The sequence below is a fragment of the Cricetulus griseus genome, chromosome 2, assembly GCF_003668045.3.
Source record: "Cricetulus griseus strain 17A/GY chromosome 2, alternate assembly CriGri-PICRH-1.0, whole genome shotgun sequence".
Lineage (NCBI taxonomy): Eukaryota > Metazoa > Chordata > Mammalia > Rodentia > Cricetidae > Cricetulus > Cricetulus griseus.
The window spans coordinates 227,934,607-228,006,695 of record NC_048595.1 but is presented as its reverse complement, the minus strand read 5'-3'; the positions used below and the strand labels follow the sequence as shown (position 1 = coordinate 228,006,695).

Sequence of the window (72,089 nt, the reverse complement as noted above, 5' to 3'; positions counted from 1 at the left end):
ACCTTTCCACTTGTTTTCTCTTCATAAAGGTCTCAAATAGAATCCTTACAAAAATGTAGTCATGTACATATTCAGTATTCATTCACAGAGAAAAGAGAAAAGAAGAAAGGAAGAAGGGATGAATGGAGGAATGGTAGTTTCCTTACATTCCCCTTTAAAACCAATGAATAAATATAATACACTGACTACATTTGCTAAGACATCTTATCCTTTTCCTTCTTCCTTCCTTGTTCAAAGAAACAATGAACATCTTTTGCTGCCTGGAGCCTGGACACACCAAAGAGCACCTTCCCAATTATTTTCACAATTATTTGATGTAATTTCAGCAAGAGTCAACACTGGAGGAAAAAAATACTTCACGTTCTGTACTGACAAGAGTAAATATGATTGAGTTTTCAAATAATAAAAAGAGTGAAAGAACTGTGAACCCCCAACTTGAGCTTCAATATTAAACAAATAAAATCTGAAGACTGTCTCCCTCGGCTACATTACCCTACACAAATGTAAAGCAGCAATTTACTAAATCTCTGGCTTTTAAATTTTTAGAAGAAAATTTCCAGGGATAACTGACCATACTACCCAGAGTTCACTATCAATTAAACAGGTAGCAGCCTCTGATGCTGGACATTCCTGCAATCTTAAAGTTTTACTAATCTGGGGACAGAGGATTGTGAGATATTTACTAATTTTAGACAGCTTCTTTCTCTTCTACTGAGAACAGAATTCCACACTCCTGTCAAGAGTTTGATTTCCACCCAGTGTCACCATCAAAGACTTTAGTCTTAGCTCCCAATCCCTGCCAGATCAGTGCCCTGCTTAGCAACAGGTGCCACACACTTCACACATAGACCCTTACTTTTGAACAGCCTTTGTTACTTACTTCTGACTCAGGCACCAATATGCTAACTGCTGCCTATTCTAAACCATGTTGTACATTTGTCAGCCTTCTCTTATTAAGAAAAGGAATGGAAAAAAGTTATTGCCAAGAATATTTCTACAATAAAGCATCAAGCCAAGGCAACAGAACTCTGTTATTCCTAGTGAATACATTTTATTGGTATTGTGGTCATAGGGAGAAGGATGAGGTAAAGATGCAATCTTTCACAATAATTGAACCAAATATGCTATTTGTAATACATGCTGTAAAAATGCCTTAAAGGTAACTTTCCTTATCCAACATTGTACAGTACCTACAAATTACAAAATAAATGTATTTTCTAAGATACAACTAAATCAATTGCAAAATTTACTACAAATCTCTATCAGGTGTCTTACATCATAAATTAACCATGATAAACACAGTCATTGGCTGTCCTGTGCTTGGCTGCTTTTTTAAAAAATTTGTAAATTTATTTATCATGTCTGCATAAGTTCAGAGAATTCAGTCCTGTCTTTAACCATATGTCCCAGGGGTCAAACTCAGGTCATCAGGCTAGTAGCAGCAAGTGCCTTTGCCCAAGGATCTATGTCTCTGGCCTTGGTGGTTGTATGATCTATGTGAATATGCCTCAATCTTATTTATTCTGACATTTGAAGACTTCAGTAAATGATAAGGCAAGGGTAATTATTGTGAACTTCTGGGTTTTCAAAGATAATAAAGTGTTACTACTCCTTTGAGCTTTATTGAGGTATATGAAAGTACATTCAAATTTAAATCTCAAATTTAAAAGGAAAACATATTTCCTTAAAATATTGTTTTGCATGGATCATATGAATAGTCTCACTCTATCCTGAGACAGCTACATGTACATGTGGGGAGTTTGGAGCTGAAGAGTTGGTTAAGAGCACTAACTGCCCTTGCAAAGGCTCTAGACTCAGTTCTTACCACCCACATGGCATGTCACACCTGCCTGTAACTCTACTTCCAAGAAATCTGAGACCTTTTTCTGCCTTTCCTGGACTTTTTCAGGTGAGTTCCGCACAGAAACTCGTGCAGGCACACAAATCTTTTAAAAGAATAAAAAAAGTTCACCTTTTACGAAATGTTATATAATTCTAAAATAATTATCCAATTTAAAAAGAATTTTCAAAGATTAAAAGTTTAATTTAGTAACAGATCATTGATACTCTTTATTATATATTACTCTATCTGAGAAGTTCCTGTATTTTGGTGTCCTGTGAGAAATTATCATAATATTTCTGACTGTTAAGTTCTGTTATTTTTCTATGAAATTTTGCACAGAATAATTACTTATTTCCCATAATAACTTGGGTTAAAATATCCCAAACAAAATGGATAACTAGAACAAAAATCTTCTGTGTGTATTTTCTTTCAAGGTCAGAATCTGTCATGTAAAATGATGCTTTGTCAGTTATTTTTAAGGTCATGACTAGAACATAAAAGTCAGTGATAAAACAGCAACTTTTGTGTTCCATATTAAATGTGACCAATGATGGATACATTTATGGTTCATCAGACTAGCAATAATTGCTACAGGGTTCTTACCCATCTGATACGATAAATATTTACTGAAGTGGAGGGCACAGTGAGGGTCTCAAGTTACTGAACTGGGTCAATGTAAGTAAATAAACCACTGAATACAGACATGAAAATATTTTAACTCAGTTAATGAAGATATGTAATTCCAAAGGTTTATAAAATCATGCTTCAGGTCAAGAAAATTTAGTGGAATATTTTCTAAGCTCTTCATTTCAGGCTTTAAAATATTTGAATCTGCAATCATAAATTTGTTTTTCGTGTGTGTTCAGTTAGAGAGCAACAGCCATTAAAAACAATCAACTCTAAGTTTTAAAACAATGTCCTTTCCACATTGTTAAGATATTTCAGAAACTTCATTTTAAGGAAAAATTTAAAATCAAAACAAGTATAAAACACTTTACACATAGGAGCTTTGAGGTTAGGTGGAATCCAGAAGGGTGGGATCATTAGTTTGAGTTAAGGAAGTTGGCCTATCTCTTCCTGCTAACATTTTTTTTTCACATTTTGCTTTTGATCATTGCTAACAGAGTTCATTTGTGCTGCTTCCTTTAATGTTCCTTTGCCTCGTCCCATCTATTCCTCTAACTAAGGAAGATTTCGGGTTTTAAAATTAAGCCTTGGGAGAGCAAGGGCCAAGCAGATTGATAACTAAGCGGGATACCTTATTAGCAGAAGCAGAAAACACTGGTGAAGCCAAAACATTCCTGCAAAGATTTCAGGGTTCATTTTTTTCTCCTTACAAAGTTACTTCTACTTTGTTGGCTAAATTGCTTTCTTGCTGGTTGAAGAATCTCCTCATTAGCATGAAACTATAAAATATTAACAGAGGAATCACTCTTTCTTTGGAATAAGATACCTTGAATAATATGCTCTGTATATTTACAAATTTATATTTAGCCAGTCCATTGGAGAAACTGCCCATCTTTCCAAATAGGAAAGCATAGAAAATCAACTAAAACAACATAAAACAGCCAACAGCCCTCTACAGAATAGTCTATATTTCACCTAAACAGGCACTCTTATTGATACCCTTGACTATAAAGTTACATGAAGACCATTACTCCCAAAACAGTTGCGTGACCTGCTCTACTCTTTAAAAGGGTCACACATTAAAACCATCAAAAAACATTCATTTTCCCCCTGGACTTGTCAAGTGTGTATTTACATTCATAAATTATCTCCACTGTTAAAGAAAACACCATAAGATACATCATGCTTGGGAGTACAATATTTTATTTACCAAACAAGATGCCAGAATATACTCTGCAAAATATTTTCCAATTTGTAGTTTTCCTACAACATGCTGCATGAAACATAGCACAGATGTGGAGTGTAGGAGAAACTGCCAGTTAGCCTACCCAAGCCACAGTTGACCTACTCAGGTGCCCCGCCCTCATGAGCATGGTTGGCAGGTACTTCCTCCCTGAGGTAAGCCTGCCTCTACACACAGAGAATACTGATGAAGAGACACCTGACCAGACACACCAATGAGGAAAGGACAATGCAGCAGAGTCAGCTGCCTGAGCCAATGGGACCTTGGGAGGGGGTATAAAGGCAGGCCTAACTGCCTTAGTAAATGAGTCTGTAGGATTCTCTGTTACTCACTCAACTCCCAGTGCCTGTGTATTGGTGCTGAGGTCTTCTTACCCCCTTCCCCAAGGGGTGTCCATGCAGGTCAACCCATAAAAGTGGAGGACAGGTCAACTAGCAGGAACTAGTTCTGGGGATTGAACTCATATCATCAGGCATGACAGAAAGTGCTGTTACCTTCTGAGAAATCTCACTGGATCTATGAAATACTTTCTTAAAGAAAAATAGTTCAGACATGAAGTAAAGAGTAAACACAGTTTGTCTTATCAACTTATTTACAGGGGAGAAATGCAAAATCAGAATAAACATATATTCACAGAAATCACATTAGAAACAACAACTACTTATCAAAAGCTTTCTTTCCATCTACTTAGGAAAAATAGTTCAAAAGATTTAAAATTATTTCTAAGTTATAACTGCCAAGAGTTACTCCTTAAGTAATAGACTGAATGAAATGAAGTAACAAAAATTATTCTTACTAAATGTGTTGAAGTTATCTTATAATATCCCTCTTGGAAGATGCCAGTTACTTAATTTAGGAAAATAAATTGCTCTTTTAAATGTGCTACTTAGGGATTTTGAAAAAAATCCTAAAACACAAATATTAAAGGAAGTAATTCCATTGCCTATTACTATCTTAAATGAGCAGACAGCTGCTTCCTGGGAAAGTGAGTTCAAAGGACTGAAATGTAATTTTAGAGAATGCATGGCTGTATGATGCAAGTCTTTTTGGTTAGGGCCATTACTTACAAACCATCCTAACAACAAAGAAAGGGTGGAGTAAATGTTCATGATCATCCAGCAGCTGTAATAAGGAATATTGGGTGTGTAAGAAGGTGTTTAAAACCCCAGACACATCATACACATCACACTCCTTCATTCCTGTAAGAAGTGCAAACAATATCAAGGCAGAGCTGACCATTTTGAAGAGTTGAACACCTCAATACAATGAGTTGAGAATATTGAGATACAGGAATCACTTAATTTTAGCACAGATCATCATGAAATAAACTACTGAACAGACCCGAGATGACCCTGAAACCAAATTTCTTCTCACTAATCAAAAACATAGACTGGTTCACAGATAAAGAGTTAGCCCTAAGGATAGCTGAGAACTGTAAACAGACCTGCAAATGGATGGTGGAGGAAGCTTCAGTCCTGTCCATCTATCACTAACGTGTTCTGATTCAGTGAACTCAGGTCTATAGACTATTTATCCTTGCAAACTGAGATTTCAGACATATTCCACTCTCATCTCTTTCCCCCTCCCCACCTTTTCTCTTCTGACATATCCACTACTATAGATTACTTGTTCTAACCCAGATTCTGTAGCTCAGAATGTGCCTAGTAGATAAGCATTCCACATGGTCATGTTTATCTTCACAAGCTAAAAGAAGTCCTATTATTAAAGCTGAAGAACGTGGATTTATTGGCTTAATAACTATCTGGAAGCAGATGTTGAGGGTGCACAAGGTCAAGCAAGAAGGTCCCTGATATCCACCATATGCCACACAGTAGACACTGGTACAATAGTTCCAATTATCTCTTCCAATTATACTGAGATTTTCTATGAGCTAGGGTATAAAATGATCCTAATCCACAAAGAGTTAGTATATTCATAACTTTAAGTACTTTAGTAGGAAAACAATTAAGATATCATTAGAAGGCATAGGCTGATGAATGCAAGATGCTCACTTGGCTTCACTTTAAACAGCTTAGCCATGGAGGTGAAGACCAAGGCCAGGGAGTCAGCCAGACCTGTCTTCCACACCACCAGAAATCATATAAATGACTTCCTCTACTTAAGTTGTGTACTTTATTTTGTGAAACAAGGACCAGAGGGTTTACTCTATAGATTTTCTTTGTGAAGTTTAATTGCAAAGTGTCTACACAAAGAAGATTGCAGCTTTTCACAATAAATGAGTGTTATCATTACAGAAATGGCGATTTAAATTTCATGCAAATTATTCAAAATGTCTATAGTCTGGAAAAACACCTAGATATGAAAATATGAATTATTATGCTGCAAATGTAAATAATTACTTTGAGATCATTAAGTGTCTCCTTGGTCATCCTGTAATGTGGTCCCTTTATGCTCCCTGCATCTCTGTGACTGCAGCATAGCCTCTTCTTCTACATACACATGGGTAAAAGATACAATGTACACATAAACCTAAACCCACAGTTTAAAGATACAGAAACACTTAAGACTTTAAAAATCAGATAATTTAGATTGAATAATCCCTTCCAATTAGTTAATAAAATATATGGTCTTTTAAAAGAAATTACTTGCTTTAAGACAGTTTTAAATATCTGAGAGAAAACTTCAAGATGGATATTACAGTAGTGTATGTATTCTGTGTATCAAGAAAGAGTATCTCCCTCTGTAATTTCGGAGATGAATGTTATTATATTCTTTTTAGGCATTCTTTTTGTGTTTATTAATGCTTAATAAAATATTAATCACAAGGAAAAAGGTTTTGTCTGAAGTAGTTTTTCATGCACCATCCAGAGCAGTCTGAGCTAATAATGTAAACAATTTGACACCACATTAATGAAAGCACTGCTGGCTGAACCCTCTTGCAGTGAACTAAGTGAAGGCTGAGTTCCAAAGAGATTTTGACTGTGGCAAGGCTCTTTAAGCTTTGTGAAATGTGTTCCCATTAGAGTCACCACCATCTTCCAGCAGGCACACTACGGCCAATTATACTTACCCTTGTTGTTTAAGGATAAAATCGTAAGGACAGTCTAGTAGCATTGCTTCTTCTTAACCATTAAGTTTGCCTAGAAAGTTGACATGAGGTCATGCTCTCAGATCTCTAGGAAAACTTTGTGAAATTTGGACAACTGAAAGAATGTATTTAGTGCTTTCATTTCTGTTCTCAAGTAAGCATGGTGGGTTAAGCTGCAGACACCAGAGCAAACTACCCTAATCCAAAACTTGGTTTTCATTCTTTTTAGTCATGTGACCTAAGGCAAATGGCTAGACTGGTTTAGGCTTCAGTTTCCTTACCTGTGTGGAAGTAATCCCCTGAAAAGACTGGTTGAATAGAATTTCAGAGCTGTGGGGACATTGGAATGTTGCAGGGCTATTTGTATCCTCCTCAACAGCATTCATTGCCCACCACTGTTTCTGAACTAATATCAAGTGACTGATAAAATAAAACAACAAAACCTTTTTGAATTCTACTGATTTAGCAGACTACTCACTTTCATCTACCCAAAAGCTCAGATAGCACTCTAGATCTATAGAAAAGCTTCCCTGATCTTGTAATTGAAGTGCTTAGACCCTCACCCAGCCCCCTGCATTGGCAGCCATGACAGGCTGCAGAAAAGACCCAGCAAGATGTAGGCCCCTGACTCAGCAGGATGTGCTGAGAACACCCCCCCACACACACACACACACCTAGCCCGACCTTGCTCTGGATGTGCTTTATTGATAATAATTGTTGCATGCAGTAGGTAGCAACAGCCCTCCAATGGCCTCCAGGCATAGCAACATTGCTGCAGCTGACTAATTGACTGAGGACAGTTCCCCCAGCCCACAGGTGCGCCATTTTGAGACTGCTATTATGCAGGTAGCAGACCCCCAGAAACTCCCCTTGCTCTAATCCCAATATATGCCCTGCCCTAGTGTGGTTCCATGTCCCTCCTACTTCACCAGCTGTGTCAGACAGAGGGAGGACCTGAGTTAACTCATAATTAAAGACTCTGTACTTTTGCATCGGATCTGGTCTCTTGGTGGTTTGGGGACTCCAGACTTTGGGAACAACAGTTATAACCACCTCTCTGACCCAACAATATATTTTAAACTTTTGTGGATTTATGATTTTCTTTCTTCTATAAAACTATAAAAATCTTTGTGAAACTGCTTCCGCATTGGAACAATCATTGCAATAGTCTAGACCTCTTTTCCCAGTTCATAGACAATGGCTTATTTCCTTTGAGATGACAGCTGTGCTTTTCTGTTGACTCCCATGATATATATATTCAACAGTAAATTATCACAGAAGTAAAATCTTTGGTGTCTGATTAAAAGTTAAGTGCAAATACCAGAACCTTGTGTAATAGAAATTTGTAAGTGCTGTTTATTACAAAGATTAATATTCATAAATGCTTATGAAGGACTTCATTTGTGTTAGAAGTTATTTGTAAGCTCAAATAAGGGGTTGGACAAAAATAAGCAAAAATTAGTATCATCGTATAACCTGTAGTTTTATAAGGAAAATGGGAAGAAAACACAGAAAATAACTGAATATATATGTACGTACAATCTTCTGACCCCAGGGAAAGCCAACCCACTGCTTATAAAGCCTAGGAGTAGCCAACCCCGGCATGCCATGTGGTGACTGCAGATAGGTTCACATATGCGGAAGCAAGCCTAGATCTCAGCCTTAGCCAAATATGGAGTTGTTTATTACAGAGAGCACTCACTGTCGGGAAGGTGGAAGGCAGAAACCAGCACCATCTTTAAGGCGTGGCACGTCGCCACTCTCTGCATATATATATATATATATATATATATATATATATACATATATATATATATATATATTGTTTTCCTACAACACACACATATAATACATTTATATTTCTAAATGTGACCTTCTCAGTCTGTATAATGTTGCTTGCATGTATATTTTTAGGGATAACAACTTGGCATTGGATAACCAGTAGGTGTGCTCTGACCTGGGTAAGATCGTTTCTCCTATTTTTCATATTCCTTAGTTGCTTGGTTCTGTAGTGTTTGGGCTTGGTGATCTTTCCTATGCCCACTTTGGCATATTCATTGGTGTCATCCTTGTTCAGTTCAAATTTAGCCAGCCAAATTGTTGATACTTTGTGGGTGTAGCTTATGACAATAGTAAGAGACAACCTCAATAATATTCTATACCTAGCTCACATTTCTTCTATTAAGTACTAAATACAATTTGAGTGACAAGGAAGGTCTCTCTGCGTAAAAACCTAAGAGAGAGAGAGAGAGAGAGAGAGAGAGAGAGAGAGAGAGAGAGAGAATGTGCACTGTACAGGAATAGAAGAATTTAATGCACAAAGTTCTTCATAAGAAAGTCCTGGGATGAGTCTGGGTCTAACATGTGCAAAGAAGAGAGATTGTGTTTCTGGAGAAGTGGTAAGAGTAGACCAAGGTCAACTGAGAGGTGATAACTACAAAAGGTTACATAGAGGAAGGACACCTGCACACAGTGACCAAAGGCGTTGTTTAAAGGGGATTATTACTCTCAGTTAGGGACAGCACTTGGGAGTGTTCTGGGCAGGCAGACTGATAGCCTTCTGTATAACTCATTTAAGGTTGTTAGCTCAGTCTTCTGGTCGGTTATGAAGAATGCACAGCTATTGTATGAGGAGATGAACCTCCCTAGATTCTTTTTTAACTACTCCCACGAGGACAATAGATATGTACTTGCTAGAAATTATAATGTTTCTTAACTCACTATGAATTATTTAGTAACACTATATAATGAATATGGTAAAGCATTCATGAGCCTGTGCAGTAAATTTAATAGAATTGAAAACATAGAGCAGCTCCAATACATTTAACTCAAATGGTAGTTACTATCAATAATTGTTTAGGTAAACTTTGGCTTTCTTGTCACTTTAAGGAAAATAGCTAGGACCTTGGAATTATAACAAATTAAAAATCATTAGTCTTTGACAAAAAGGAGTGGTTTCATTACTCTGTATGTTCTGGAAATGAAGGAAGAATGTAGAAAAAAAGCAAATCAAAATGAAAATCACAGACATAGAGATATCTTGATAGAGGGAGCCATTTTGGGGCTAGGGAGAAACCTTGTGCTAGGGAAATTCCTAGGAATCCACAAGGATGACCCCGGCTAAGATTACTGGCAATAATGGAGAGGGTGTCTGAACAGGCCTTCCCCTTTAATCAGATTAGTGACTATCCTAATTGTCATCATAGAACCTATATCCAGAAACTCATGGAAGCAGATGCGGTGACCCACAGCCAAGCACTGGGTTGAGTTCCTGGAATTCAGTAAAGAGAAGGAATAGGAATTATATGAGCAGGGGTGGGGTCATAACCTGATGGGGTAACCCACAGAGACATCTGACCCCAGCTTCTGGGAGCTCATGGAGTCTAAATTGACAGCTGGGGAGCTTGCAAGCCTTCTACATGTAGGTGACAGTTGGGTAGATTGGCTTGTTTCAGGGCACACGGTCAGTGGGACCAGGATCTATCCCTGGTGCATGATCTGGCTTTCTGGAACCTGTTCCCTATGGCAGGATGCCTTTCTCATCCTTGATTCAGGGGGCAGGGACTTGGTCCTGCCTCAACTGAAAGTGCCAGGTTTTGTTAACTCCCCTTACCCTTTATGAGGAGCAGGTAGGAGTGGACTGGGAGAAAGGTAAGAGGGAGGAGAGGGGGAGGGGGAACTGTGGTTGGTATGTAAAATGAATAAAAAGTTTTAAAGAAAAAAAACAACAAAATGCTAACCAAGTCCTAGCCTGCCTACAAAGCTGCTACTATTCTGAACAAATTATGTTCTTTCTGTTCAGTTTACAACCTCTTAATTTCATTTAAAACACTAAATATAAACAAATAAAAGTGTAAAAAAATATAAATTTGTTGTTTTGAGAAAAATTGAAACTTTTAAAATGAGAAAAACATAGTTCTTTTGAAAGTAGAAGTAATACTACAATTTAAGATTTGGGGTGGGGGGTAGGTTGGAGGTGGGGTAGAAGGAATGGGGGTGGGGGGAGGGAGAGGGAGAGGGAAAGTACATGTGAAAATATTAATAATTTAATAAAAAAAAGCTAGTAAAAAAAATTTGGTTTTTATTTGTCTTCATTTAAGTAGTACAAAATCTGACTGCTTAAAACACTGAGCAGAAAACAAAATAAAATTAACATTTTTTACTGAAAACTAATCATATTTAATTAATTAATTAACCACAAAATCTAATAGATGTTATTTCTCAGGCATCTTTTACATTTAGAAGGATGTTTAGAATCTTGTAAAATTTAGCGGATATTCCTATCCATGTCAGAAAATCCCATGTATGAAACTATTCATTTTTGTTGTTTATCTGAAAAAAATTAAGTAGTGCCCAGATACAAATTTGTTCTCAATAAAAAATAAAATGAGAAATTATATCACACTAAATGTAGTATTCAGATTCTGATGAAATTTTTTCTTTCATTTCAAAACATTCTCTATGAATAACTCACATAAAAGACATGACTTCGTTTTTTGAATGATTGGAATCTGAGAATTTTGCTTAAGAGATAGGATTTTTTGTATATAAGGAAATTCAAAAGCTAGTTTGCATGAACTAACATATCAAAATATGGCCAGTTTCAATTATCTAGATTTGTTGGGTTAGCTTTTGTTTGTTGTACCTCATTTGGAGAAAACAAAAGTTTTGCATGCATCTGAACATGCTTCAGAATATTGGAGCAACTTATGAATAATGTCTGCTAGTTTAGGGGAACACACAGAGTGACTAAGACTCTAATGTGTCACACAGCACATTGTAGCAGATAGCCCAGCCTTTGGAGTTCTGGGCATGTTCAGAACACATAATTTTATACAGCCAGTGCCCACCGACTGTTCTGCTCAGAAACATGGATTGTCTATAACTATTAGCTACGGGCAGATTGGGAGGGACAGTCAGTCATTGAGTATAAGTGGTTAAGTACAAGAGCCTACAAAGGGCAATTCCAAACTTATTGTCACGTGCCAACCCTGTTTAAAATCAGTGGGTCACAAAGTAAAACAAAAAGGCATGAATGTGAGAATGTGACTTGTAGGAAAGAGGGGTATTTGAAAAGGAGGGAAGAAAACGGAAGAAGTAAGAGATGAAATTATCAGAATGTATAGTATACCTATGAAATTTTCAAATAATGCATCTAATGAAAATTATATTTAAAATTCTTAAATAAATTTTCTTAGCCTTTTGTTATGATTTTAACAAGTGATAGGTAGTAAACAACAAAGAGGAGGATAAATTAAAATAAACACTGTAGGATTTGGGTTTTGCTTTGATCTGACTGTAACTGCATCCAGCATCTTCACTCTTGAAATCATAAAGTGTAAAGTTGGTTTTTATGTTAAAGAAGTCAACAAGTAAGACACTGGGTTTTAAGAGACCTTGGCTTTTTTAAGGTAATGAGCTTTTCAAAGACTAGAATTTTTAAAGTTGGACTATGTTTTATAACGTGATATTAGCAGAATGTCTTGGAGACAAGGAAAATTTAAGGTTTAAGAGTAGTGTTTTCTCCTGCCTCTGCCTCCCTCAGCAAATCCAACTTAACAACAGAACTAGGCCCTCTGTTACAGTTTTGTAGTCTAGTCTGTTTGTGGGACCCCTATTTATCCCTAGTGCATGAACTGGCTTTTTGAAGCCCATTACATATGATAGGATTCATTGCTTAGCCTTGATAGGGGGTAGGGGCTTGGTCCTGACTTAAATGCCAGGCCTTGTTGACTCCCCATGAGAGGCCTTACCCTTTCAGAGGAGTGGACTGGAGTGGGAGATTGGGAGGCCGTGGGGAGAGAAGAGGGGAGGGGGAACTATGGTTGGTGTGTAAAATGAATAAAAATAATATAATAAAATATAAAAAGTGGTATGTTTGTGTACCATGATCATGTTAACAAGAGTTACACTTTTGATGGCTAACCATGGTTGTCAGTTTGACATAACCTGGAATAGGGAACCTATATTTCAGAACTGCCTAGACAAACTGATCTGTGGGCTTATCTGTGGAGTGTTTTCCTTACTGCTGATTGATGTAGGAATGCCTAGCCCCCTGTGGGCCATGGCATCCTTGGGCCATTCTTTCCTAAATTAGAAAAGAAAAGCCATTTTAGCATGAGCCAGAGGAAACAAGCTGACAGGCAACACTCCTTGAAGGTCTCTTCTCTGGTCCCAGCTTCCATGTTCTTGCCTTTAGTTCCTACCATGACTTCACTCCAGATTTTGACTTAGAAGTAGCAGATAAAATAAATCTTTTTTTCAAGGATAGAGCAATAGAAAATTAAAAGGCATTTACTATTTGTTCCTTGAATAGTGAACTTATTTTTATTTCAAAGTTTTCATACCAAACATAACAAATGTTGTTTCTACATGGCATACACATGATATGTATTATGCATGTATATGTACATATGCACATATTTGCATGTATATGCATATGATGTGTATATGTGTATGTATGTATGTATGTATGTATGTATGTATGAATATGTGCATTTGTATGTATATATAGTTTAGAAATCCATTTCTAAACCTTTTTTCTATTCTGAATAATATTCACTAAAGATGTTGGGAGATGGCAGATATTCTATTTAACTGGAATTTAAACATAATCCTTTCCTCATAAATGTAAAAAAAATAACATTTAAAAAGAGATCAGGTGCTGGGCAATGGTGGCACATGCCTTAAGTCCCAGCACTCAGGAGGCAAAGGGAGACAGATCTCTGTAAGTTCAAGACCAGCCTGGTCTACAAGAGCTAGTTCCAGGACAGCCTCTAAAGCCACAGAGAAACCCTGTCTGGAAAAACCAAGAGAGAGAGAGAGAGAGAGAGAGAGAGAGAGAGAGAGAGAGAGAGAGAGAGAGATATCTGGTGTCTGATTTTTAAATCCAGATCATGAGTGCCTTGAAGGATTTATGAGAAAACAATTTATTGGATATTTAGTTTTGCACAGGTCTGAGTACAGTTAGTATTTGCAAAGTGTACATGGAAGCTCAATAGAAAATTAAATATTTTTTTGTTGTTTGGTTTATTGAGACAGAGTTTCTCTGTAGCTTTTGGAGGCTGTCCTGGAACTGGCTCTGTAGACCAGGCTGGCCTCAAAATCACAGAGTTCTGCCTGGCTCTGCCTCCAAAGTGCTGAGATTAAAGGCATGCACCACTGCTGCCAGGCTGGAAAACTAAATACTCTAAATCTAACATAAATATATGTTTTTAAACTCAGAAATTAAAATAATTTAAAAATAAAATGTTAGAATTACCTTTATTCTCTTCCTCTTACAGGGATTATTCTTATTTGATGATAGCACTATCCTATCCTATTTCTGTGACAGCAAGAAATGAAAGGTCAGACCCACATTTCCTAGACTGTTGTGAACAGGGTCCCAGTTTAGAGTCTGAAAGTGACAGACAGCTAAACAAATGTCCCATTACATATGGCATCAGTTCTATCCATTGCAGAAAAAGAAATATTCATAATTATTGGTGAAACTTTGTGTCCTCAGGCTCTAAAATGTCTATATTCTGATATGTTCTCTGCATCATACATATTGAGTGGGGAAGTGCTAAGATATTTTGAGTAATGTAACAGACATTGTTCTTAGATACAGTAAGAAACCTTAATGAGCATAAAAACTGGCATGGTGCTTCATCCTACTGCACCATGACCTTGTGCTTCTTCCCAGGAATAGGATTGTTGACAACAACAACAAAAAAGAAATACTGATCCAGGCCTGATAACGAAATCTCCAAAGAAATAAACAATGGCGATAACAATAATCAGCAAGGATTTTTCTTCTTTATAATACAGTTTACTGAGAGACAATTTGTGAATTAAATATCATTTTGAATTCCAAATTAAAAATAATTAATTTATCTACTTTGTAAACTTCCATGTCACCTTATGGTACTATGGAAGCTAGTTTGAAAACATAAATACAAGTAATTTATATATACTGAGCAAGATGCATTTATGTATGCAGGAATATGTGTCTATACATATACATATGTGTATATGACAACAATTAATGAAAAAAATGAGTCATGAATTTGAAAGAGAGCAAGGAGGCATATATGCCAGAGTGTGAAGGGAGAAAAAGGAAAGGGAAAAGATATAATTATATTGCAATCTCAAAAAAAAATCCTTAAAACATGTTACTTACTAAAACCCACATATTGTACATACAAGAAAACATCCATACTAACTGAAAGAATAAAAAAAATCACAAGTTAATTGTATTTTGGAAATATGGCAAAAGAGCTACTTAGAAGTTATTGGTAATTTTCTTTTAAATGTGTGCATATGAATAGTTGTGTGTGTGAGTGCAGGCACACATGCTTGCCCCAGCTCACATATGATCATCAGAGGACAACCTTGGATCCTGGTCTTCCCCTTCCATTGGGACTGAAACAATTACCATTGCTACTGCATAAGCCACGCCACCTGCTTGATAAGCTCCTGGGGATTTCCTGTCTCTGCCTCCCATCTTATTTTAGGTATTGTGGGACTACCACATCTAGCTTTTCAAGGGCTAGTGGTATCTAATTTTAGATTCCATACATTTGTGCAGCAAATGCTTTTTATACTAGGCAATCTCCTCAGCTTCATTTATCTCTCTGAAAAGAAAGACAACTTTTAGAAAAGAGAAAGTAATGGCAAATTATTTATAGAAGATCATATTGAGAGATAGAAAAATTTTAAATCTGGAACTAACAGAGTCATTTTCAAATGTTTAATTTCCATGATGTATGTTCATGGGGAGAAATGCTTCAAGAATGTGGGCAATAAAAAGCATTGTTCTATTCAGAGGGGAAAACTTAAGAAAATATATGACCAGCAAACACTTTCAAGAGATGAATTAAGAAAGTCCTCTGAATAAATAGAAGCTGGTGCCTGGGAGAGGCTGGGACTCACAGGAAGAAAATCAAAGAGTAAAATCATGGCAGTTAAAAAATAAAACAATCACAATACTTTACCTCTTAACTTTTAAATTTCAAGCAGCACCACAGATATGAGTACTTTTAAGTTTAGAATATGTTGTGTCTCCTTTATCAGCACATAGTAGGTTTTTCTCATCTCTCTTTAATCTTAAAACTCAATTGCTGTATTCTCTTCAATAACAAAATTCATACAGTCTAGCCATTTTAAGCTCTGATGAGGCTAAGGCATCATGTCCTTCCAATGTCACTATTACACAACGTATCATAATTTGATGAGGGTAAGTAGATTAAGTAGATGAGTGAGAATGCTTACCAGGAAGGTGGTAGGTGGGGTATATGAGTTTAGTGTATACTGAATATTATAAATATCCAAATCACATTTTTAAGGATGGGATGTTGGTACCAATAAGGATAGCCATGACAGATGCTCCAACCTCTCAGTAGTGCAGTACTGGTGTTAACTAATTCTCTCTTGTTTTCTAATCTAATTAATATAAAATGATCTATCATGTTATTCAGTGTATTTATTTAAACACTATAAATTATCACCAATTAAAGCATAATTTCTTAAACATACCTTTAAGAACTTCATCTGCATGTTATATATCAATTTACATTTGTGTACTTGTCTTTGAAAATGTGAATGTAGGTACACACAAACATATGTGTGTTTGTGTGTGTGAGGACCAGGGGTTGGCATTTGCTGTCTTCCTCAATCACTCTCAGCTTCATTTTTCAGACAAGATCTCTCACAGAATTTGTACATAGGTGGTCTAAAGAGCTGTAGGTTTTTACCTCTCTAGTTAAAAAGTTGAGTAGCTTCTATAACTTTCTGCAGAAATTACCCTGAGACCTAGTTGCATATTTTTCCCGTTCAAGACTCCCAAGGAAAAATAAAAGAAACCAAGTGATCATGTCCAAGTTATTTGTATAGTGGACATCTATGCAAACTCACTAACAGTATTTGTTGAAAGGACACGTTTTAGACTGTTTTAAGACGTATAGTGGGATACTAGCTCAGGATTACTTATAAACCATGGAAGCATGAATCTCGGAACTTCTAGCTCCATGGACAAAACCATAGAAGCTGCTGGGCTTTCTAGAGATGGAAGAATATAAACATCCTTCACTGTTTGAGGAAACTAAGAACTCACACCTGAAGAGTTCACCTACCATCCTGAGCTTCCTTTGATGATGTGAGAATGACCAAGCAAGTACGGATGCCACCATGAGCTGGCTCCACTATGTTCCAGATTGTCTACTGGCTTGGAATCAGTTATGTCTGAAGTAGTGCATGAACTTGAAGCCTGATTTGGCTACTAAATGTTACCCAACACTAAAAGTTAGTTCATGAAGTTATGTCCCCACATTTGTTCTATTACTTTTATAACATAAAACATCACACTATTTATTTATACACTTATTATGAGTCATTTTATATCACACTGTGCAGTAATGAGTCTACATTTTATCTACTACTTCAAGGCATCATATCACATCTTTTAATTTTACATAGATAATAGACAAATAGATATTGGTAAGTAGATATGAGTCTTTATTTTTTACCTTACTGGATTATTTATGTACTATCTGGAAAATACAGGTTATTTTAATCAAGGCTTTGTAGAAAGATGGATGTGTCACAAAGCAAATAATACATATTTTTTATTCCTTTTTAGTATTATTTACTTGGCTGATTTTGGACACACTTTTTTCAAATTATTTAACAATTCAGTTGAAATTTCCTCTTGGGTTTTGATATCCATATATCACAGATTGAGTTTATTACTTCATTGTGGTTTCTATTATTTGACAATTTGTATTTTTATTTCTTTTTATTTTATTTTATTTATATTTTGGGGGGAGTTTCGAGACAGGGCTTCTCTGTATTGCTTTGGAGCCTGTCCTGGATCTCACTCTGTAGACCATACTGGCTCTGAACTCACAGAGATCTGCCCGTCTCTGCCTCCAGAGTGCTGAGATTAATGGCATGCACCACCAAAGCCCAGCTAATTGACTATTTTTAAGAATCAATAAATATTCAATTAATTTATAATGCTGCAATGATTAGATTTTTTTAACTTAACACAAGATACATTCATTTTGGAAGAAGGAACTTCAACTGAGAAAATACTTCTATCAGTCTGTATGTAGGCAAGACTGTAGAGCCTTTTCTTGAGTAACGAATGGTGTGGGAGGTTGCATCCCACAATGAGAGGTACCAACCCTGGGCAGGAGGTCCTGGTTTCTATAGAAAGCAAGCTAAGGAGAAAGCCAGTAAGTAGCATTCCCTCATGGTCTCTGCTTCAGTCCCTTCCTCCAGGTTTTTGCTTTGATTTTCTGTGCTGACTTCCTTTCATGATGGCCTGTGATCAGGACACATAAGCAGAAATAAACTCCTTCTTCCCCCCAGCAGTAGAAGCCTACCTATGACAGATGTCATCCTTATAAATAACTTTATGCTTTTTTGATTGCTCTATTTTCAGTTTTCTAGGTGGTATTTTCTAAAATGGATGGTCTTTCTGTTTTGATTTTTACTCTTTTTATTAATAGTTTTTCAGTATAATGTTAAATATAACACTGACAACCCATCTTCATTTATTTCTTTTGTGTATCCATGTTTGAAGTGTATGTGTATGTACATGTGGGTATGTGTTCTTTCGTATATGCATATATGGAGGCTAGATGTTGACATCTGGTGCCTTTCTCAATTGCTTATCTTTCCTTTTAAAAATAATCATTAGTAATTATTATTTTATGTGTGTTCTGCCTGCATGTATGTATATACACCAACTGCTTGTCTTGCAACCACAGAGGCCAAAAGAGGACATCAGAGTCCCTGGAACTGGAGTTATATAACAGTACTTGCTACCACATGGGTTCTTGGAACTGAAACTGGGTCCTCTGGAAGAGCAAACAGTGTTCTTAACAACTCACCTCACCATACTTTTTGAGGTAGTATCTCCCACTGAACCTAGAGCTATCTCTCTGGCCTCTCAGTGTGCACCATCTTGCATGGTTTATACATGGGACCTAGAAATCTGAACTCAGGTCCCCGTGATTGTACAGTAGGTACTTTACTGACAAAGCAATCTCCCTAGACCCTTCACCTAGTCCACAACTTAGAAGTGTTTGTGTACTGGCTAAAATAATCATACTTCCTTCTTTAGTTTGTTCTTACAGTGACTCATACCATTGAATTATCTCATGTCTAACCACATTTTCATTATGAAGCAAGTCTTCCTGTGATGTGATATATTATTATTACCAGTTGAATTGAAGTGACTGGATTAGGCTTTATTTAAGAGGCTTTTTGAACAAATGTGTGCATCAATTTGTTTATGCAAGAGTATGACCAAGAAATAAACAAAACCCAAATACAAAATGGTAATATTTAAGCTCCACTTATGCATATTCCACTGTTGAACTGCCAAGCCTAACAAGATGAGTTTGGTCCTTTATCCTAAAGACATGTATGATGCATGACAAGAACCAACTGCCAAAAGTTGTCCATTAACCTCCACAAATGAATTATGACTTTCAAATGGAGATTGCAAAGTCTAGTCTCACATTAGTCTCAAGTCTTAAAAATTAGGACCTTGGTGTTGATCAAGCCTCTAGTCCACAGGCACTTGGGAAGTGTGATAGTTAGTCTTGCTTTACAACTTAATAAGATATAGACTCTCCTAGGAGACATGTATGAGGGGTCTTTCCAGGGAGATTTAACTTAGTTAGAAGATCTTCCCTGAGTGGCCTGGACCTCTGAACTGAATAAAAGAGGAAGAAGCAAGTTGACCACCAGTCTTCATTACTCTCTGCTACTGAGTATTTAAATGTTGTTACCAAGCCACCTTGCACTACAGCCACTACACCTTCTCCAACATGAGAAATTGTATCCCTTGACATATGGATTAAATAGAACTCTTACTACTTAGTTCTTTTTCTCAGATATTTTGTCATTACAACTAGAAAAGTTACTAATACAGGAGACAACACACATTGAAACCAAAAGCATTTCCCTTAAAAGAGAATAAAAGTAGTCATATACTAACTAATGAATTCAATAAAAAATTACAAAGCTTCCATGAATATTGAAGAGCAACAATTGAGACACCAACTATTCTTAAAACACATCTGTGTATTTTTTAAAAATTAATTTCAAATTGCAAAAGAAATGTATGGGCAAAAATTAAGAAAGGAGTTTAAGAATTTCCATTATTTGTTATTAAAATTTCTACAGAATTTGTATTATGGCTGTCACACTTTAAAATATGCTTTGACAAAACAATCAATAAAGAGAATATAGTGTAAATGTAGGTCAATGCCCAGCTAATTTGTTTATTTGCAAAATAATTTTCCACATAATTGATTAAAAGAAAAATAATTTTGAGTGAATTGTTCAGGGAAAACTAAGCACCAAATAGAAAAATAACTAAAAACACATCAAACAAGAACTAATTTGAGATGAATTGTGTGCTTAAATATAACAATTAAAATCCACATAATCTGGAAAACAATACAAGGGATAAATTTTGGAATAATAACTCATTTCTTGGATCAAACACAGAAAACATTAAAATCAATGAATAAATTAATTTAAACCAAACTAAAAGTGTTTATCCATTGTCAACAGTACTGACAAAATGAAAAATAAAGGACCAGACAGTGTGATACATGGTGGGAAAATATACTGTTTGTCTCACAATATTTTTAATTTTAATTTTAATTTTCTCTGTATGGGTGTTTCACCTACATGTGCAACTAACTGTGCACTGCATGCATTCCTAGTGCCTGCAGAGGCAGGAAGGCAGAAGATCCCCTGGAGCTGGAGTTACAGATGGCACTGATAATCTATGTGGGTACTGGGAATGAATCTGGGTCCTCTGGAGAAGTAAAACCCTACTTTTTGCCATTTGGAAAAATCTCTCAAACCACAAAACAATTTAAATTATAAAAAGTAATATTTAAAGGAAAACTTTATATACATCACTCATAAATTCATGTAATACTGCTGATAATCTTTAATCACCAGAAAACTGAAAATTAATAAAACATAAATTCAGGACTGGGCACAGTGTGGATGGCTCAGTTACTTGGTGGTAGAACACTTACCTAGTGTGATCATGGCATTGGCTCAATACTCAGCACCTTATACACACAGAGAAATAAAGACATATAAAACACATTGCACATTCTCTGTATTATCTGAATTACACACTTTTAATATCAAATTATAGGAAGACTGTAGAGCCATTGGACTCTCTCACTGTGATTATTTGAAATCATATAGTTATATTGAAAACCTGAAATAGTCTTTTAAAATTTAGCACAGCCTAGCCTGACCTGTTACCCAGAAATTCCCTTCCAGTGAATAAAGCCTCTATTCAGACAATATGACAAAATAGAATTCACTGGTGGTATATTCAAAGTATCTCCAATTCTGACACAAGTCAAATGTCCATCAAGACAAAAAAAGAAAACAAACAGTTTATTTTAATAACGCAGCACGATCCAGCAGTAAAAAACTAATTAGGATACCTCAAATAATATGAGTAAGTACCATATACATACTGTGTAAAATGAACTGCAACAGAAGTGGATACCATGTATTGTTCTTTGTGGCTGAAGTCCAAGAATAAGCCAGACACATGGGATAAAAAAACAGAATTCTGGCTTTCTGGTTTTATTGTCAGGCAACCTCTGGTATCAGAAATTCCCAGTTGGCAGAAATGCTGTACCTAGGTGAGGTAAGCATGTGTGCGTGTGTGTGCGCGCGCGCGCGCATGTGTGTGTGTGTGTGTGTGTGTGTGTTTGTGTGTGTGTGCTCGTGTGTGTCCCAAATTATCGAGCTACAAAAAATGGTGCATTTAATACCTTGGGCTATCAATAATACAGTACCCAGTGGACATCAATCTTGTCAGGTTAATCTGACTTCTTCGTATGCCAGTTCCAGACAATTCTTTAATCCCTCCAGAAAGTATTCATACTACTATGGCTATTTATTCATATCAGAATTCCATCATGATATCTGTGGTTTCTCCAACATTAATTTTGGGAGATTTTATTATCCTATGAAGAGTCACACATATTAGATATTTTTCACAATGAACATAGAAACCAACTGTACTTGTAAGTCTAGACTTGTCCAGAAACACATGGTTTGTAAGAATTTAAAACCCAAACTGTCACTATAGATGCCAGTGTTGCTAATTTCATATTGTTATGGGTATACAAACTATACCTGTGATTTTATGGAAAACATTAATCATCAATTGCAGACCCCAAAGGCAGAGATAGGCATTATTCATAATCATATCCAGAGTTCTACATTTAGTGTCATAGTATTACAGATATGTGAAAAAATCCTAAATAGACTGGTCATTGGGAGGCCTGGTCATAACTATACATGTGTAAAAATAATACCAGGGAAGATTTTCCCACTCCCTTTTTTATGTAAGGGGAGAGAGCATTTATTCTTAAGAAATTGAAATTATATAAGAATTAAATCAGAAAATTCCATGAGATCAAGACATGACACAATAAAGGCAAATCTTTCAAGATGGAATCAGACATGTTTCATATGGACAGAAGAAAATTTACATCTGCAGGGGTCTGCTCCTTCCTTGTGCTCTTAGGTAGTCACCCTTCAATAATTTTCTTCTGCAATTTGTTAGCAGAAAGTATTTAATCAAGATCTTAACAGCAGGAAGATATGAGAATCTGCAAAGATGCACAAAGATTATATATATTTCAAAATAATGCATTGTATCCCATGTTTTCTTAAATTTCATGAAGTTAGTTTTCTTAAGGAAAGGACTCTGGATGTGCTTTTCAGAATGTCCATATTCTCTTCGTAAACTTATTCTTGAGCTCTTTTCACTCAGAATGAATTTTGATATTTGGAGATTTCTTAGAGTGTTGGCAGATGAAACATCCCCCGTGTAGGTTGACAGAGCTTAAGAAAACCAGATACCTGGGGAAAGTAAACAGCTGCCTACAAACCCTGCCACCTCCAGGAAAATCAATGTCCACCTAAAAACACCTAATTCACTTTCCAAATGAAAATGACAATTGGAGAGAGAAAGAGAGAGGAAGAATATAGAAATAAAAATCATTAGTAAAGGTGTTGTCTATGTACCAGATACTAAGGATTAAAGAAAGGCTTCCAAATACTGCTCATTCTAACTTGGGAAAACCATATATAGCTCTTCAATTTATAAGGAGGCAAAGAAGCAGGATATGAAGCACTCATAGCATCTCTCTGACAGACAGAATCTAATCCCCGGTTCTGTTTCTCAACATTCCTGTATGTACAGAAGTACTCACATGGAAATTCTACAAGGAGATTTATGAATCTGTCACTTACGTAAATACAGTTCTGTTCTATATTCCCCACTGTATCAATTCCCTCCTACCTCACATGTGTAATATAGCCTCAACTCTGTATCTGAGTGCCAGAGGAGTTTTCAGACTTCATTTCGATGAGTTCGTTAAAATCACGGCCCATTTAAAGTGCATGGTCTTATGGCCGCCTGCAGCAAGATGCACTGGACTCCGCACCATCTGGAAATCATTAATTCACAGTTCCTGTGAAATGCATTCTTCCTTCTACAGTTGTGTTTTTGACAGTCGTTATACAAAAAGGGATAGGCAGGCCTAAAGTAATGGGGTGTAACATTATTAAATAAAAGGATCCAGAGACTGATATTGGGGTTCAAGCTTCAAGCTGAAATATCAGAAAAGCAAAGCAGCTGGCCTGTAGTTTTCACCTCTAGCTCAGTCTGAAAGGGCTGATTCAGGCACAAGTTCTTCACCAAGTCTCAAACTGCTGCCTCTCCTCAGTGTGACTGGAAAAAGAATGCCTCTACTCTTCAGTGTGGCTAGAGATTGAATGTCTCTCTGAGACCTTGCTTCTGTCTTATATACTTCCCTAATGTTGGAAGTAAAGGTATGAGCTATAATTCTCTTTTAGACTGATTTATTCCTGTGTAGATCTGGGTGGCTTTTGACACCCAGAGATCCGTCTATCTCTTAATCCCGAGTCCTAGGACTAAAGTGGGTACCACCACCTCCTAGCTTCTAGCTGCTGAGAATAAAGGTGTGTGCCTGTTTTTGCTTTTCTGAATCCTCGATCAAGCTTTACTAAAACATAAATAATATATCACTACCATGGTGAATGTTTGTTGCAGTTCATTAAAAGCCATTATAATTCCAGGGTACTTCATAATGTGCTAGATAGGCATGGTTTCACAGAACTTACACATTAGCAATTTTAGTCCTCACCAAAAAAAAGCTAAGAAGCAAGTTCTATTTTATGGATGATAGCAGCCATGCCATGGAAGATTTTCTGGTTTTTTTTTTTTTTCAAAGCAAAGAGGTCTGGCAAGATGGCTCAGTAGGTAAAGTTACCTGGACAAGCCTAATGACATGAGTTCAATCGTTGGAGTCCACATGATGAAAGGAAGAAAACAACTGGTACCATTTGTCCTCTGATGTCCTCCCAGGTACTGTGGTAATCAAGCACCCACACACACACACACACAGAGCAATTTTTAAAAAGAAAGTAAAATGTTTTTATGTTTAAATGAATGAGCTAACAAAACTGAAATCATGAAATTTTGAATAAGCAATGCTTCATGAAATAAATGAAAGTAGAAAAAATGAAAATAACAATCAAAGGACTTATTTAACATCTGAATAAAAGATTATTTTTTAAATACTATATATAGTGTTTATTATCATTTAGCCATTTGTATCACTGTCTTTTTTCTGAAATTAACAATTTTTTTTGTATAACATCATTAGATCTGTAGACAAACAGGAAAACCAGTCCAAGTTCCTACATAGCCCTCTGCCATCTACAGCCATTCTTAATGCTGCCATAGAACATTGCATTTCCAAGCATCAAAAGCTAACTGAATTCATTATTGCTTTTAAACCTAAGGCTGAAGAAAAGTGACACATGACAGACTCAGCATCGGTCCCCGCTAGTGAAAAATCTTTCAAGTTTGTTCTAATAACCTCAAACCAAGTCCCCAGGAAAGTTTTGTTTGAAGTATATTTAGCTGAAGCCAACTTTCCTTGGCCATGGCATAGAAGACAAATGTGTGCTTACAGAAGATGTCTTCAGCTGGGCGTTGGTGGAACACACTTTTAATCCCAGCACTCGGGAGGCAGAGGCAGGCGGATCACTGTGAGTTCGAGGCCAGCTTGGTCTCCAGAGCGACTGCCAGGATAGGCTCCAAAGCTACACAGAGAAACCCTGTCTAGAAAAAAAAAAAAAGAAGAAGCTGTCAGTTTATCGAGGGCAGTCTACCCTCACCTTGGCAATGGGGCGTGGTAGCTGTTCAATTCTAGCTAACTCTAATGTTTCATTCTGATTCATTTATGTATCAGACCCAGCAAGTGGGCCACAGAAATGATCAACAGGACCCAGGTATGACTAGAAGAGCAAAGGGAAGAAAGTGAGCATCTGTTACTTATTTGAGTGACTTACTGCCAGAACTACTTAAACTGGTTACAAATATTTATCCCTTTTATATCATACATTGTTCAACTACAACCTAGGCTAATGACTAATGAATCCAGTAATATCCAACTCATAACAAAATATTATAATAAAACAGACTTTGCTTCTTGTCTCATTGTTGGTGGTCAGACTGTACCTATGACCCAGTATACATGGAAAGCTGTTTATCCAATGTAAAGATGCTGACAGAAGAAGGCAGAGCTCAAACTCTGAAGGTGTTCTGCCATGTTATGCCACCCATACTCAAGCACCACTACATTTCTTGTTCAAACTATCTATCCCCAGAGTTCCTTGAGCCACAGCTTAAAGTGCATTCCATCTCTTGCTTTAGGCCCCATGTAAAACTTAAGAGTATCAGTTAATCCAATAAAAGTACCACAAGAGTAATTTTTAAGAATGTAAGAGATGGTGACAGGCAATGCATTGCATATGAACTGATCCCTTGAGTGTGCTACCACAAGCAAACTATCAGTGAATAAATCACCAGAATGAGATTTATGTTGTACACTCATGTAGAAATGGGATACTGCTGCATTTCAAATAGAAGACTAGAAAATGTTTTACCACAAAATTAAATAAAAACACTAACATTTTAAGAAAACTTACTAGCTCTTACATAACCAAGCATCAAACAGATCAAGGGATTTATATTCAATTGGCTTCAAAATGCTTAAATATTTAATTGTTCATTCACTGTGTCAGCTAGGCCTGTTTTGGTTTTCAGTGCTTAATTGAAATATTTCACAATTTCTCATTCTTTTGTGCCACTATTTTGTGATTTCCTTTCAGCATTATTTTTAATATCTTAAACATGCCATTATGACATTTATGTGACTTTTACCACTCTATAAGTATGAAGAATTAAGTTGTTATTTTATGTTATTTTAAAATTTAAACCTCAACGAAGCATGACGAGAGTAAATACTAAAATTTTGAAAAATCCAATTACAGTGGAGCCAATAGCAAATTAGAAACCATTCTTTCCTAATTTTACAATTCTACTTTAGTCAATATTAATGTTTAGCTAATTAGCTGGATAATTTATTGAGTTGAAAATAAGGCAGACCTGCTCTGCTGGCCGGCGCGGGCCGCCATGGGCAACCTGTTTGGCCACAAGAAGCAGAGCCGGGTCACCGAGCAGGACAGGGCCATCCTGCAACTGAAGCAACAGCAGGACAAGCTGAGACAGTACCAGAAGACAGTCACACAACATCTGGCGTGGGAGCGGGCTCTGGGCAGGCAGCTCTTGCGGGATGGCAGGAAAGAATGGGCCAAGCTGCTGCTCAAGAAGAAGAGGTACCGGGAGCCGCTGCTTGATTGGACAGAGAACCAGATCAGCAGCCTGGAAGCCACTGTTCAGAGCATTGAGTTCACGCAGGCAATGGAGGGGCTTCAGGTGGGCAAAGAGTGTCTGAATAAGATGTACCGGGTGATGTCCATAGAGGAGATGGAGAGGATCCTGGAAGAGACCCAGGAAGCATTGGAGTACCAGCAGCAAATCGATGAGCTGCTGGCAGGAAGCTTCACCCAGGAGGGTGAGGAAGCCATCCTGGAAGAGCAGAATGCAATCACTCAGGAACAAATCGAGTTACCAGAGGTTCCTTCAGAGCCCTTTCCTAACAGAAACCCAGAAACGCCTGCCAAGGTCAGATCCAGCTAGGCAGAGCTGGTGGCAGCTTCATAACTTGGACTCTCCAGGGACTCACAGGGATTCTCTGAGAGTTTGGCTGCGTGTCAACCCTGAGAGCTCCCAGGAGGCCTGAAGGGCTGCGCTGGACAGTGTGGGTGCTGGTGGCTGGAGCCATGGCTTACAGGGGCCTGATGTCAGGGCCCCACAATGCGCTTTGGATTCACCGTTGTCTTGCTCTCATCCAGGATTGAGTGGACACTCAAAGCCCAGCCAGGCCTGGCTGCAGGCTGCTATGGTCCCCATGGTGGCCACAGCCCATACTCCTCGTGCTGTTCTCATGGCTGACCCAGTCCGTGTGACCTGCACTCTCTTGTGGGGAAGTGCCTCAGACCTTGGAGTCCCTATGCTTCCTTCTCTTGTCTCTGCTGCCCTCATGAGCTGAGGGGGGCTTTAGTTAAGAGGTTCTTACTGTGCCTGACCTCCTGTTATCCCTTAGTTTCTCTGAAGGCTAGTGGCAGAAACCCTAGGGTACTGCTGCTCTCCAAATCTCTTGGAGCATCTTTGGCACCTCAACTCTTGAGCCTTTTATGTTTGGGAGAGGTGGACCAGGGACCACCCTGCTGAATGGAGGCTGACTTGGGGTCTTCAAAAAAGAAAGACATCTTGAAGTTGGTGACAAGACCCTGTTCCAATGGGTGTGTACCCCATGGAATCCTGGACACAGCTGCCAGTCCCTAAGCCACCAACACCCAAGAGGTGCAGAGCTTGGAAGTGACTTCCAGGGTCCTGTGCTCATTTGATACTGGACAGTCTCTGATTCTCGGGTCTTTGAGGAACACAGGGGCTGGCATCCCTTCGGGGCCCACCAAGAAAGGACATCTCTTCCTTCACCCAAAACAGGTCAACCCCAATATCAAAGTTGTCCCTGCATGGTCAAAAATAAATAAATAAATAAATAAATATATAATAAATAAGGCGGACTATTCATATAGTCATTCTGCTGTGAATAGTAAATGTTGTGAGATGAGATGTAAGTGCAACTTAGAGCAATTTTTGCTTCCCTGTGAAGACGTCATGAGAGAAATGAATGGAGACCCACAGCAAGTGCTGACCTACTGTGATGATGCATACATAGTGCTAAATTGGCATATTTGCCCCAAACATGTCTATTCTTCCTGATCAGGAGGCAAACAATCTGAACAAGGATACCCAGCATGCCATGTTGCTGCCCACTATGCACTGTGGATCAGCATGATATATATGCCCAGTTGGCATTTGGGTACATGTTCAAAGCTGTGTCCTTTAAACTAAGAAGACTGAACTACTTTTAAGTTGAATATGCCTTGGTAACTTAGACGGTGTGCTCAATATTGAAATATTAGAATGTCTAATATTGGCCTGCACAATTCTCAATGAATCACTTGGATCACTAAAAGTGAGGTCTCTGGAGTTGAAGAGGTAGATGCAAACAGCAAGAATAAACCTTTGAAACCGAGTGTTCTTTCCAAAATAAATACTTCACAAGTGATAATTTTACTGTAGAGCTCCATAATTACCAAGTTAGGACTGAGTTGTTCTAGCTCATACACAAACCCCTCTAGTTCCTTTCATGATGTACTTACAATGGCTCCCTTGTCCAAAGAAAGGGAGATTCAGATTTCAGATGATACATTTATGGAAATTTTTTTATGCTTATAACTCATCCCTCCCTGGCTGGTATTTTGGAAACCTGTGCTGAATGGCAATGTCATAGAGAGAAATGGGTTCGTTGTTTATGTGTGTTTGTTTGCCACTAACATTACTTTTTAGCTTTTGCTGATATCAGCTCTGGCTTCCAATATTGACTTTCTTGGACAATGCAGTGAGAAAAATTCTTGGCCAATGCATTGAACCAAGATGATCCCTGCTTCATTGATTATTTGGCATTTAGTTGTCAATTGGATTAATATAAAACACTTCCATACAAAACTCCCAATCAATACAAGAGAATGAACTACAACATGAATGTATTTCAGAATAAGTGTGCTAATCAAATATCTTCAAAGACAACATACTATGTAGTTTTACTTATTTTATACTTGAGGGGAACAAAGCAGATGATGAAAGTGCAGGGAAGGTGTTGAGTAGAAGATGATAAGGATGCAAACATATGCAGTGGACGATGGGGACACTGCATTTTACTCTCTTAGTTTAATAGTAATTTATACATTTGTAAAATCCATGAAACTGCAAAAAAGACCTATAAATTTTAATGTTTGTGGATTGCATTATCTCAAAAAGAAGCAAGAACAAGAAAGAGACTGCTTAGCAGGAATCACAAAGTGAGAGGCATAAATCTAAATATACTTACCCTAATACAGAAATATCTGACCTGACATTTGAAAAGACAAAGATTTTCAGAGCATACCTGCTGAGGTGATTCCCCTGGTTTTGGTCCCAAGAACTCAAGGTGGATGCATTCATGAAAATTTCCCTTTGATCCCCACAAGCATGCAGCACCAACAAACTCATATGTCATATACATACACATAGAGAAATAAAAAGATAAAATTTTAAAATCAAAAATTCTTAGAGCAGTGTCAAAAGATGAAGTCATATGAAATTTAAATCTCTAAAAGCTTTTTATGTGCAATTTTATTTGTGTGTGTGTGTGTGTGTGTGTGTGTGTGTGTGTGTGTGTGTGTGTGTTGCTAAGAAGAAAACCCAGAACTTCACCCATGTTATCCAAGTGTTTTATTGCTGATCCTCCTCCATCTTTTTTTTTTGGGGGGGGGATCCAGTATTAACTGGATTTCCCTCCTGACTCTATCCAGCCTCTCTCTCTTCCTTAGCATCTTTACCTGCAATTTTTCAATACACACTCCCCCCTCTCTGGTACGAAGTGGGCTAGTTGGCTGTATCGACCGAAGTACCACAAAGACTGGTTACAACACTTTACTTTGTGCCCATTTGGGAGAACTAAGGTTGTCTATAAATAGAGGGGCACCATGCCATGCAGTTGCAGGTACATGTTTCATATTCTTGTTTGCTTACTTCAGCTAAATGCCCAAAGTGGTAACCCCAAGAAAACCTCAAAGCTCATTCTCACAAAGGCAGCATAAGTTCTCCAATACTGCTAGTTCATCAGCATTTGCTGTTTCTTATTTCCTTGGTGATTGCTATCCTAACTGGAATGAGGAGGAATCCACATATGCTTCCAACTTTTATCTCCATAAAGAGCCTCACCCATTTTATTCTACAAAACAGAAGTGAGTGGTTTTTTTTTTAATCTGAGCGTAGACATTGATCTTTATAAGCAACAAATGGAAAAAAAAAACAGAGATAGGGGACACAAGTGATGTCTGGTTTCAAAGTTTCCCTTTTAATATATTTCAAGCACAGATGTCTTTAGAACACTATGTCAGGTAGACAGGAAATCCCTGTGGGGTAAACTGACCCTTTATAAAATTCAGTGTGGTTGTCTGACTAACAATATCAAGGACCAGTGGGCTGGGCACAGAAGGGTGGTCTAGGAGAAAACCTCAAAAAAAGCTTGATAAGACCTGATAAACTTGTAAATTCTGCTATGTGCCCTTACCCAATATTTCAAGTTTGACATAAATGCTTCGAGTGAGGTATCATGCAAATTATTACCAAGAAAAAATGGCTTTAATAACACCAATACCTTGGTAAATACATTTTGATGCAAAGATCACAATCAAAATTGAAACTGCCTCATGTATCATCATAGGGAACTTTCAAATCTTTATTTTTCTTTAAATTACATTTATTTACATGTGGGGGGGTTGCTGGTTGTTCATATGACCCAGCACACTTGTGGAGGTCAGTAGACAACTTCCAGGAGTCAGTTTCCCTCCTTTCATCATGTGGGTCTCAAAGACCAAACACCTGTCATTGGGCTTAACGCCAAGCACCCTTACACACTGAGTCATCTCACCATTCAAAACATTTCTAAAATAAAAACCAAACAAACATGAAAAAGATATTAGCATTTCTTGTACCTGTTTATATTTTTACATGGTAACCATTTTCTTTCTAAAATTTTCCAATGAAAAAATATAATACAATTGAAAAGAAAAAATTGCAAAACTATGAAACTTAAAAATTCCAGAGATTCTTAACTTCTAGGAATATGTGTGTACCTTTTAATGTCTGCCTGGTACGGTACCAGTCTCCTCAGTTGTATTTGAACACCTTCTTCATGGCCCTGGGCATTTGCATATATATGCAAATATGTGGACATAGCTCAATATTTTAAATTAATGTGTACAATAACCAAGTTGGGTTTTTGTTTTTGTTTTCGTTTTTTTACCTTTGGGAAACTAATGAATATGAGTATGAGGTAAAATGCCTTTTCTCTGGCAACTACAGCTAAAGATCCCTGGGTTTAATTCAGGCATCAATTGATGAGTACAGATTAAAAGAATAAATGTAAGTGATCTCAGAATAATGAGTCATCATTAGATACCTGGAGCTGTAGGAAGCATAAAGTTTGTAAAAGTAAACAGAGAGCCTAAGTAAGGTGTGCTTATGTATGTCTTTAGATTTGGCTGCAGCCCAATCTTTATGTTGGTTTTGCTTCTGTTCACTAAAGAAAGTAAGTGAATTATGTCAGGTCTGAATACTATCCTTTCCCATGAAAAATAAATAGTAACTAAAAGGAAACAATCAGTGTAAAAGTATAAAATTTCAATGCTTAAGAAATATGAGGATTTTTGTGTGTATGGTAACAGACATGGCTGTCTGGTATCTTCCATCATCATCCCCCGCCCCCTTTCTTAAGGCAGAGTTTCTTGCTGAACCTGGGATTCATCAATTTGGCCAATAAGTTTCAAGGAATGTTCCTGCTGCCATGCCCAGCTCGCCTAGAACTGGGGTTATAGATGTACATCAACATGCCTGGCTTTTTATGCAGGTACTATGGGTCCAAACTCAGGTCTTCCTGCATGTACAGGAAACATTTTAGTGATAGCTAAATTTCCCCAGCCTTCTATATCATAGTGTTTCAGAATCAAAAGTATACAGCGGTCTAAATGTCTAATTCTTATGCCTATATGCTATTTGGGGAGGTAACCATAGAGAGATGGTGGGTTAAGAGAGAAAATTAAGTATCTGGCCTTTATAGATTATATGTGGGAGACATTCTACTCATAAGGACATCTTAGAAGGAGAACAGCTTATTTTTACAATAAAAAGACACTAGCTTTACTTTATACCTTGATCAAATAAAAGAGCAATGAGAATTTTAAAAAAAGAAATATGAGGATTTTAGACATGAGTAAAGTATTGCCAGCCTGCAGTCCACGCTGCCGGAGAGGCTGGTAAACAAGGAGGACCCTAGGAGAGACATCCATGGTCCCCTGGAGAAGGGGGAAGTGATAAGATCTCCTGAGCAAATTGGAAGCATGGGAGGAGGGGAGAGGGAACTAGTAGAATCAGAAGGGGAGAAGAGGAGGGGTGAGGAAGACATGATAGGTCAGGGAGGTTGAGTTGGGGGAAGAACAAAAGAGATCAACATAAGAAATAATATAACAGATGGAGACATTATAGGTTTAAAGAGAAATCAGGCACTAGGGAAATGTCTACAAAGAAGACGCGAACTAACAATCCAGTAACAGAGGAGAGGCTACCTTAAATGCCCTCCCCTGATAAATGAGATTGATGACTGACTTATATGCCACCTGATAACCCTCATCCAGCAGCTGGTGGAAGTAGAAGCAGACACCCACAACTAATCACTGAACTGAACTGGAATCCAGTTTCAGAGAAGGACAAGTGATGAGCAAAGGGGTCCATACCAGGCTGGTGAAACCCACAGAAACAGCTGATCTGAACAAGGGAGAGCTCTTGGTCCCCAAACTGATAGCTGGGAAACCAGCATGGGACTGGTCCAGACCCCCTGAATGTGGGTGTCAGTGAGGAGACCTTAGAAATCTATGGGGCCTCTTTTAGTAGATCAGTACTTATCCCTAGCATAGGAATGGACTTTGGGAGCCCATTCCACATGGAGGGATCATCCCTGAGCCTAGACACAAGGGGGTTGGCCTAGGCTCTATCCCAAAGAATATGACAGACTTTGAAGATGCCCTATGCAAGGCCTCACCCTCCCTGGGGAGCAGAAAGGGTATGGGATAGGTAGGGTGTTAGTTGTGGGGTTAGGGGAAGAGGGGAGTGAGAGGGACCTGGGATTGACATGAAAATAATTTCCTTTCTAATAAAAAAGGAAAATAAATAAATATGAATGGAGAAGGACAATGGGATAAAGGGATGCCTGGACTATTGCTTGACAATGTAGCTTGGAGGCAGAGATTGCTTTCTGCTGCATCACCAACAGAGCATCTGTTCCAGAGCAGGAGCATTAGCAGAAGGTGCTTAAACAGCATGCCATTGTGAATGTGTGTGTGGAAGGAGAGGGGAAGAGAGGAGAGGGAGAGGAAAAAAGGAAGAGGGGAGTTCAGTGAGTCTGTTGGATGGAAAGGCAAACACCGCTGATAGTTGTGGAGCATTTGAGAGAAGCCGCTTAGCCACTCTCCCTTCTCCAGTGATTGTCCCACACATCATACCTGCTGATATGAACAGCTGAGCTGTTTCCCTTTGTAGAACAGGAGACCCTATACCCAATTGACAAGATGAATTTGGATCCCTTATCAGGAAAAATAAAATCAGTACTCTAACAGTAACTTAATAGAATTGCTTTTGAGTTCGACTTGGCTGAGACACTCAGTAGGCAACAGTAAGACTGTTAGAAGGAAGATGAAAGGTCAAATCCAGGCAAATGGATTCAGTTCAGTGCTCCCATAAACCTCCATCAATTGTGTAAACAGATCCCACTGATATGGAATACTAGTAAACAGACAGATGCAGGAGCACTAGGTCTATGGATAGTGAGGCAGAGCTGAGAATATATGGCCCAGGAAAGAAAGTGATGATACGTTTTAGTATTTTTATCACATTTGTTAAACAACTTAAATGTAATTTAGGTTGAGAAGTCTCTAGAGCCTTGCTTTCCTATACAAATAAACCAAAACTCTACCCAATGCAAAAAGGCAAAACACAACTTCAGCTTAACCAGCAAGAAACTACAAACTAACCTTTAAATGGGCCAGGACTTTCCCAAGGGGTGGCCCGAGGAAGGCTACTGTTCTACTTTAGCTTTCCAAAAGTTTCAAAGCAAGTCTTTACTTCTGTGTACATTGCACATGTGCATGTATATGTGCATGCACATACATTCACGCGTGCGCACACACACATGGAGTGGGAGAAGGTGTGATGAGGTCCAGGGAAGGAGGAGAGCTGGATTTGATTGGAATTTATGGGAGAGTTGTTATGAGTATGAAAACAGTAATGAGAGGGATTAAAAAGTTAGAAGAGCTGTATTTAAAACTCTAAAACGCAAAATAGTCAACCAATGAGAGTGAGTATAAGTTTGAAAACTGAATGTAACAATCCTTTTTATACGGACTTCAAGAAGTATCTCATCTCTTAACTAAACAGTTTGAATTAAAGGGAAACCATTACCGGAAGTAGCAGAAAATCCCCGCTACAGAATCATTTGCTCCCAATTCAGAATTGTTGAAGGCTCAGCCAGATTTTGACTCTTTCCTCTCTGATTAACACCCATTTATCTGAATTAGCCTGATTTGGCTAATGCTCCTTTCAACCAACATTTTTTATTAAAGAACCCCATCTTAAAATAATCATCTCTGGCAACTGCACTTCTTTGGTCTCCTCCAAAATTCTTTGTGTCCCTCAGGCACAACTGAAATGAAATACAGTCAGTGAGTGAGCTGGGTTTCTGAAACTAGAATTGCCACGATTTGATTTTAATCTTCTTAAAAATGATTAAGGTAATATGACAATAAATCATGAATTAAAAATAAATTGTATCCCAAATAATGAAGTCTGCTATAATGTCTGCTTTAGGTCCCTATGAAAATACATTGATAGTGAGAGTGGTGTCTGCCACACTTCTCATAACTCTGCACTGGCAGACTAACGCACACTCTCTTGAGACAGTTTGTCAAGGAGATGAAAGACTCGGCACTTAGAAACTGTGTCTTGAAGGAACAGAAGGCTTCTGCTGTATTTTCCAGGCACTTTGAGCAATCAGAGACCTGTCTGTGTCAATCCATATGTTGCTTTCCTTAATTTAAAATACTTAGTAATCCTTTGTTTATTTCTTAACATGTTCCTCTCTTATTGAAATAGTTAATGATTTCCCCCAAAGATTTTTTTTAAGAGGATGCTAGGTTAATGATGAAGAAGAAAAATGATTTTTTCTTACCTTTTACATATATTTTATTAATTTTCTGGCACAATTTTTTGTTATTTTGATTCAGTAAAAAAATCAGTCAAACCTCAGATTAATAATCAATCTATATATTCTATCAGCTTGCCACTATAAATAGTGCCTTATTCTGGAGTGTGGTAAAGAACCCAAAGGAGGAAAAATAGGGCAGAGACTATGTCCTAGATAAGCTTAGATCTAAAGCTCATGAAACTACTGGATAACATTTAAGTGCTGTAGTTGTGTAATGCTGACAATGTAGGGAAGCAAGAGCCATGTGGCTACAGAACTCGTGGAGAGCTCATCAGAAGAAGCACACTCAGCCCTGTCTATTCAGAGGTTATTAGAACAATGCCATTAGGATGTATAACATTAAGGTATATTAAGCCACCTAAGTACTCTGGTGTCATCAGCATTCCATCTACCAAACATTTATTGAATATGGTACAGAAAGTTTTTTTTTTTCCCAAGTCACAAAGGACATGAGCTCCATAGATGTAAAGTAACTATAATTTTTATCCACAGAGGATAGGAAACACTTCTGGAAGTAGGAATAATTTGTTCACTCAAAGAATAAGAACAGATAAGCCACAAAGAAGGATTTTGGTGTTCGGTTGAGTCATGCACTGAGGCTTAGGCTTCTTAATTGGGGTATGTTTTCTATAGGAATGTTTTCTTTGAATTTTGGCTTGGTGATACTGTTAATGAAAATCATATTGTATTTGATAATAATGCCACTGGGAGAAGGAAACTTTTGACTTAAAAACAAGGAGACCAAAATAAAAACAAAAAACAAAACAAAACAAAAATTTTAACCAAATTATAATACACACATAAATGGATATAATACTTCTTAATTACAGTATGCCTATTCTATAATGTCGCAATAATTTTCACAAAGTACCAGTGTAGACATGCCTCACTGGGAACAGTAGACCAGAGACCAACAATTTTCTTGTGTTCAAGGCTTACTTATATTGATTATGTACAGGGAACTTTCTCTTGCAAAAATATTTAGTTGATAGGGCAACAATACACTTGTGGACTGATGCAAGCTACCTGTTTGCATCACCCTCAAACATTACTGGGGCTATGAGGAATGCATGATAACTTACAATAGAAATATAGCTTGAAGAACTCTGTACCCAAAGTTGGAAATATTCTAGCATGGGCCTAATTGCAAAGCAATATTGAACCCGTAGACAACGGCTAAATAAATTACATGCATCTCATATTCACAACATATATAGTATGGTTGTGCATCATCTTGTGACTAAGTTCACAGAAATGCAAACAAAACTTTCATTCAATAGTTTGCTAAACCAGAAAAGGTGGGCTTTTTCCAAGTCCATTTCGAAGCCCATAACTACAGAATAGGAACAAGAATCACTTAAGGAAACATTTTTTTGATCATTTTCTGAAAATTAACTTTAAGTTTATACTTTACCATTAATGGGATAGCCAGAATTCAAACCAAGCTGTACCTTTTAGTTATTATCATGCAAACTTTGAAGGCAAAAATAATGTAGGGTGACAAGTCTCACACTTCTATCCATGTAGACTGGAATAATAAAGTAAGTGGGTGGTAAATTGTGGGAGACAGATTTTTCAGTGATGGAATCATAATTTATAAGCAAGCAGTAAATGAGGCTGCAGTATTCCATATATCTATACAAATTAGAGTTAGAGACACTAGGACAAACACATTTGGATTACTGGGAAGGCAAATGGTCACTCATAAAACTATTTTATATGGGTATTTGTATGATTGTATTATTTACACATATCATTACTGCCTCTGTCAGATGAGAGATACTAGAAACCATGATAGCCTCTTGGCAACAGACACTCTAACTTAACAATCTTAGTTTACAATATTTTTAATAAAATAAATTGTGTCTCCTTGAAGAAATGTCTAAATTCTAAAACTGTGGCAAGAACTACTTAAGAAATATCTATGATACTTTCTCACATCAGAAAGTACATGAAATACTCAAGAGGAAACAAGTATTTATTACAGGATATGCCAAAGTGACCAAAAACTAACTGAAAGCATTTCTGACAACTAAAATAATATCACTTATAGCAATAAAACCAATGGCATACAATTGAATTATAACATAAACTACCAATAAGACAGATTATTGAATTAATTATTATGAAGGAGAAACACCAAATACCTTATGTAGGTAATACTAAATACATTATGTAGATCCTTAACCATCACAGAAAGGTAACATGAAGTTACACTCTTTAAATGTGTCTGCATATTAATTTTTTACAATTAGTAAAACTGGAAACAACATAATCCTTCCTTCAGACAGTCAAGAGAAGCACCATAGATCATGTTGGTAAGATGCTTGCTATAATTTGATAAAATGGAAATTTGTCTCTGCTGCTTTTTCCACATTATGTAAAACCCTAGACTAATCATGAGAAGAAACAAGTAGCTTCTAATAGTATGACATTCTACAAATCCTAACTTAAAACGCCCAAGACCACTAAAAAGAATTATGTCAAATGAAAAGAGACAAACAAGACCTAACTAAATGCCACAGGGTATCCAGGATTTATGCCTAGGATGGAAAAATGGGTAAAAACCACGTGAATTTGAATATACACAAATTTTAGAAGTTATTATATAAATGTTGGTTTTTTAGAAATAGATATGTAGCAAGGAGATGATTATTATCAGGGAACAATATGATGTAAGTGGGAAATTTCACGGCAATTCTACATTTTCTGTAAAACCTGAAACATGTCTAAAATGCAAAGTTAGATGCTGTATGGACAGAATTCCTGGTAACCTTTTCATTGTATATTTTACCAACAAAAAAGTGCTGGGTTCATACAGTCTATCCCTAGGCTTCACTTTGTGCATTTGCTAAGAGTTAAGTCTGGTTGGTGGGATCCATTATACTTGTCTCCCAACATAGAAAGCAACTGTCTAGCTTGTAAGTATTTGCAATGCTTATTTCAAAGCTGGGAATCAAAACATAATTGAATCCTTCATTTTCAGATGGATAACTTGTCTTTTGGAACAGTTAACAAAAGAGAGCTAATTATCAAAGATTTGGATAGAAAGGATGCCATTTAAACATAAATAGTGCTTTCCAAGCAGGAAATCAGGGGGAAGGGATGGATGATTGAGCAAAATTCTGTTCCCTACATTACTAAAATTACAGATTTTGATTAGTTAGGAAAAGAGAAAGAAATGAACATGTTGGAGTCCTTAGAGCAGGTTATTGCACAGATAAGTACTTTCAACACAATGAAAGTGTGGAGATAGGTGATGAATCAGTTTGCAAGCATAAGAGCAAGTAACTCTGGTAGAAGAATAAACTGAATTCATTTCTGTGTCACCCAGGAGAATACAGGCAAGAACTGAAGAAAATGGAGGGTGTATTAAATGAACTCCAGCAAGAGAACCAGTGATTGGTTGATAGGCAAGTTTGGTTCCATGTCTGGCACTTCAGTGGAAGAAATAACACCCACCCCAGTTCTCTGGAAACTGGACTATATTTGGACCACTGACAGACTGGAGAAAACCCCTGTCCCCAGGCACTGGCACAGTGAGTCCATAGGTACCTTGCTGTATACTTAGTGCAGCCTCCCTTACCATATACCAATGTTTTCTGTTGACTAAGAATGGAACGACATTGCTCTGAAGCTGTGGTACAAAACTGGATTCGCAACATTTTCCATGGATTGGTATTTCCCTCACCTCAGTGGACAACATAGTGTTACAGATTCTATTGAAGCACACGGAGTGGCACATGAGTTCCATCATGAACCACACTGTGGATGGGTGAAGGTAGTGTTCATGTTTGAGAGCAGCTAGGCAGTTAGGAACCAGGGTGCTGAGTCTTGGTTTATTCAGCACAGGTTATTGAGTGTGGTGAGATTTTTTTGATAATCTAAAAAACCTTGCCTGAATATCAGAATGCAAAACTAGTCACAGCCATAGAGGCAGTGGTGGTGCACACATTTAATCCCAGCACTATAGAGGTATATAAGAAAGGAGCAGGGTCTCAGAAGTGGCAATTAGTCTCCAGCCACATTGAGGACAGGATAGCCCTAGCCTTGGTAGAGGTAATAACTCTTTAGTAGCTTGGCTGCTTTGCTTCTCTGATCTTCAGCTTGAACACCAACATCTGTCTCTGGGTTTTTATTATTCATGCTACAGTTGAGAAAGACAGACATGCTTTCTGTTGTTGTTCAATGTAACCCTTGAAGTTTCAGTGATGATTCTGTAAGAATTATAATTGATATCATCTCTTTTCTGAAAGCATACTATAAGTGTCCTGAGTTCTTCAGAAGAGACTCAAACTTTTTAACTATTCTGCTTTAGTTTCGCTTAATTTAAAAGCATTGTAACATCATCTCCACCCTTTGTGTTTATTTTTATTTTTATCTTGTAATGAGGGTAGAAACTAAAGGCTCTCAGGACATGGTAGGTGGTGGATAATCTATTACTGAACTACTTACCCTCCTACTCCTTTTCTGGATCAAGATATGAAGGATCAGCCAACCTAGAGAAACCCAAAGTCTAATTAAAAGCAATGTTAAGCAATTGTTTTTTTTAACAAGAGATGAGACCACATGACTTTTATGTTTTTCTCAGCTGTGGAGCTAAATATTATTATGTAGATTAGTATCAGATTTATTGATGAGGCTTTGTGGAAAGAGAATACTTATGGAATAAATGCAGTATTATAGTATAGAGGTATCTATTACTGCTTCCATTAGATCATGGATAAGAAACTATTTTATAACAATATTTTCAAATGTGCATATATTTAGATAATATAAACATTAAATATTTTTGCTATTAAAACATCATTAGTGGAGCTAGGAAAACAGTTCAGTGGTAAAAATCACTTGCTGTGAAAGGGTAAAGAGGTGAACTCAGATCTTCAGTGCTCATAGAAATCTGGGGTGGGTATGATGGACTGCCTATGATGCCTGGGCGTGGGGCCTTCTGGTATTCAGAGATAAAGAATCCCCAGAGAATGATGGCTAGCAAGACTAGCTTAATTGGAGAACTCTGGAATCAAGTAAGTAATCTTGCTTCAATATCTAAGATGAAGAGAGATCAAGATAGACACACAGTGTCAACCACTGCCCTCTACCCTCACTCCTGTGTGTACACAGACATTTGCAAATGCACATACCCAAGAAGCACATCACACACATAGTAAAATATGGTTATTGAGATACATTATTTATTTTTGTCATCAAAATACCTGACAGAACATTTAAAGGTAAGTGTTATTTATTTTACTCATGGTCTAAATGGGTTTTGTCAATGACTAATTGATTCCAAACACTTGGGAAAACATCATGGTATGGGAGAACATAGTAGAGGAATTTCTTCACATGTGTTGGACAAGAAGACAGACAGAACATGTGAGGGACAGATACCCACAAATACTCCAAGGTCTTACTACTCTCAGTAACCTACTTTCACCAGTTAGGCATTCTCTTCTGAAACTCCCAACATAGTGAAGTCAGCTAAGGTGCCAGAATCTAACGTGTTCCCTGTGGGGGTTATTTCCTATTCAAACTATAGCATAACATTTAGGGTAGGCAATTGTATTTAATGTTATATTAATTTCCATAAAATCAAAACACATCACTCTGATACGTATAATATACATATAAGTTTATTTAAATTTGCATTTAAAAATCTCATTTTCATCAGTAGTGGACACTGTCTTCCTGCACAAGCATCATTGTTGCTTAAGCTGCCTTGGTAGCTGTTGCAAATACACAAAGAGTGATTATACAGAAGATTCCTTGCTGCTTCTGGGGTTCTCTTTCTTTGCCTCTCTCCTACCCCTCCTCCAAAATAAACAACTCATGGGATAGAAATAAGAATGAGTCAAAACATAGGCATGCACATAACAAGTAACAGAAAACTCTAGTTATGATCAAATCCAGAAAAATATTAACTCTGGTTTGCTAATAACTTAAGTACCAACCTTAGACCCTCAAAGGTACCCAATAAAGAAGGCCACATTAGGCAATTTCTATTGACTAGCCATCGGGGGAAATGTGATTCTTGTATGTTAGAAAATACAAAACTATATACACATTAGATGTGAAATTTTTCCTGAACTTTTAGCCTTTGCTAAAAAGAAGCGTAATCACTCAACATTAAGTACTTGAAATGTTTTTCTTTTCCACAATAAATCTAATGGAGATAGATAATATCAATAATATCTGTATTCTACTGCTATGAGGAGCCAACATTGACCATTCTAAGATTATGGCTACATTTGAATTTATGTTTACATTACTGTCCACAGAATTCAAGATGTGATGCCTGCTTTTAGCAGTAAGGTCCTTTGATGGATATGAATGGCGGCTAACAGAATATGACTCATAAGGAAGGACTGACAGCTTACTTATGTCCATGACTCACAGAATACTTCACTCCTCTGATATAGCCCAAAGAAAAAGAAACATTAAGATATTAGTAAGGATAAGTCACCATTTCTATCTGGATAAAAATAGCATGGGAGTACTTAGTGGTTCTGTGGCACCCAGGGTTTCATGGATTCCTCTCTTCTTGTTAGTAGGTACTGGTAAGAATTTGAAATACATCATAAGGGGATTTTAAACCTTGGTTGGTGAAAAAAGAGATTTCAGAAGAATAAGGGCAGCTTTAAAAATAATTCCATGGCTCATACAGATTTCATGACAAATCAATCAATTTTAAAACTCTAGACATCAGTTTTAAATATTTCAAACTGCATTAGGATTATTGGTATACCAGTTTTCAAGATGCTTTGAGTCTCTCTTTCATATATACATATTTATATTCTATAAATATTATTATATATAATATGTTCACATAGAAATATTTATACACTATGAGAACCAATACATATTAACCACATTACTACCATTTGTACTTCTGTACTTCTCATATTTGTGACAGATAACAGATGGAAATAATATTAAGAATAATTTAGGAAAGAATAATTTTATTTGTTTTTGAGTATTTCATACATGAGTACTGTATTGGCATTATTTTCTACATGTGTTCTCCTCTCCCTCTCAAATTCATAACTTCTTTAGCTATTATCAGGATGCACACACCTATAAGAGGGAGAAAGAGGGTGGGGGAAAATCCCATTAAGTCCATTTTGCACATATATTTGTGAATGAAAATTTGGGATTTGATAACCTATCAAGAGACTTAACCTTGGAGGACACTAATTGTCCTTCTATCAGCCATCATTAATTGCTTGTAGTGTTTCATCTAGAAGCAAGACCTTGTGGTATTTGTCCAATCGACTGGTGGTATCACCATGCCAATCCTGTTTGGGTCACCATATTGTTGAGATTTTTTGGGAGCAGCACTCCTGCTGTGTCTAGAGGACTCTGTCTAGCAGTCAGTATCCTAATGAAATGACATTTACAACCCTTCTGGACCCTGTTCTATAGTTGTTCATGAGACTTAGACATATGGATGAACTTGTAGGTGCACCAACTGGGAATGGGCACCTAGCAGTCACTTATCTGCATTTTGTGCTATTGTAGATATTTATAGGATCTTCTATCTGTTGCATAAAGGCACCTATCAGTAAAGAAGACATATTTTAATTCCAAATAGGTCTGTTTGAATTGTTCTTTCTTTTGGTGTTGTATGTCCTTTTTTTCTATGATTCCTGTCCTTAAGCCCCTGGTACATGCCACACTGGGTCTATAGCTCAAAAGAGCTGCCACAAACACACTGTGATTTAATTTACTGTAGATATAGGGGATTATATAGTTATATTTGAAGATTTTGAACAATCCAAATTTAGTTTCCCTTGGTCTCCAATTTATGTGGTGAATGGATTCTTTTTAAAGGTGTGTTCTTAAGACTAACAAGTCATGGGACTGGAGAGATGGCTCAAGGGTTAAGAGCACTGACTGTTCTTCCAGAGGTTCTGAGTTCAATTCCCAGCAACCACATGGTGGCTCCCTCTTCTGGCATGCACTGTATACATGATAAATAAGTAAATAAATAAATAAATAAATAAATCTTTAAAAAAGAAGACTAACAAGTCATTTGATATTATCAAGCAATCCAAGTTATAAAAATAAAAGATTTATAAATAAGCCTACAATAACTTTTAATTTCTGAAAGTTTGTGGGGTTGTTGGTTTTTTGTTTGTTTTATTATTGTATCTTAATGCAACTGGACTTACCATTCTTTTACATTAAGGTTTTAGAAAGGTTATATTGGGGATGGATGTTGCTATAGAAATGTAATGCTGCTAATATTTATAATTCTTAAAATTATATGCACTCTTAAATGTGATACAAACATAATATTTTTTGCTAGAGCATGTTTTTGTGTGTTGTGTATCATTTAATTTGTCTGCATACATAGGCATATACAACTATAAAAGATGCTTATATCATTACATATATATGATCTGAAAATGTAGTTCATAAAATTGGAGAAAGATTTATTAAATTGGCAATATTCTTTTAAATACAAAGCAACTTTTAGAAATGTTTATAAATAATAAAACTAAGGCTTTAAAATATTATAAGTATCTGTATAATTTTTTTATTTAAATTAGAAACAAACTTCTTTTACATGTCAATCTCAGTTCCCTCCCCCTCCCATCCTCCCCTGCCTCCCACCGATGCCCCTATTCCAACCACTGTCTGCTACCCAGGGAGGATGAGGCCTTCCTTATGGGATCTTTAAAATATGTCATATCATTTGGAGCAGGGCCTAGACCCTCCCCAGTGTGTCTAGGCTGCCAGAGTATCCCTCTATGAGGAGAGGGCTCCCAAATTTCATTGTGTACTAAGGGTAAATACTAATCCACTACCAGTGGCCCTGTAGATTGTACAGACCTCCAAACTCACTTCCTCCTTCAGGGGGTCTGGATCATTCCTATGCTGGTTTCCCAGCTATCAGTCTGGGGTTCATGAGCAACCCCTTGTTCAAGTCATCTGTTTCTGTGGGTTTCTCCAGCCTGGTCTAGACCCCTTTGCTCATTACTCTTCCCTCTCTGCAATTGGATTCCAGAGTTCAGCTCAGTGTTCAGCTGTGAGTGTGTCTGCTTCCATCAGCTACTGGATGAAGGCACTAGGATGGCACATAAGGTAACCTTCGTGAGTATTTATGAAATTAGAATATGTAAATAAGACAATGAGGAACATTGCCATAAAGATAGGGGTACTATTGTTGTAGCAAAACAATAGGTCAAAATAGGACTGCAATTGTCAACTTGATGGATTCTAGAATCACAAAAGAGACAATAGTCTCTACATGTTTGTAATGGAGCTTTCAGATTTGGTTAACTGAGGTAGGAAGACCTACCATTAATGCAGACAGCATCATTACATGGACTGAAAATCCAGACTGAATAAAAAGAAGAAAGCAAGTTGAATATCAGCATCCATTTCTTTTGCTTCCTTAATAGTTGCAATATGAAATGCTATCCTAAGTTCCTGCCACCTTGGTTTCTTCACCATGATGAACTTTTCCCAAATTATGAGCCATAGCAAATCTTCTTTCTTAAGTTGCTTTTGGTGGGTATTTGTGACAGCAAGAAGAAAAAATAAATTATACAAACCACAAACCAAGTCTGAGATTTTTCAACCTATAGCAAACCAACAAGAGAAATCTTGAAGTGTGTGGAAACGAAGCCACATATCACTCTTAATCAAACCATTAGGTATACTTGAAGCTCAGGCATCAGGCTCTTTCAGAGTCCTCAAGTTCAATTCTCAGCATGCAGGACATTCTGTGGCTCTTTTGGTACCTACACATATGTAAACACATTTGAACACACAGAGACACATACGTACACATAAGTAAAACTAAGATAGATCTTTAAAAATTCAGATGAATATGCAGCCAATTGAATTATCAACTTCATGCATAATTGTCTCTCCTTTACACCTTAAACTGAACTTAAATGTCCAGTCTTATCATACTGTGAATGAAATTCTCTGCAGATTCAGACTATGTTTGGTCTTTGCAGTATTTCCTGTTTTCAACATTTCCCCTTTCTAGAGTGGAAAACATAAGCTAATTTTCTATAATATGAAGTAAGTTTTTGCATTTATTACTAATGGTTAATGACTAGCTAATATGAAGCCAAATTCATTTCATCAACAGATCATAAGATCTTTAGGAAAAACACTGCTAACCATATCTGCTAATCATAAAACAACAAAAGCTGGTCATATGCTGCTACTCCAATCAATCAACTCCAATCTAGCCTTAAAGAGTTTGGGAGAAAAAAAAAACAAACAGTATTTGGCTCAGTGTTAATTTATCATAGAATGTGTGGTACATCCCCAGCCCTTTGCTGGCAGGGTCACACCAATTATAGCATTTAATCTGCCACTAACCTCTGTAAATGCCCACTCACATAAGACAAAGGGATTTCTGACTGATATGCTTAGAAAGTCAGTATACTGGCAATTCCCCTTTCAAGCAAAAATTCATAAAGAGAGCATATACACTACAAATAAAGAGCTTAGAACATCAGGGATTCATTGTTTGATTTTGACAAAACAATATGCTTAAATTTTTCAACGCCTAATTAACTCCCTTGATCAATGGCATTTTCTTACAACAGTGCCTCATTCTATGAACGCTAATGTTATAGTAGATGTGTTTGATCAGTATTAAAGAAGTTGATTGTAATCCATTTCCAGTAATTTGATGGGTATTGTTTTAATTTTTACTGCTCTATATCCCCAGCTTTGCGGATTCTAATGTGTAATTTGATGGGTTTCCCCATCTGTCTTTCATAAACACAGTAATAAAGAATATTAATTAACATAGAGCAAAACTGAGAGTCATAATAATAAAAGAGGCAGCTTTAAAATGCCAATATCTCTAACTTCAACATGGATATTAACCTAACAAAGCAGAGTATCTGGACAGGTAGAACTTAAGACTGCTTTATTTTTATAGGGACTAGTTTGGTCTGAGAAGTAGAAGTTCACTGAAGATCAACCTTATATTAGAATCAGGAATCCCAAATTCTTCAGAAAGAGAAGTTAAAAGATTTTTATTCCAGAGATAAATGTCAGAGAAAACCATCAGAATTGATCTGGTAGCTCTAAGAAAGCAATGGTGTCTGAGGATAAATGGGTTTGGCATGACAAAAATCTCAAAGAGAAGCTGTGAGTCTGAAGGGCTTGCGGTTCTTATGAATGGATCACAAATAAGAAACGAATGAATCATGGATAAAGAAGTGCACTGATTCCAGGAATTCAAGCAGCAGAGGATAAGTCCTGCCTTAAAATGGCAGTTTTATTTTTTCAACTACCTGTCGGTACAAACACCCAATATGGTGGGTTGCTTTGAATGGAACCTGCTAGAACAACGGCTGTGATTTAGGTAATTTAAGTCTCTATGAAACACATATTGAAACTGAACACAAAAATCAATGCTACAAAGATGTAAAGTCTGAGTTAGAATTGTTTTGCTGTCAGGATTAGGAATCCTATTGTAATCCTATTGATCCATGAGCATGGGACATCTTTCCATTTTCTGGTATCTTCTCCAATTTCATTCTTAAAAGACTTAAAGTTCTTCTCATAAAGGTTTTTGACTTGTTTGATTAGCATTACCCCCAAGATATTTTATATTATTTGTGGCTATTGTAAAGGGTGTTGTTTGCTTGATTTTTTTCTCAGCCCATTTATCATTTGTATATAGGAGGGATACAGACCCTGTTTTTTTGTTTTTTGTTTTTTGTTTTTTGTATTTAATCTTGTATCCAGCCACATCACTGCAGGTGTTTATCAGCTGCTACTAGTAGTTTCTGATAGAATTTTGGGGCTCACTTGTGTAAACTATCATATCATCTGCAAATAGGGAAAGTTTGGCCTCTCCTTTCCAATTTGCATCTCTTTGATCTTCTTTTCTTGTCTTATTACTCTGGCTAGAACTTTGAGTACAACATTGAATAGATATAGAGAGAGGTGACCCTGCTATACCAATACTGGGCATATACTCAAAGGATGCTCAATCATACCACAAGGACACTTGCTCAACTATGTTCTTATCAGGATTATTCATAATAACCAGAACTTGGAAGCAACCTAGGTGCCCCTCAACTGAAGAAAGGATTAAAAATTGTATTCATTTCCTTATGCTTTCTGTGATTAGAACCCAGCTATGTACTAGCCAGGTGACTTCTAACTCTTACATTGGAATGGAAGCATATTTAGTGCTGAATTCATATTAAGGTCAATTAATGCTTGTGACTGGTACTAGGAATCAGGTTCTATCTAGATAATGATAGGAGACATCTTATCTTTTGGTCTGTAATCACTGCAGGTGACAATTCACAATTTGGCAGATTCTTCATCTACAGGTAATTGATAAATGAATAAAAGGAGTGAAAGAAGAAAGAAGGGAGACATTATATGTCATATAGCCTTAACCACCATACAAATCAATCAAGAAAATATATTAGTTAAATACATCTCACTGTTCAACTCTCTTGGGATTACACCAGCCATGATTTCCAGCCGACTATAAGCTGAACTAGATCTTTTCCTCCCTAAGTTGCTTTTAGCCATGATGTTTGATCACAGCAAAAGAAAATCTAACTAAAACAAACATTTAGCAACTTGAATATCTTTTGTCTCAACAGTTTCAGCATGTTGTAAACTGAAACTTCTTACAAAACTGTAATCCAATGTCAGATTACGTTCCTCTAGCTATTGCCATACAAGATGCTCCCAAATTCTGATACGTTGGTTTCTTTGTAAGCAATATTATACCTGTGATAAAACAACAAAATCACCTTGTTGAGGAAAGGTTTCATTTCACCTCCATTGCATGTAACAGTCCATCATCAAAATCAAAATCAATGAGGGCAGGAGACAAAGCTGGCCAGGAACCTGGAGGCAGGAGCTGATGAAGAGGCCAAGGAAGTTGCGTGTTTGAGGTCTCTGCATGGTTGAACGAAGACCAGGGTCTCTCTAGGTTATTCTCCACTGATGGATACCCATAGCATGAATGCTAGAATGCAGTCATTTCTGTCCACTGATGAACATAATAGGAAATTTCCACCCTGAGTTTCTCAAAAAAAGTTTCTACCAACGCTGCACTCCCAGCTGGCCCTTCCAATGCTATAGCCTCCGTATTTTTATCCTCTTTCAAAATCAGCACACATGAACTACTTTCTGTAAGCTCCCCTCAGTTGATATACTACTCCCCTGCTCTGTCTTTTATGTCTAGTTCTCCTACAAAGTCTACATTTAAAGTTTTGTCCTGGCATCTCTCACTCTGAGAGGCTGCCTAATATAAATGACAGTTGCACAAAGCATCTTGGTTTGTTGTTCCACTCTACCAGCACTCAAAATCAAGCCCAAAGACACCTTCAGAACAGAAATAGGGTATTTCTTGACTTTAAAGCCCTGGAGATGTGTCCTGATATCTTTCTCCTCTAAGAGCTATCATCAGAACAGTTAAGTTTCTGGGATCTCTCAGTACAAGTGCCAGGACTGCCTTTCAGGCTGCAGAGACCTTTCCAATTTAACCTTCAGAGTCGATTGATAAATACATAGGTGATTTGTCTCTTGCATTAGAGAGATAAACTGATATATCCAAAGACAGTAGATCCCTAGAAATGTTACCAAAGTCCCTGATGTGCTGTGGAATTTATCTTGCCCCCTTAGCCCATGTCTTCCTAAGGCATCTGCTGTACATGCTATTTTTGCTCACTGGATGCAAATACCTCAATGCCATTACTTTAATTGTTTTAATATTTAGTTGTATGTTAACCCAGCCAGGACATTTCTAGACTTTATTATACAAGCATCCGAAGGTCTGACATGGTTCTGAGGCTATTCTCCTGAAGGTATCCAATTCTCCCTTTCAGAAGCACACTGCATCTTCTGCTTTATAAAACTGAAAGTAGTAGAGAAAAAACATTGGCAAAATGAACAGCTGAACCAATGGTGCCAGAGGCTATATAGATGTCATAGAATACAGATAAACTTCCAGAAAACCCCCACTACAATTAATAACACCATCTGATTAAGTTTGCAATAATTTCCTGTCATTCTCACTGATCCATCTGGCTTTTTCCGTGACCAAACAAGCAATTTAGAAATGTGATGTGGTAGGAAACACAACCTTCCATCTTCAAAGTGTTTGAAAATAACATTTATCTATTCCTTTCCCTGATGAACCTGCTACAGCTCTTGGCTCCTTGCCTTGATGAAGCATGGTCCCACACCCAAGGACTTCTTGTCCTTTCCATCATAAAACTATGTGTCTCAGAGGTCAGAAAATTAATCTGTGGTTGTCAGTTGCTACATATGAGCAGACTATACACAGAAGAGTCCTCAGTTCATACTGGCAATGCTGTTCCTTGTTACACACATTCTTTCTTGGGGCAGTCCTCTGCTAACTGCCTATGATTCCTTCAACGCCATAAAATTCTAGCTCTGATGGCTGGAGATGGGGCTCAGTGGATGAGAGGGCTTGCTGCTTTTGCAGAGGATCAGAGGATTGTTTTCCCAGTATCCTCACTGCAGATTCATGAGATCTGGTGTCCTCTTCTGGTCCCCATGGGCAATCGCATGTATATGCACATACTATCAGAAACACACACACACACACACACACACACACACACACACACACACACACACACACTTTTAGTTTGGACCTAGTACCTAAGAAATGAAGCAGAATTAGGAAAGTTACTTGGATACGCCTGGAGAGATGCTTCAATTGGTAAAGTGCTTGTCTTGAAGCATATGTACCTGTGTTTGATCTCCAGCATGCTTACCCTATCACAAACACACAGCCACAATGGCATATGCCTATAATTCCATTACTAGGCACTTGGAGACAAGAGGATCCCTGGGGCTTGTTAGCCAGCTAGTGTAGCCAGATTGACAAGTTCCAGGTATAGTGAGAAACCTTATCTCAAAAAAAGTTGGGAGCAATTGATGAAAACATTAGTGTCAATCACTGGCTTCCACAAGTGTCTGCACATGTGCACTCACTCACACAAACATGTACACGCAGAGAGATACTTGGAGTTCCTTATAAAATACATATCAGTTACAGTTTTGATTAAATTTTATTCAGGGTAAAGTAGGTTTCTAAAATAGGGTTATAAAGTTTCTACCTGCCATTTAGAGGGTTTGAAGAAGTGTGGCTCCTTCTGGGTATGTATTATTGTCCTTCTCCCCACCAGTGTGAGCTTTGATTATGTAATGGACCTTTTGGCTCTTCCATCCTTATACTTGGGTCTTTATTTATTCCCCATATGTACAAGCATGTGTGTCACAGCAATTGGCTATATCAGTACCTGGCCCCTCATGTGCACCTGCATATTGCACTGCCTGTCTCAGCAAAGGTGATCTTCAATCTGCATGTGGATCCCCTTGCACCTTTCACTGATAATATTTCCTGGTTTTGGTTTATTATTGTAGTGATCAATGGAGTTTACATAATAAATATCCAAGAATCCAGAGCATTATGTGCAGTTACAGAATAAAAGAAGTGAATGAGGATTGTGTTTCTCACTTGCATAAACCTAACGACTATATTAATCTCTATTTCTCGACTTAGAGTAAATAGATATATATCACAGGCACCAAGATAAATACACTGAAAATAGGAAGTTCTCTGAATGAAATTTATAAGGGGGCATGCTTCTGCAGATGCAACATGACAGACAATATAATATTGGTTCAAAGATTTGTACCCAGGAAGTCTGCATTCCTGGAGAATGTTAATTGCATGATATTGAGCTGGTGTTGAAACTTATTTTCACCACAACATATTCCAAAAATGAGGACAAAATAGAACCTACCCTATTGTATTCCACCAGGGGTTGGAAGAGTTGGTGAAATCTTAGGTCAACAGTGTATAAAACAATTAAAATTGTCACTATCACAACTCTTCAAAATGTTTTTGTTTTTCTGCTCTAGCTAATTCTTGCTAGCTTTAATTGTCAATGCAACATCAGCTAGAATTACCTAGAAATGGTCTTTATGAGGAATTCTCTTTGGCCTGTAGGCTCTCTGTGGTGAATTAACTCTAGTGTTGAAAGTGAGCACTACCACTTTAAGAGCGGGGCCCTGATCTGTGTAAGAATGGAGAAGACTACATGAGCATAAGTGGAAGCAAGCAGGAATCCCTGTGTTTATGCTTTCTATGATCTTGGCTTTTGATGTTTTAAGCTCCTGCCTTGACTTCCCCTCAATAATTGGCACTCAAAGTTTTAAACAATCACAGCAGCAGAAATGAAGTTACAGTCTGTAATAAAAAATTCCACTAGACCAGGATTAGTTGTTTCCCACAACTAGGAAGGCTCTGAAGTGCAAAATGAAGACATCTGTTAACTCTCTTCCTGGTGAGGTCTGGCTTATTGACTTGCAGGTAACCATCTTTTGACTAAGTTATCACTTGCAAGTGGTGTAGAGGAATCAAAGATCTTGACTTTTTCTTCAAGAACACTAACTCCATCCTGAAATTCCACCCTAATGACCTTATCTCATTCAAATCAGAGTCTGTTTCTTACTTTCAGCACATAACTTCACCACAGAAACTTTGGAGACATTCAAGTCAGTCCATTCCACTACTTATTATTTAAACACTAAAAAATTACATATATCTTATGATTCAACTTTCAAATTATTCATGCAATACTTAATGTTATTATTTCCTTTTGGTTATTAGAAAGCTCTAACTGAAATACTGTGAACTGTTCTACTCTGATCACTGCTTCCTCCAACACTATTGATGGGGGAAATGCTTACCATGCCCACTTGAGGGCTGGCACAGGTGACGCTGACCACACACACTTGGGCATGTTCAGAGTGACATAGCAAGGCCTTAAATATGAGGGATGAACACATGCGGCTCACTATTACCTCTCTCGCCAGGCTGTACAGGACTGACTCCCTCGATTGAGTACTCCCTAATAAACCATCTGTTTTTCAAACTAGTTCTGACTCCATTGCAATCTGCATTAATTGCATTCCACTTTAGCTGGTGTCAGAAGTGTAGCACCATAATAAAAATTAATGCCCTTTTCATACATCACTAGATGTATTATTTGTGTATTTATCTTCTCTAAATTAAAAGATTTCCTTCTTGAAGCAGGAGGAGGCCTTTGTAAAACTCGTGAAGCTAAGGAAACTTAAAAGACTTGAGAAGTCTGGCAATTTATAAAGTCACAAGGCCCCCTCTACAAAATTATATACACATCACACATTTGCTGAGGGATAGAAGGTATGCTTATTTGGTGAGGTGTCTGAAGTTGTCAGGGAACACCAGGAATGCATCATTCAGAAGTCTTCATCAACACTTTGATGGATTTTTCGGTGAATCTTCTTCCCATGTCACCAACAATCTCCTAAGTAACTCCAGTAAACTCATTGGTTCAGCAAGCCAGACTTGGGGTGAAACCATTCCTCATTTTAAATTCACAATATTTTTGGAGTTAGTCACTTTAAATTTCACGTTGGTTGTAATTTCATTGTAACTAGTTTAATAATTGATTTTATTTAATTTAATATTTGCTAAATTATTTAACTTAGTCATATGTATCATAATAAAATATTGACAGCATGTATATATGCTTGTGTATGTGATATCTTCTAAATACTTTATCACAAAAATAAGGAAAAATTTTAGGTAATTAAAATTCAAAATATCTCAGGTCTGAGAGCCTGTAACTAAATGTCCCAACAGATACAGAAGCCAGAGAAGATTAACCTGTGTCATGTGTTTCCCACTTGACAATGTGGTTCTAACAGGGACACCTAAGGTTATTTTCACTAAAACTGATTGGGTGACTTTTGAAAAATATGTGTCTACTTGCTAAGCACCACATTTGGGTGCAAATTTCAACTCTGTGTTTAGCTGGTGTCCACTGTAATACAGCCACTTGTTCACCTGTAGGGACTCCTCGTTTGTACTATGGTTTTAAACCCGAGTACATTATTTCATCTTAAACATATATTTGAAAACATGAAAAGTGCTTACGTTAAAATGATTGTCTTTGGACTTATTTTCTTCTGTGGGATTTATGTATTTGTACACCTCATTTGTATACTTGTTAGGTGTGCCACATTTTAAACCAATAAACATTATTGCAGTCCTAAATTCTGCCAGCCTTTTTGCGTGCAAGTAGAGATATTACTGCCAACAAAAACAGGTGCATTCTCTTCTCATCTGAAAATATTTACTTTCACCTCATCCAACCAAGAAATGGCACCAATCGTCAAATCCTCCTTCAATGTTTTTACACACACATTATGTCTCTATAATAGAATTATGAAGAAATAATCAAGTGAACTATATAAAAATCTATGGTTTGCATCACCTTATTCTGCATCCATTATTAATTTTAGAATTAATTATTATATAAACAAGGAGAAAATATGAATAAATAGCACTTTGAGTACTCATACACAATATGAATAGTTAATTCACAGTAAGTAGCTAAATACCTATAAAAATAACATAGATTGATGTCAGTTCTCTATAGTTATAATTATGAAAGTGACAGTGAAAAAAACAAGCAAGAAACCTGTCCTGATTTGATAGAAACAAACAAACCAACAAATTATCTATCTGGATCATATGATCACACTGTGTCCCATAAATATGCACAAATAGTATATTTCAATTAAATACAACTCCCAACAGTCATTTATTACATACTGCTTATCAGAGCAAAGAAGTAAATTAGGTAAGGACTGTGTCTTTGATCCAGGTATTCAAAAAACTGCATAAGCAATAAAACATAACAGCATAAAAATGTGAATTTTCAAATTACATTTTATTTCCCTTTAGAAGTATTTATCCTGGATTTGATGTTTCTTGCTACCAGGACTGCAATGCTTTAAAAATGTCTTATTACATATGCAGATGATTGCAAATATTTTATATATCTTTATATAAGATTTTTCAGTATTAAATCCCTTTGCACATTGCTTTGTGAATAGGTAATATAATTTTGAAATTAATTTAATTTTGAAAATTTAATATAATTTTAATTAGCTCATTCATTGTTATGTACAATAGTTGTTCTTTTAATAAACAATGTTATTATCCTGTTATATATCTCTGAATTGCTCATCCACACCTTATAACACAACTCTTGCTTATTAATCAAGATAAACTTTAACTTCTTTATAAAATTGCTGATTATTCTTGCAGAGGTAAGTTTTATCTCACCATCTGTGAATAAGAGCAGCTTTTGTTTTCTTTAATCATTACCAACATATGGTATTTAGTCATAAATATTAGGTTGATGATTTCATATACATACACACAAAACACACACACACACACACACACACACACATACACACACACACACATGAGAATTCCTCTGCAGCTAATTATAACCTCATAACTTTGGTTTAGTCTTCACTAGATTGAAGATTTTCATTGTATAATGATTTATAGATACAAAGCACATTTGATCTAAAGTGTGTGTGTGTGTGTGTGTGTGTGTGTGTGTGTGTGTGTTAGTAACCTGTGGGTTTACATATTAAAAAGAGTTCATCTTTTCCTAGTTTTTCTCACCACTTATGCTGCATGAGGACCATATGTATCATTTCAACTTCTTTTCTAAGACATTTATCTATGTATCCCTCTATGTATATCACATTTTTAATCACTATTATGCTGCCAGTGACTAGTAGAAAGCAAATTATTATATTTTCTTCAGAATTGTAAATTTTCTTACAATTAGGTACAATTATATTTATATACATGTAAATTTTGTATATCTTTTCCAGTTAGTTTTATAAATTATGCATGAGAATAATGTAAAATTTTAACAATATATAACAAAGCTCCTGTTATTAGAAAACTTTCTTTGTAATGTTTTAAGATTAATACATGAATGTTGTATTTATTTCATTTCAATCCCAAACAGTCCCTAAGAACTGTATTCCTGCTTAGTCTATAATACTGTGTTAATATTGTTAATCCTTTTAAAGAAAAATGTTTTAAACTCTGGCTTCTAGTATATCTTATTTAAATACTACCATTTTTTTCTTTTGTCTTTTGTATTACATTGAATGTTCAGTCATAAAAGGATAAATAAGAAACTCCAATGCCTAATTTCTCTGAGGATAAGCAGTTGTACAAATTCATAGTCAAAAACTGAAACCAAAACATGGATAATCAAAGAATCTGCTCTAAAGCCTGTATTTCTGGCAATTATTAAACAAAGCTCCAGGCCTCAGTTCATTAACATAAATTCATACATTAAAGAGCTTTTCAACTAAGATTTTATTACCTGAAACAAATGTTCATGTTTCATCAAAAATTACAACTAAGCCAGGAGTTGGGGGAGTGAAGGTTCTAAAAGCAAAATAAAAATTAATCAAAAAACAAATTCAAGTGTGATAATGCATTGAAATTATCTCACAAGAACTGATTAAGTAGTCATATATGAAAGGCTGTAATAAAAAATATTCAAGAAGAATAAGTAGTTGGATGCCATATGTAGAGAGATGAAATGTCTATGAAAGAATCACTAGTCAATAGTAACTCAGACGGGGTAAATGGCCTAATCACAGAACTCAGAAGATGGACCTGGGAAGACCAGGAATTCAGTTATTCTTGCTATATACATTAAATTTCAGGCCAACTGAGGATCCACTGATTAAAACACAGATGGTAAATATGGGACATTTTGTACTAGGACAAAACTTATAGAGTTTCTCTGACAGGTGTGTAGGTGCAATGGAGCAGAAAAGGGACTTGTAAATAACACCAGCAAAGTGAGAAAGCTACTGTGAACATAAAAAAAAAATCTTGTACTATGTATGAAGCAGAATATTTGAAGATGGGTTGGATTTTAAAAGTTTGTTGTAATTTCTGAGACACATTATTAAAATGAATGTTACTGTTATATACATATAAATGTGGTTTAAAACATAACTGTTGCTGGAAGTTGTTGTCCCACCTGGTCCCACAGCTGCCTTTCAGTCCCAAACAAACACACAGACACTATATTAGTTATGCAACTGTTGGCTGATGTCTAGGGATTCTTATTGGCTAGCTCTGTCTTAATTATTAACTAATCTCTAATAATCTATGCATTTCCACATGATCTTATCTTACCAGAGAAGGGGCCGGACCTGTTACTCCTTCCTCCACTACATGGCATCCCTTCATGGTGTCTCTCTGCCTACCTTTCCCAGAATTCTCTTTGTCTCCTCGTCTTGCCTATCTTCCTGTCTCTATTGGCCAGTGTTTTAATTTATCAACCAATAAGAGAGATATATATACAAAAGGGCATCCCCCATCACATGACCATTTAAATGGTTAAATAAAACCATATAAAGGATAAAAGAAGATTTAGAATACCATGAGGGAAAGAACATATTAAGCAAATAGAAAACTCCTTTATAAAGATGATAAATAGCAAACTTACTAAAGCAGTGATGAAATATGAGTAGCCAAAATTCATCAACTAAAAGACAGCAATTCAAAGTGGAGTGTAGCAATTGAGTGTGGCAGAGGTACTGAAGGGCCTAATTCATGGAGAACTTCTAACATATATCATGCTTCTCTCACAGAGAGATATTGAATTTTCCCAGTGTCAAGAAAACCCAGAAAAACTAGTTCTTGGAGAATGAAAATATATCTTAAGAGTAAAGAAGCCAGAGAGATAATAGGACTGTAAGTGTGTTGTGTTTTCATTTTCTTAAAGAGCTATAAAATCCATGCCTATCAGCAGAAGCAAAATGTTAGCGCTCTGAGTGAAAGCTAAAATGGCTACACACATATGCAATAATGGCAAATGCATATGCACACATTATGCACACACATGCATGCACATACACACATTCATACTAGCAATGCACAAGACAAAAATAAATGCGTAGGAAAAAGGGAGTGCAAAGCTGGAAACTGGTAGTGCTGTTAGTTCGTGCAAGATGGGAACAGAAATCCTTGTCTATAAAGGGGATGTTCAAGCTGAAAAGTTGAGAAAGGCAAGGAGTAATGAAGTTATTTAGGAAAGGGTGTGATAAGATAAAGTATTTGTGCAAAAATCCCAAGGGCTAAGCCACTCAGCACATTGTGGGGAGTCAGGCTGATATTTTACTGGAAAATGACAGAGGACTAGGAGGTAAGGATATGGGTTGTGGGAGATAGGAGAGTGACAGCTTTGAGCAGACATTGCCTGGGTGCTCTTACTTTAGGAAAGAAGGAACAAACTGCATAGGAAATGAGTTAAGAACCTGGTAAAACAGTGTGAACCATGGTTAATGGCAGCTGGACCAAAAAAAGCACAGAGGCTAACATACTAATATCATTCATATGTATGCTAAAAATACAAACTTCTAAAGGACTTTTACTTAAAATTGTGACCTCATAAGATATTCACTAAAATGTTTTTTTTCAATAGTGAGTAAGATAAATACTAAGTAAATTGACACTATGTTTTGTTTTTCATCTTAATCACCTAAAGTAGGATGGGAATTAGTTTATCTTCATGACAGAGGCATGAACTGGGCATACATTGAAAACAGAAGAAAGACTTGAGATGGGAAAGGACAGAGCGGGAATCTTAGCAGATGGCTTGAGCAATTGCCCAAGGTTATAATGATTTCTGATTTATTGGGAAATAATTAAAATGCTATAAACAAACACATTATTTTAATTAAAATTTTATTATGGAGAGTGTGACTTTATATGGAACACAGTGATTCTGATTCCTAACTTCCTTATCAGGAAAGCACCGTGTACAGAAATTACAAGCTTTTTAACCCTCCGCCCATCATGGAGCACTCTACTCATTATAGCATTGTTTATAATTGTCATCTTAGATGTTTCAGAGACTGGACTTTGCTAATGAGATCATTTTGAATACCCCAAAACTCTCTACAACATGCTTTCTTTTCATCCTGGGCTTGGTATAAACTTGCTTTTTATTTGCACTGCCCTTTGACACTTCAATTTTCTGTTTGCTTTTTAAATCCTAGCTAATTAGAGCATTTCACATTCTTCATGATAAAGAAGTTCTCACACAGGGCATGTAATTAGAATATCTGATGACAAGAGCTGGGATTTTTAACACCCAAGGGTTGAAAGATCATACCTCAGACCAACATCTTCCCGGAGGATGTTTTGCATTTGAGCAATTAACCTCCTGTTCAGGACATGGCCAACTATTCATCTCCTAACATCCCTTAGCTAGTATTATTTCAAAGTCTGCTCTTTTATCGCCTTTTATCAAACACAGTGAACCCTTAGGTCAAAGTAAAAAGGCCCAGAGAGAAAGCTTCATCATCGTGCAGAAATGATCATAGTGCCTTTTGTTAGAAATGTATCACTTAGTGCCTCCAGATTGCCTTTTGCCCTATACAAAAATTGCTACACTTATGTTTCATTATAGTATTAAATTTATTTCCTCAGTAAATTATATTACTAGTGTGTACTAGTATAAACACTTGTACATGTATGCCCCCACACATAGGTGCACAAATATACTCATACACACATCCCATACCTAGTGAATGACAGAAATTGTAAGGAGAATTAAGGTCTTCATAAGTGTTGAGCCAGGACAGAAAAGGATATCCTCAGGCTTTTGCCCCACATCATTTCATCTTCTCACTCCTTTTTTAAGGATTTCACTTAATCATTATGTAACAAGGGTCCATTTCATGGTAAGCATTGCAATTGTTATAGGTACAGTCATGGAAAACAGTGAGTGGATATTGCCTTGAAGAAAAATAAATTAGCCCATCATGGCATGTACATGTCATTGCTGCCATTCAGGAAGCCCTTACTCAAGAAGATTATGTGATCCTGGGAGGTAGAAACCCGCCTTGAAAATACACTGGGGGATCATCTCAAAAAACAAACAACAAATGAGGACCTGGCAGCTAGTAGGATTCCTGGGTTCTGGGGAATCACTCTGTAATTATTTACATATGGGAAGAACTAACTCGAGTTGTTGGGCTGTCACAAAATAAGATGTGAAGTTAGGATGTGGATGTATTGGAGGACTATGAGTATGAACTGGAGGAAGAAAAGGAGGGTACACATTAACCTATTTTGTGGCATGCATACATGAATTTTTTAAAAATTAAGAACCAATATTTAAATGGCAACAGATGAGATGAAGACTTAGAGTGCTGATGCCACTATAAACTAGGTTCCAGAAGAGGAACACGGAACATATACTGCTCGTTGACAGAGAACAGCATTCCCATGTCTCCAAGGACAAAGGAGACTCTTCAGAGAACTGGAAATAGGTGCCATCTGAGTTGTTGACAGAGAAACAGAAGATCACTGAACAGACAGAAGAGCAAGGGGAAGTGGGGCTGAAAAGGTATTCTAGTACCTGGTGATGCAGTCAGGCAAAAGTGCGCTGAGAATCCAGCATAGTTCTTTGTGATCAAACTGAAGATCCAGGTGAAGGCTAAAAAAATCTGGGCATCTAGATTGTCAAGGCAAAAAAATAAATATGCCTCCTGTTCATCAGCAATGATAAAGTTTGGAAGCCTCAGCACCAAGACCAAAAGAAATACATCAAATTTTACTCTGTATGCAGCCTATTTTCCAAAATGACTATATAAATTCATGGCCCACAAAGCACTGTATAGGTTTCCCTTTTCTTCACAAACTGGGCACGCTTTCTGTTCTCCATGTTTTGGATACTATCCAATTTAGTGAGGTGATATATCATTATGGACTTTTGTTTGTATTTGTCTGGTGGTTGTAGATGCTTACTACCTTTGTATATAAAGTTTCAATCAATAGATGATTTAAAATACATGATATATGTTTTCATACATGTAAGATATTATTCAGTCATAAAAATAAAGGAAATGTTTTATTTGATAGTAACAGGTGCATACCGAAATAACTCTATACTAAGTAAAATAAGCCAGGCATAGAGAGAAAAATACTTTACAACACACTCATGCTCGTAATAAAAAATATTGAGCTCATAGACAGGGTATCTACTTATTCCAAATGATAACACTGATCTCTTTCTTCAGCCTTCTGAGATAGAGGTTCATCAGGTATGCACCACCACACCCTACCAAACACAATATCTTTTTTTGCGACACAGATAGGTTAATTCCATCAGTCCCACTAACCAGATTAACATAGAGGTAATTGAGCCAAGGATTAACTGTAAATCAGTGCCAAAGTTGTTCCTTCTATTAGGTACCGTAAGTCTTCAGGAGCAATCACTTCCCTGTGAATCATCTTCCCATATACTGAACATGAAAAACTGAGCCATCGTTTCACTTAGAATTGCATACAGTGCAGTGCTCTTGCAAGTTGACCAAGCAAGCGAGCAACCTGCAGCAGGTAGACGCATAGATTCGGGTGTTTGTAATCTCCGAGAATTATGGCTCAGTTATTTCAATTTCAAAATCCCAATTGTTAATGCATCTGATAAAGCCAGCTCAGAACCAAAGTTTATGCTATTGCCAAAGTCGTTCTTCAGTGTAGTTAGGAACAAACTTTGGCTAAAACAGCAAATCCGTGTTTCTTACTTCCCACCTATTTTCTCCCTTTTCATTATCTGTGCCTCTAAAGTTGAGTCCAACTCTCTAAAGCCTAAGGGGAGGAAGCTCTGCTTTTATTGCTCCTTCACCCGATGCCAAGAGCCAGCTGAAATGCCCCCACAGTACCATAATCCAAAGATTTTTATCACCTCTTCTATCATCAAAATTTATCTGTCCCATCTAGACTCCTGTGGTTTATCTTATTAATTAATTTAGTCAAAGCCTTCATGGTTTATTTAGGCTTAATTTGTTATCACTGCCAGGAATGTTCCCACTCACTGGGGATTTATTAGTTGAGCCCAGAGAGAGCCATATGAGTCTTTCACGGACCTGCAGAAAGAGAACCACAGGAAAAGACCCAGCGGGGCAGGTGAAGCTTGTTTTCCTAAACTCACACTAAATTTGTAGTTGTCTAGTCTGCGGAGGTCTGTGCAGAGAGCCCACACCTGGGGTGTTTTCTCCTGTGTGAAGACCCCCTGCAGGTGGAATCCTTGAGTTTGTGGTTTGTGCCTTCCTTGTGAATTTAGTAATTTCAGAAAGAATGGATTCAGAACCATGTAAGTTTTTAAAACCCTTGATGGAAATCATTGACATTTTAACACTGGGAAAGTGCCAGGAGAAGGTAATTAAAATGTAAATTATAAGTACAAATGATCACATGAAAAGCGGTTTTATTTTAAATTTCATAACAATCCAATGGACAGTTATAAATTTGTGAGTGAAATCAGAAAGTTTCCCTTACCTGCTGCTCCTGGTTGGGGGACCAAGCATAGCTGATGGCTTTATTATCTCTCTCCTGAGAATTTGCCAGATGTTAGAGACAGCATAGCACAAAGTGCCTTCTTGGATTGTTGCCTCTGAACTAAGAGAAAGCAGCAATAAATGAACTAACAGGACAAGGTTTCACAGTTTCCCAGAACTGTCAAGTTTATAATTCCATGACTGCTGCTGCTTCTCCTTTAATTCCCTATTTAAGTATGTCAGGTTCTTAAATATTCCACATCTAAACTACAAAATATATTTCCCTAGTATGATAATCTCATTAAATATTTTATAGATAAGATTTTTGTGAGTAGTTTTCAGAGTTTGCTACATTGAAGTTGTACCCCATAACAAGGGCAGTGGATACTTTTTGTATAGATCAAATAGTAAACTCTTAGTTTGTGGGCCAAATAATTTCATTATTGCAGTGGGAAAGCAACTGAGAAAACAGGTGGCTGTGGATATGGCTTTGCTCCAATAACTTTATTTACAAATAATAACAAACAGGCTAGAATTAGCCATAAGTCTGTACTTGATTTTGCTCCCTGTGTATAGTGATTTTAAGGAATTTTCCAATAACATTTTATTTATGAATAATAACAAACACGGTAGATTTAGTCATAGGCGAAATCTCTTTATATAATGATTTGTTTTGCTTTTCTTAAATTTAAATTAGAAACAAGTTTGTTTTACATGTCAATCCCAGTTTCCTCTCCCTCCCCTCCTCCCAGTCACCACCAACCCCTTATCCCAATCCCTTTCTGCTCCCAGAGAAGATGAGGCCTTCCTTGGGGATCTTTGAAGTCTGTCATATCATTTGGAGCAGGGCCTTGGCCCTCCCCTGGATGTCTAGGCTGAGAAAGTATCCCTCTTATGTGCAATAGGCTTTGCTTGTGGTTGGTGATTAAGAAGTGTTGTGACTTCACTGACCTAGCAAAAGTGTGTGAATGTACAATTTATTTAATTTGCTGATCAGTGATAATAAACATAGGATAACCTTATAGAAAAGAAACAGTTTGAAGACTGCTTTTTTCTTTTGAAATATGAGCAAATATCAAAGTGTTCTTTTTGAAAAACTGTTTTCAAAGGACCTTTCATTTGTCTGAGACAATGTAGAATATATGAGTTTAATTCCAGAATAATTTAAAAGAGATTATTTACATGTCTATATGAATAGGAATTAATGTCTTATATCAAAATTGTGCTGTACTCTATGGAAAATAAAATCACACAAAAGCAATTAAAATATTTCAAAAGCATTTTATCTACATTGTCAATATCCTTATAGATTTAATACTCTAATATTAATTGCCAATAATTAATTATGAATAATGAAATTTAGAGTAACCACACAAATGTTTTAAGTGAAGTTATAATTAATTTGTTTATTGTTTTCACATGATGTTATGTTATTAGTGAAAATTAGCTCTTATTTTAAAAGTTATTAAGTTTTGCTGTCTGCTTGCCAACATTGATTCATTATACTTGCTAAATATAATGCCTAATACATTTTTAAACATTGTGTTAACCCCTACAGTACCATGTTATCTTGACTCTATAAATTAGGTAGCCTAAAATAAAATGACAATGACACTTTTTTAAAAAATGTTTTTAATTTGAATAGAATTACATCATGTGCCCTCTCTCATTCTTCCCTCACCCCCCCCCAGGTACCTTCCCTCCAACTCCTCTCATGTTCTCCCTCATTCACATTTGTAGACTCTTTGCCTTTGATTACTTTTATGTGTGTGTGTGTGTGTGTGTACGTGCATGCGTGTGCACACACTGGAAAATGTATAAATACAACCTGTTGAGTCTTTCAGTTGTTTGTGTGTATATTGTTTCAAGGTTGGCCACTCTGCATTGAACAACCAATATGGGGTTCATCGCTGGAAGAGGCAAATTTTCCCTCTCCTAGCTGTCATTAGTTGACTGTAGTTCTTAGTTTAGGACTGTGACTTGTGAAATGTTCTGTCTTTCATGTTAATGTGTCCATAGATATCATTGTTCTTCTGGTTTTGTTTAATTTCCCCACTGACTTCCTTATATTCTGGTTCTTATATTCCTCTGGTCCTTCTCACTTTGATGTTCTCAGAACATAAAGGCAGGAGCTGTGGTGCATATATATTCATTGGGGCTGGGATTGTCAAGATCTGTTGATCCCTGCATTGTGTCTAATGTGTGTTTCTGAGATGGTGACCCATTTCTTGTAATGAGAGGCATCATCGATGAGGGGTGGTTGCTATACTTATAACACTTTTGAAAGAAATAAGATATTCAAAATATTCAAAATTGTATAATAACTTCCTCTGAATGTTCCTTTTGCTAGATTGGGTTCTGAGGCTTCCATAGAGATCAAAATTAGTTCTCAACTGGACAGCACAGAGCTGTTTACTAATGTGTTTTGCCATCCTGTCATGCCAGAGTGTCTCTAGGCAGATTCTTTAAATATTCCAGGAGCTTCATGAACATAGGAGTTTTCTCCAGATTAAGTGTGGATGGCATTGTATGCTGTGGGAGTTCTCTTTGACACCTTTCTCAGATACTGTAGAAACATTCCCAAATCCTAAAGCCTAGTCCTTCCTCCTGCTGGGTTGACTTCTTCCTGCCTTTCAAGAAAAAAATAAAGCAAATTATAAGTTTGGATAGCATTCCTTCACGTAAACTGTTCAATAAGAAAAAATAATCATCAATATTATTCATAAACTACTTCATTTTGTTCTTTTGCTACTTAGTTTTTACTTTGGCAGGGGGGTCTTCTAAAGAATCCTGATTCTGTCTGCTCAACAAATGAGTGACTTTCTGTTGCCCACTGTGGTGGGCAGAAGGAGCTCTACAAGTTACCTAAGGCCACATGAGAAGAAGAGCCCTTTCCATACGTTCTGGCCAAACATCTTCTAGAAGTTCGATCTGTTGCTCACTTCACCATATTATTCTGATTGCAGTGACCAGTCTTTCAATTATGAGTAAAAGTTCATTTTTATTTAAATTCATCTATAATTAGTTTAACTCAAAGCAGTAGAAATCAGTACAAATATGAACTTATCTACAGAAAGATCAAGACTTACTTGCCCCATGTCCTTTAGATCCTTATGTATCTGCAATGGGGCATTTCTCCTACTAGTCTTTTGGGTTCATCGCCAGTTTGTTCAGGAGCCAGTAAAAATGCTACACATTAAGTTTACTTTCTTATTTATGTGTGTCTGAGAGGAATAGGTGTGGTCATGCTTGGGGAAGTCAGAGGACTGTGGGAGTTGGTTCTCTTCTTCTACCAGGTGACTTCTGGAGACAGAACTCAAGTTGCAAGGCTTGATAGCAGTGTCTTTGCCTAGGTTGGGTCATCTCACTGGCCCAGAAGTGTTCTGTTGTTTAGCTATTGATTTTGAAACATTGAGACTTTTCATGTTACACAATATGTAGTATGATGACATACCTCAGCAAATACATTTGACTTACAAGGACATTCACCTCACATATTATTAAAAAAAATTCCACAGTCAATTGTTGAAAATATTTAGGTACCCAAATTAATAGCATGCTTACAGGTATGTAAGTTATTAAGTGTTTGTGAATTTTCTTGCCATTAGTTTCCATATATGTAATACAAATACTTTAATTTTATATATACACTATGGGATCAGTTAGTAAGCATATATTATTATTATCAAGATTACTCAAAATATATTAAATATTTATTTTATATGAAGAGAATTTTTCATTAGAATTCATTATTAATTTTTTAATTATTAAAAAATTTTAGTATGAGAAGACATAAAGACTATTTTCAAATTTGGACCTGTAGTTTATATAGTTAAACTGCTAGCTCTGTAAGTGTAAGGACCTGATTTAAAACCCTAATACCCACACCAAAAGCCAAGCAAGGTGGTATGCATATGTAATCCTAGGGCTAGGGGTGTGAAAACAGTAGAATCTCATGGGAATCAGTCACCAACCTGCTTATTCTACTTTACAAGCCCCAGGTCCCAGGGAGAGATATAACAAAAATCAAAGTAGGTGTCCCAGACCTTCACAACTCTCTCTCTCTCTCTCTCTCTCTCTCTCTCTCTCTCTCTCTCACACACACACACACACACACACACACACACACACACACACACTAAAAAGTGCTTGTTTTGAATAGCAAGTAAAAGAATGTAGTGAGAAGCTCTTCATGGCTTCCTTTTCCAGTTCCAAGCAATTTGGGAACAAGCAGAATAATATCTGTGGAATGTAGAAAATTAATTAATACATGAAGTTTACATTTTAATGAACTATGAAACAAATAATTGAAGAAAATTGTTTATCAAGAACCTTAAACTAGTTCCATGATTTCTTTCAGATAAAATTTTAAAAAATATTACTGATCATTCATATGAAGTGATCAGACATGAGGTTTACAACTTATAAATAACCTGCTCAATAAGAATTAGCTCTTGTTTCAATGCAGTTCCTTTAGCCCAGTGTCTATATGAAGCAGAAAAATTAGCCTCATCCACTCACCTTGGGGAATAGCAGAGCAACAAGAAGTGAAGAACCTGACTCCTTCAACCATTTCATGAAGCACAGATACTTGTCAGTCTGTACTACTCATCTCTAAGCTGTTGCCTATCCAGCTGTCATTCCTTTAGGCTATGCTGTGGCAATATTGACTTTACCTTCCCTGAATCACCAAGTATCTGAAAGTCAACTTCCATCACTGATTCTTCCCTGGGTAAGAACTGTTAAATTTGATATTACTGATGTTGTTGTTTTAGAAAAGGGAGCTTTTAAAGCTAATCTAGTTGTCTCTGGTTCATTTTCTCTTTCAGACCTTGCTTCATGTACATTTCTGGAAATGCACAAAGCAGGAGCAGTTCAAGGAAACTACTCCTTTGCTCTTCCACTGCACAGGGACACACACCAAACTTGACATACGTGCTTGGAGTATGAATTTATAGCACATTTTTCAAGGCATTCACTGTCAATTCAGCCACATTGCTATTTTCGACTGTTTTATGATGTCGATTTTTCTCCAGCTGACACTCTAGTGGATTCTAACACACACACACATTCAGTGGGGAAGTCCAAATGCTAAAGAAATACTGGACTATCAATCAAGTAACAAACACTTCCTGAGTTCCTACTAGGGGATTATTACTTTGGTGGGTGAGAATGATACAGAGAAATATAAAACATGGTTCCTGACATAAAAGACTATGGGAGTTTTGTGAGAATACACACATGCAGATATAGAGACACACACTCAAACTCACACATACACACATGCACCAACACATGAACATGCACACACCCACAAAAACCCACATATGAACCAACAAAAATCACATACAGAAACACAGACACACACACACACACACACACACACGCACGCACGCACGCGCACAGCCACACACATGCATAATACAAACATGTGCACATAAATACAAATATGTACACAAGTAATATTGCTTGCTAGAAAGCATATAACAATTTACACTAAGTAAAGAGGAACTATTGAATGGTAGTATTTTGAAGCAAAAGTAATCCAAAAACATAAAGGTCCTTAAATACATTGCTAGCACCCCAGATACATTCCAGGTCACTATATATGTGACCCTATTCCAGGTAGCTATGCCTTATTCCTTGAATACACCTTTGATTTTTCTCATTTTTGTATAATGCCATCTACAAGGGCTAAAATTAAAAAAAAAAAAACTTTCTTTTAGATTTTTAAATCTTTTTATCCCAAAGTTTAGTTCTTCTGACTCATAAATGTAGGGTATAAGATAAAATCATGACATAGACTAAAGTACAAGTACAACGTGACTTGTGTACAATGTTTCCAAGAAATCCAAAATGTGAGAGAAGGAAGGGACATCAGCCCATTGACTGTCCTTCTCAGGTCGTGTCTAACCATAATGAACTGAAATCGACTGTTCAGAGTTCACCTATTTGCCTGGAATAGCCTTAGAGTTTGTCAGGAAAATGAACTGGTGTCAGAATTGTAACCAAAAAAGATGGGGCTGTTGTTTCCTGGAGGGAGTTAAAGGCAGGTGTGTGGGCATAGGCTGTGTCCCAGTGGAATCCTGGAGAGCTCTCAGCAAGTGTGTTCTTCACTGTCGCAGGCTGATATAGTTATTGAGGATTCAGAAATTATTTTAAATAATGACCAATTTTCTGGTCACATTTAGCCATCATGTCCCACCTCCTGGCTGAGGTCTCTCTGAGGACTTTTCTGAACTTTGGGGATGATTTCTTTGACCTTAACTATTCCTAGCCTGCCACATTTGTGTAATTCCGTTTCCTTGTCTAAAACTCTGGTCCTTGTATCGTACAGTGACTCAGTTGTCCTATCTGACTCTCAGTGGCCACAGATGAGAAACTTAGGTAAGCAAGAACATGATTTTAAAGGGCTCTCACTCTTTTGAAGAAAAATGGAAACCAATGTGTATCTGCACCAAATTCCCAAAGCAGGATGTCACTTAAAAGGTAAAAGATAAAATATAAAAAGGATGTGACAGTTGCTGATTCTCAGACATGACCAAAAGTTAAACAAGATTCAGAGCAAAGTACACATTTAGGCTGTTCAGGAAACAATGCCTAAGAAGATGAACATTCAGACAACACCAAACCAGCTATAACGAATGCAAGCATATCGAGGAAGAAGACTGAAGTAATTAATGAATGAAATAAAACAGGAGATGACGGAAGTCTGCTCTGCAGCAGAAATTAGAATTTTTTTTTTTTTTTAGCACAAACAGTCTTTATTGGGCTCACACCAGGAGTCCGTTGGTCTTGAGGACCTCTGTGAACTTGCTTATTTTCTTCTTCACGTTCTTTTCTGCCTGTTTCCCGTAGCCTCAAGAGCTGCTTCTTTTTCCAATAGTGGATCTTGGCCTTTTCCTTCAATTTCTCCTCCAGCGTGGCTGTTACTGCCTGGTATTTCCACCCGACCTCATGAGCCAGACGCCCCAGGTAGGCAAACTGCAGGGGCACAAGGCTGTAAGGACATGGGTGAGCTAAAGGACCCTAGAGGTTCTCTTAAAGGACATATCCCCCATACAGGAGCCCCTACTGGCATCAGCTGAGCCTGTGGCATTATCGGCACTGCCAATCGGTGGCATCCGAAGACGAAATTAGAATATTTTGTTGAACCAGAGCAAAGTAGATTAGTTAAAAACATCCACAAGTAGCTTGATAGGATTGAGAAAAATCAGTTTATGTGTAGAATTTAAATATCTCCCTTTATACACTTCCCATCTTAAAAAGCCTTTGGTCCTGCAATTCAGAACTGCCTCAAGTGTCAAGGTTTCAAGATTCTGTTTTAGATAACTTTGTTCTTTTCTTATTCTCTCCATTAAATATTCTTTTAACTATCAAAACCCAAGTTGTATTGTCATGCACTTTATATAAGAGTTTCTGTGGGCTGGACTTTAAAATGACTTCAGTGTCAGAGAGAGGAGCTAGAAGAATGTCACAATATCTGCTAAACTGCAGAGACTTCCATACCAATCTGAAGGGGTTCTGTTCCTTGCCAGAGCACATTGACCCAAGTACACAAGGGGGCATCAGTTTTATAAAGCATATAGGATGAGTTCATTTTATAAACCTGATTATTTTTGTGCATATTTATCAAATTAGAGGAAATCTTTAAACTTGAAGAAAATATTTTCTAATTATAAATAATCTTTTTCTATTTAGAATAAAGAAATACCAAAACTTGACAGAAACAATAAATAACCCACTGAAACAGATTGAAGTTTTAAATAGTCTCTTGTTTAAGTGAGGCATATAAATGATCAAAAATATGTGAATGGATGATCAGAATCTCTAATCATTAAGTAACTTAAAATAAAAAATGATTGAGCTATGTAGTAAGAAGGACTGCTGCTATCAAAGACAGTAAAAATATCCCTTAATGATATGGACATTGGAAATTTTATGCACACTCAGTGAGATTGGCAAATGATAAAACAACTGTGGAAAAAAGGATGGCAGACCCTTAAAAAAAACAAAAAGGAAATTGCCGGCAATCCCACAACATAGAATATATCCCAAACAATTGAAAGCATGATCTAAAAGAAATATTTGCATACTGTTGTTCATATTAGTAGTATTAAAATATACAAAATAAGAAGGTTTCTACACCTCCTAATACTTCTCAAGTATTGCTACCTCCATGAAGACTAAGCATTAAAATATATGACCTGATGGGAGAAATTTTTATTTAAATCACCACATCAGAGAGGAGGGAACCTCAATAGAGAAAATTCCTCCATTGAGTTGCAGGCAAGCCTGTAGGGCATTTTCTTAATTAGTGATTGATGTGGGAAGGCTCATATCGGTGTGGTTGGTGTTACCCATGAGCTGGTAGTCCTTGGTGCTAAAGAATCATGCTGAGCAAGGCATGAAGAGCAAGTCATGAGGACCAAAACAGTAAATAGCACACTTCCATGGCCTCTGCATCAACTTATGCCTCCAGGTTTCTGACCTTCTTGATTCTTGACTTCCTTGAACTATAAATTGTGAGGTGTAAGTGTAGATCAAATCAGCCCTTTCCTCCATAACTTGCTTTTGGTCATGGCATTTCATTTAAGCAATAGTAACTCTAAATAAGACACATTTTAAGTAAGTGTATAACTTTGTGCTGGATTGAACATAGAGCTATCTTCAACTACATGGAGCCACATGTGGCAGGCAAGCCACAAGTTAATAGGGGTAATTTTAGATTAAGCTGTGTGTGTGTGTGTGTGTGTGTGTGTGTGTGTGTGTGTGTGTGTGTGTTTGTGTGTGTGTGTATACACTTTTGGAAGCCAGATGGGGCCATCAGATACCTCTAAACTTTTGTTATATGCATATTCTTTCTTTTGGGAGCCACTTAATGAAGGCACTGGAACCAAAACTCAGGTCTTCTGATAGAGCAGTAACAGCTAAACTTTAGCCCTGGTAAATTTAATATTATAGGATCCTCTCGTTTTGTCTGAAGCAATAAAACAAATTTACAAATTATCTTGGTGAGTTTCCCAGGTTTCATAGTTTAAATGTGAAATGCTCCTGTCTTAGCTGCTTTTATATTTCTGTGATAAGATACAATAACCAAGGCAGCTTAAAAAAGGAAGCATTTTTATGGAGTATAGATAGGTTTTTGAAAAATAACCTAATTATTCTCTGTATTACCTGAGTCTGTTGTTATGTCCCATTTTCATTTTTTATTTTGTTGATTTGGATATTCTCCATGTGCCCTTTTAGCTAGTGTGGAGGGGTTTATCAATTTCCTGGAAGACCCAGCTCTTGGTTTCATTGATTCTTTGCATTTTTCTCTTTGTTTCTATTTTATTGATTTGAGGTCTCAGTTTGATTATCTCCTGCTGTCTACTCTTCTTGGATGTGTTTGCTTATTTTTGTTCTAGAGCTTTTAGAGGTGTTGTTGAGTTGCTAGCATGAGATCTCTCCTAGGTCTTCATGTATGTTCCCCTATTATTCTTATAAAATGCCTCTCAGAGACACTCATTATAATATAGTGCAAATAATGGAAAATTGACTACTAACAATCACGAAATTACATTATGGGAGTTGTCAAGTGACGCTGTAAGGGAGGTATGTCCCAGTAAATGCCTGATAGATAGGTAGATAGGTGGGAGGGTGGATAGACTGATAAATATAGGGTAGATAAGTGCAATTTTATCCTGATACCTGTACGGGAAGATTAAATAAAGACTTTGTACACAGTATAATTTCAAATTGCTTAAAGAGTATATTAATATTGTATTTATTACCAGAGAAATAGGTGAATCGCTATTAATTCAACAATATGCTCTGATAAGAAAAGCTCTCTGAATGTGTAGCAGGACAAAGGGAAATGCCCATGAACACCATCAGATTAGAGAGAGGTATGAATGCTCTCAATTTCATGTCTCCAACTAAGTGTGTTCATTTTATATTTTCCCATCAGAAAGGAAAAGCTATTCTGAACCCCAAGTTTCACCTCCTAAGAATCCATCAAAGAGTAGAGAGGAGAAGCTGAGAGCTGAAGCTAGATATAAAACTTCCTTTGCATTAAATGTGAGCTTATTAAGAATTACTGCAGTAGGTGCATGGGCCAAACAGTGAGATAGAATGTTACACCTTTAGACATGAGAAAGAGATCAAGAAAATATTGCTATGTCTTAAATACAATGGCTTTTGGAAGACTTGGAAACTGTTTCCTAATACAATAAAAACTTGAAAGCAAATTCTCTGTATAATTCCAGAAGTGGTCAAGATTATTTTGAAGAAGACAAATATGAACATGTTGTACCCAAATTCTGAACCCCCAAATCACCAAGAGGCCCAATTCAATGCAAAAGCAATGAGTCTTTTATTGAAGTTGTTTAATGAGCTAACCCCATTAGCTCTAGCCTTTCATCCATCCACCATGGCAGATGGCTGGGGAAAGACCCCAAGAAACCACTGGACAGAGATCTTATAGGGCAGTGTAAGGGGAGTGTCTAGGGGTACGCACAGGCTCAGGATTGGTGTGCCTCCAGGCTTGGAAGACGTGCCCTGAGTTGATTGGCCAACTGGTTGTTATGGCCCATAGGCCCTCCCAGGGTGGTTGTTATGCTCTGTACATCATTGTTGTGCACTTGTCCGTAAAGCACACCCAGAGCTGTAGAGCATAGCACCACCAGTTAACTT

At 37.0% G+C, this 72,089-nt stretch overlaps 1 protein-coding gene and 1 non-coding gene across 2 annotated transcripts; one reads left to right on the top strand and one right to left on the bottom strand.

Moving 5' to 3' along the window:
- The first annotated feature begins 26,323 nt into the window (after nucleotides 1-26,323).
- Nucleotides 26,324-26,890, top strand: LOC100750796 (charged multivesicular body protein 6-like). The gene has a single exon (XM_035439069.1). The coding sequence runs from the start codon at nucleotides 26,324-26,326 to the stop codon at nucleotides 26,888-26,890; it is 567 nt and encodes a 188-aa protein (XP_035294960.1).
- A 41,593-nt stretch (nucleotides 26,891-68,483) lies between these two features.
- LOC113834489 lies at nucleotides 68,484-68,563 on the bottom strand. The gene has a single exon (XR_003483037.1). It is a non-coding gene; the product is annotated as a small nucleolar RNA SNORD35 (small nucleolar RNA).
- Nucleotides 68,564-72,089: the final 3,526 nt, after the last annotated feature.

Coding starts and splice junctions, on each gene's coding strand:
- LOC100750796 (XM_035439069.1), top strand. CDS start 26,324: ATGGGCAACCTGTTTGGCCACAAGAAGCAGAGCCGGGTCACCGAGCAG.